The sequence below is a fragment of the Elephantulus edwardii genome, unplaced genomic scaffold (genome assembly GCF_000299155.1).
Source record: "Elephantulus edwardii isolate Elephantulus edwardi_28Jun2011 unplaced genomic scaffold, EleEdw1.0 scaffold00095, whole genome shotgun sequence".
Taxonomy (NCBI): domain Eukaryota; kingdom Metazoa; phylum Chordata; class Mammalia; order Macroscelidea; family Macroscelididae; genus Elephantulus; species Elephantulus edwardii.
The window spans coordinates 11,673,560-11,739,438 of record NW_006399845.1 but is presented as its reverse complement, the minus strand read 5'-3'; the positions used below and the strand labels follow the sequence as shown (position 1 = coordinate 11,739,438).

At 47.4% G+C, this 65,879-nt stretch overlaps 2 protein-coding genes across 6 annotated transcripts in view; one reads left to right on the top strand and one right to left on the bottom strand.

Annotated features, from left to right (window-relative positions):
• Window positions 1-17,787: 17,787 nt before the first annotated feature.
• On the top strand, window positions 17,788-54,267 carry PSD2 (pleckstrin and Sec7 domain containing 2). The gene is made up of 14 exons (XM_006891170.1): window positions 17,788-18,179; window positions 23,320-23,769; window positions 24,164-24,358; window positions 25,545-25,625; window positions 28,939-29,051; window positions 30,094-30,152; window positions 42,486-42,575; window positions 44,461-44,504; window positions 45,496-45,686; window positions 45,840-45,910; window positions 46,306-46,463; window positions 48,016-48,160; window positions 48,951-49,094; window positions 54,058-54,267. The coding sequence occupies exons 1-14, from the start codon at window positions 17,788-17,790 to the stop codon at window positions 54,265-54,267; spliced, it is 2,343 nt and encodes a 780-aa protein (XP_006891232.1).
• A 4,544-nt stretch (window positions 54,268-58,811) lies between these two features.
• NRG2 (neuregulin 2) overlaps window positions 58,812-65,879 on the bottom strand; it is a 293,885-nt gene continuing 286,817 nt past the window's right edge. For all 5 annotated transcript variants that reach the window (XM_006891165.1, XM_006891167.1, XM_006891166.1 and 2 more), the window contains 4 exons: window positions 64,383-64,506; window positions 63,944-64,071; window positions 62,893-63,120; window positions 58,812-60,773 (listed from right to left, as the gene is read on the bottom strand). In XM_006891165.1, the coding sequence (XP_006891227.1) occupies window positions 60,011-60,773; window positions 62,893-63,120; window positions 63,944-64,071; window positions 64,383-64,506 (1,243 nt within the window). In that variant the 3' untranslated portion in view covers window positions 58,812-60,010. The remainder of the gene's footprint in view (window positions 60,774-62,892; window positions 63,121-63,943; window positions 64,072-64,382; window positions 64,507-65,879) is intronic.

Genomic DNA, 65,879 nt, shown 5'->3' with positions numbered 1-65,879 from the left:
CGCCCTTCCCGCTCCTCCCTCCTTCCTTCTCTGCTTCCTTCTCTCGCTCCTGCTGTCGGAGCCCCCATCTCTGCTCAGCTGCTCCAGAGCGGCGGCTCCACCTGAAGGGACGGAAGCGGGCGCGGGAGCCCCGACAGGCGGCGGCGGAGCGGGACGGTCAGCCCAGCGGTGGCCTCCGCATGGCCTCGCCGTGAGAGGCTGGACCCTGGCACTGGGACCCGAAGCGGTGAGTGGGGCCTCAGGCCACCTCGTCCCCAGGGCCCGCGTGCTCCGGGACCCGCCCCTCCAGAGCCCGGGCGGGGGGCGAGGGTGTGTGGGGCCGGGGGCGCGTGCTGGGTACCCGGCGCCGCCCTCCGCCCCGGCGCCCGCTCGGGTCCGCTAACAAAGCTACATTTCGAGATCAATTCTGTGGCGGCTTGGAACATCCGAAGGATACGGTTGTCATGGAGATGGGGCAGAGAGAGGAAGCCCGGGGATGGCCGGGTCTGGCCAGGGGGTGGGGGCGCCTCCGGAGCCCCAGCCTGGCTGCAGGGAGGGTCAGGCCAGTGAGTCCAGTTGTCCCAGGGGTTTCTGCCTCCTAGTTCCCCCTTTTGTGGAATCTGAGTGTATATGTTTGCGTTGATGGGGTGCCAGCAGCAGTTTGGTAGCCGTGGACCTGGGATGCCTGGTGCCGGGGCCTGCCGGCAACCACCTTCACCGTGAAACAGCTTTGAGGATTTATTTCTGTTTCCAGTTTTCCAACTTTGACAGCCTGGCTTGGCCGCCAGGCCTTCCTGGCTCTAACGGCGGACTAGGGGCTTGCATGGGGGCGTGGCAGGCAGCAGGCAAGGCCAGGGAGGCACATAATGGCCGTGGCATCAGCCAGGAGGGAGGGGTAGGTACTTGGATGGGGCTGCTGGGGCTGCGGTGGGGCAGGGAGCCCAGATGTGGGGACCACCCTGCTCCACTCACCCCCTCTTTCTAGGGGGTGATTGCGATTCCCTGGAGGAAGCTCAAGGTAAAGCTGGGGGGGATGCACCGTCTCTGCATAGGCTTAGGGTTCCCTGCCCCACGCCCACCTCTTTGTCTTGGGGCCACCTTGAGAGTCTTGGGGTGAGAACTAGGGTCAGTAGTGCTGACCACAATGGAAGCAAGTCCAAGCTCCTGGGCAGGCTCCAGAGAAGTCAGGCTGAGCCTGGAAGGTGGGAGGCGAATGGGCAGCCTGGGCTGGAGAGGGGCCCTGGGATTTCCTGCATCCTCCAGTCCCATCTTCCAGATATTGGAGGCCAGATCTGCAAAATGGAGGTGGGGGTGGGGAGGTACAGGGACAACCTGAGGATTAGTGGGCGAGAGATGCTGGTGCCCCTCTAAGCCAAACCCCTGGTCCTGGGGAACTATAACCACTCTTCCCTCCTGTCCCGTGGAGATTAGGAAGCTCCAAGTTCTGGGAACTCAAATTCTTAAATCAGCAAACCAGGCCAGCTTCCCTCCCTTGGCCACCTTACATCTCTGGAGAAGAGCTGGTCCTCCCAGGAGCCTCTTATCCCTAGGATATTGTGTGAGGCAGTGACTTGAGTGAGGTAACTGCAAAATTGGGCTCTGGTAGAAACACAGCAGGCCCAGGGGGCTCCCACATATTGAGATGAGTAAGTGGGTAATGATCTAACTAAAGGTCCCTCTTGCAGGGCCTAAAGTGATTTACTTGGTGATTTACACCCTTGCAGCCACAGAGGTGCCCTGTGCCGGCCTGAGTAGTCATTTGGCTTCTGCTACTTGCCCAGACCTGGTAGTTGTGGGGGACACACTCCTTAAGTGCACCTAACCCACAATGCCTTCTGGGGCCTTTCCTGGCAGGGAAGGAGCAAAGCCAGCTAGAAAGAAAGACTTCTTCTGATGGGACTGGGAGAGGAGGAGATGGGGGCTCTTCACCTCCTCAGCTTCCATATAACAAGCACCACTACTGTGCTAAGCACACTTACACATGCACCAGCCTTCAGAGGGAAGCCCTGACCTCACTACCACCTTCTGGAGGGGAATATCAAGGCTCAGGAAGAAGTGGCTTGTTTTAAAGTCACCTGGTGGGTAAGTGACAGTCAAGATTCACACCTCTGGTGCTGGGATCTTTGTTTCTAACCTCATACGTGAATTAGCTGGGAGCTGCGCCAGTCCACCTCTTCCTCTGAGGAGAGATTGGGGAGAAGAACTTGAGGGGCCTCTGAGGCATTCAGTGTTCTCCTGGAGAAGTGGAACTTAAGGCATTCCCCTTCAGGACGTCAGCATTGCCTTTCGAGGCAGACGAAACTCTAGCCCTCCTTTGCCAGATGGTCTTTTCCAGGAAAATCTGTTTTGAGAGGCATCTTATGTCTGAGGCTCCGTATTTAGCCTGGCTCCTCACATGGGAGGATAAACTAAGGCTGTCACCCATGGAGGGGTGTTTAGGGGTGGGCGGGCCTGGGGCCAGGCTGGCACTTTGCCATGAATCAGGCAAAGGTGGGATAGGGCCCAAGTTCCAGTCCTGGCTGAGGGCTGCTTTGCTGGTCTCCTCAGGGCTGGTCACCCCCTCCCAAATCTTCATCTCCCTCATGCTGTGTGCGCGCAGGTGAGTCTGGCCTTCTTTAGGAGGTGAACTCTTCCAGGGTAGTACCACTTTGCCTCAGGGTGACTCCAGTGTCTGGGTCAGGCTCACAGTAGAGCCAGGGCCCAGGCTGCTGTGTCTTTGTGGACTGAAGCAGAAATGGAATGCCCTCTCCCCTGACTTCTGTCCCAGCAAATCCAGCGCAAGCTTTCCTCTTGGGATTATTCTCTTTCAACTCTATTCCTTCTTCCCTCTAACTTTTTTTATCATGTTAAACCTAATACTATAATGATCAGTCGTCCCGAGATCCTTTATCAGGACACCTACATTTGCCAGTTGTTAACTTTTGGTCACATTTGTTTTTTTCTCTGAATCTTTGAAAGTAAATTGCAGACATCATAACACTTCACCCCTACTTACTTCAGCATAAATTTTCTGACACAAAAATATTTTCCAGCATAATGACAACCCATTATCATACCGAAGAATTTCACCATAAATATGATTTATAAATATTTCGTTTATATTAAAGAATGTTTCTAAAATGTCTAATTTAAAGGACATTACTAGACAATATAAATGTCTCATTAATGTTCTTTGTCGATGAAAAAATCCTTGATCAAGGATTATATACTGTGTTTAGTTATTATGTCTCTTCATTGTTTTGTGCCACCAAGTCAGAACTGACTCAGAGCTGACCATTCAGCAGGTTTTAATAGGCAGTATATAAAACAACTAGTGGATTTGAACCATGTGTTTTTGGGATTACACTGCAGTTTCCTACCACTAGGCCACCAGAGCTCCCTCTAGTTTCTCTTAATCTGGAACAATTCCATCTCCTCTGCCCCTCCTTCCCTTTTTAAAAGTCTTTTATGATAGTGTCAATTTTAAAGGGTCCAGGCCAGGTCTCAAATTCTGGAATTATTTAACTGCTTCCTCATGATTAGGTTGAGATTAAACCCTTTTTGGTCAGACTAGCACATAGGTGGTGCTGTATCCATCTCAGTACATTATATCAGCAGTCTTGATGCATAGGTGAAGCTAAAATAGATTGCTTGGCTAAGGGGCCCCTTGCTTTTCATCCTATTCTGCTGCCCTTGCTTCCTTCCAGAAGCTTCATTTTTCTAGTCATCCATGTACCAGGTCAGGATACTTGACTAAACCTCTACTTCAGACAAAGAGGGTGGAGAACAAGTGAATATTGATGGAACCTTTTAGGCGTCCATAGACTCAGGTGGGGGGTGAGGAGAGGTGCAGCTTGGGGCAGATGCTGTCAGAGGGATGGGAGAGGCCCAGAGAAAGCAGAGGAGCAAGGAAAGAGGGTAGGGGCAAGAGGGAGGTGGCCCAGACTATTGTTTTTGTTATGTGCTGTCAAGTCACTTGCGACTCATAGTGAGTGACCTTATGTACAAGAGCCCTAAACCCTGCTCTATCCTGTGCCAACCCCACTGTCTCCAACACACCTACTCCCACTGTCCTAATCACTGAATCGATCCATCTCATCAAGGGTCTTCTTCTCCTGTGCTGTCCCTCCACTCTCCCAAACATGATGTACCTCTCCAAGGACTGGTCTCTCCTTGCAACATGCCCACAGTATGTCAGACCAAGCTTCAGAGTCCTTAACTCTAAGGAAGAGCCTGGCTGCACCCTCTCCAGGACAAACCTGTTTGTTCTCCTATCAGTCCATGGTATATTTAACACTCTTCTCCAGCACCACAGCTCAAAGGCATCGATTCTCTTTCTATCATCCCTAGTCACTGTCCAGCTCTCTGATGCATAGCACACAATTGCAAAGACTATGGCCCGGATCAAGTGCACCTCAGTCTCCAGCCTTATGTCATTGCTCTTCAGTACTCTGGAAAGGTCCCTGACAGGTGACTTTCCCAATGCAATTCATCTCTTGATTTTCCGGCTGCTGGTACCAAGAGTGTTGACTGTGGAGTCAAGCAAACTAAAACTGTTAACTATCTCAATCTCTTCACCATCCATACTGATGCTGCCAATTGTCCCAGTGGTGAGAATCTTTGTTTTCTTGATGCTGAACTTCAATCTGTGTTGAAGGCTGCAGTCCTTGACCTTCTGCAGCAAGTGCTTCAGGTCCTCCTCAGTTTCAGCAAGCAGAGTTGTGTTCATCTGCATAACAGATTGTGGATGAATCTTCCACCAATACTGATGCCACATTCTTCCTCGTACAGCCCAGCAGCCCAGATGATCTGTTCTGATGATTGAATAGGTGTGGGAACAGAATACATCCATGATGGACCCCCTTCCCAATTTTGAGCCATGCAGTGTCTCCTTCCTCTGTTCTGACAACTGTCTCTTTGGCTAAGTACAGGTTTTGCATACGCACAATCAAATGTTCTGGGATTCCCTTTCTTCTCAGAGTCAGCCACAGCTTGTTGTGATCCACACAGTCAAAAGCCTTTGCATGAAGCACAGATAGACCTTCCTCTGGTTCTCTCTGCTTTCTGCCAAAATCCATCTAACATTAGCTACAATATCCCTAGTACCACGACCTCTCCTAAACCCAGCCCGCACATCTGGCAGTTCTCTGTTGACGTGTTGCTCCAGTCGTTTTTGGATAATTTTCAACAGAATCTTGCTTGCATGTGATATTAAGGATATTGTTCGACAAAAAATAGCTGCTTAAATATGGTCTGAGGAGTTAGCCTTTTCTTCAGGCGTTCTGGCAGCCACTGCAGGGTTTGTGGAGAGCCTAGGGAAGATTTGAATAGCAGAAGAGTCACTCAGGAGGAATGTGGAGCACGATTGGCAGGGTCTGTAGAATGGAAATGAGACCAGTCAGGAAACCATGACATGGCCCTGCCATGCTGTTGTTAGGTGCTGCTGGATTGATTACAACACACAACGACCCCATGAACAACAATTTGAAGTCCTGTCTGTCTTGCACCATCTTCACAATCTCCGCCATGCTCAAGCTCACTGTCCCAAACCATCTGGCTGCAGATCTTCTCTTGTGTTGACTCTCTGCCTTACCAAGAGCTGGTGCCTCCTGATAACATACCCAAACTGACGACGTTTCACCACCCTTGCCTCAAAGGAGCACGCCGGTTTGTCTTCCTTCAGGACAGATCTGTTTGTTTGTTCTTTTGGTTGTCCACGAGATATTTCAATAATCTTACTCCACACCACAATTTAAAAGGACTAATTTGTCTTCAATCTTCCTTATTCATTGTCCAACTTTCTAAGCAATTGAAAATACCCTGGGTTGGGTCAGGCATACCAGAAATTAGCTTCAGAGCTGGTGTGTGATACGCTGAGGGAACAGACACTGGGTGTTGTGTATTATGAGTCTCTGTTGGGACCAGGATGTGATAAGAAGTGGGTTGGGGGAACGGAGAGAGAGAATGGAGGGAGGAGCAACTCAGAATGAAGAGCTGAGTCTTGAGAAGGTGGTAAATTCCATTTTGGAGGAGTGGGGTCTGAGGTGTTTACCTGGTCAGAGGAATGGGTATATGAGAGGCTCATATTCCTAGATATTGGTGGCCACCTCTCTCAGAAGCTCATTTTAAAATGCAAATGGAAGAAGACCACACATTATACAATGGATTGGAGCAGATGGTGGACTTTTCAAGTACTAGCAGAGGAGGAATTTTTGAGCAGGTATACCAGAGGCCAACTCAGAGGCAGCAGCCCCAGTCAGTTGTTATTTGTTTGTTTTTTGTTGTGTTCCATAGAGTCAGAACCGAGTGGAGCAACTAGTGGTCTCGAACCACATTCCTTTGGGATTGTAGCACAGCCTCTTGCCACTAGGCCACCAGAGCTCCCCTAAAGAGGAAGGGTAATTCCTTCCTTGTGAACCCTCAACTCTTGGCTTATTTTACTTCATGTTTATTTTGCAAAATTTTAAACCAGGCCTACTGGCTTCAAGTTGGTTCTTATGCATGGTGACCCTACAGGACAGGGTAGAACCACCTGCCCCCAGGCTTTGAGTCTCTACAGAAGCAGCCAGCTTGACTTTGTCTTACAAAGTGGCTGGTGAGTGGCAGCACTGTTCATTCTGTTGGTAGCCAAGTGCTCAATAACTGCTCCACCAAGGATCCTTTGGCAAAATGCCGACCTTGTTTACTCCAGCTCCTAGCTTACACCATGCCAGCACTTGTGCTGATGAACGGAGCTGAGGAAAACTGCCCACTAAGTGGTCTGACATCAAGTTCAAAACCATGAACTTCGGGATCCCTAGTGCTGCCCAGCAGCCACAGCACATATCCTGAGTTCCCGTCCTCTCCTGCTGTACACCTTCTCCTCTTTCCTCTGCCCTCACCGACTCGTCTGTTCTCCCTCTCAGTGATGACCCAGCTTCCTGCTTCTTTAGATGCCCAGTGCTACATTCACCATGTTCCAGTATCTGCAGCCACGGTTCTGCTACCTGCCAGCCACTGTGGATGAAGTGTTCCTGCCCCTAGCTAAAGCCACCCCTCTACATGTGTCAGGATCTGGAAGCAGTTTCTGGAGCAGTCAATGTCCCTTTGCCTACTCAAGGCCATTTCTCCACAAATGCCACTCCCGCTTCCTCAGCTCCCCTCTCTATGGCATCATTCCATCGGCCGATACCTTGATCTTATTTCTCTCATCACAGACGCTCACTCTCTTGACTTCACTTCTCCCACCATCTACCGGTTCATCTCTCTGCTCTTCACAGCAAACCTCTCCAGAAAGATTGTGTAGACTCTTTGTCTCTCATTCTGTCCTTCCACTCTTAAATATACGCGATCCACTCCTTCCTCTCCATCAAAACCTCTTTTCTTGAGGTCACCTGAATACACTCAATGGTCAATTCTCAGTCTCCATTAACAGCATTTAACACATCCAGTATCTCCTTTCTGGAAATCTTTCCTTTAATTGACTTCAAGGACTTGTATGCTCTTCCTTCTATTGGGTGGGCTGCTCTGTCTCAATTTAGTTTGTGGTACCGTCACACCCCCACTTCATCTAGGACTGCCCTAAGATCCATTGTTTGCACTACAGTTCCTCCATCTGGTGACTTCGGAACTGAACTCATTTAGTGCTGTGGCTCTCTCTGTCTCTATATATAGATGCTGCCAGCATCTATACCCATATATGCCACCTTTGAATCTGAAGACTTGATCTCTCTTTTGAGTCTACTCAACATCTCTGCATTACTATCTACAAAACATCTCAAGCCCAACAAGCCTCAAATACTTGACCTTTCTTTTCAAACCTACTCCATTTGGGGGCTCTGGTGGCCTGGTGGTAAAGAAGCTGCGCTGTAGTCCTAAAGTCATGTGGTTCAAATCCATCAGCTGTTCCATGGAAGAAGGAAGGGCATTCTTCTCCCGTGTGATTTACTACCTTTAAAAACTCAGCAAGCTCTGGTGGCCTAGTGGCAAGAAGCTGCACTGCAATCCCAGAGGTGCACAGTTCGAATCCACCAGATGTTCTGCCGGCGAAGGAGGAACAATCTCCTGTACCAGTTGATCTGATTTGATGGTACACACATACAAAAAATAAAATAAAATAAATTTAAAAACAGAACAAAACTCCTTGGAAGGTCAGCTGTGGGCAAGTTCAAACTCAGTGGTACATAAAAACAACTCCACTCAGGAATGGCAACTCCCCATGTCAGGAATAACAATTCTTTCCTTCTAGTTGTTCAGGCCACAAAAATTGATGTCATTCTCGATTCTTCTCTTCCTCTCCCACACAGTATGCTATCCATTCAGCCACGAGACTTTTCTTTTACCAGATCTGTCCTTTTGTTGGCTATGGAATGGTGGAGGAGTTCTGAAGATGGGGACAGGGAGACAATCGGGGAATGACCTGGTATTGTCATTCCCTGGTACAGCTGCTGACTGTACCACTGGTGCCTAGTGGGTAAGGAGTTGTGCTGCCAACCCAAAAAACTGGTGATTTGAATCTTTCAGTTGTTTCTTGAGAGAAAAATGGGCAATTTCTTTCAGTGAAATTTATAGCCCTTGAAAACCTTGTTGGGGGGTCAGCTGTGAGTCAATTTGACTAGATGACAAAGAGGTTTTCCTACCCACCCCCTAAACTGCGGGCTGCTTTTCCTCGAACATCCTCATTATCTTGTATTTTCACCAAGGAGGCCACATGGCCACACTATCCTGGTGAAGTCCTAAAGCAGACAGAAAAGAGAGGGAGAGAGGGAAATATCTAGCAAGGGAGAGAATAAGAGAAGCTCCTGAACTAAGAATTTGGAGAAAAGTAGGGAGAGAAGTCACAGAGGAAACGTGTTTTGGGGGGTTCAGTAGGTAGATAATTTGAGGCCTTGGAGAGTATTTGGGCATGTGAAAATTGGGGCACAGAGGAAGGCAACTGAAATTTCTTGCTTTATCTCTCTTGGCATTTGGACTAGACTTAGAGGCAGCTGCTCAGGGATTGTACCCCCTGTGGATGGGCTCTGTCAGGTCTGTCCACACCCAGACATTACAGCCATTTCAGCAGAGCCAATTGGGAGAACTATGGCTTGGCCAGTCCATTTTTGTCTCTGGATTCAACTCTCTACCTGTAGGCCCAAAGGTCATTTGTGGGTTCAAGAGAAGAGTGATCCCAGGGGCCCTCTGAAGCCCCAGGAAGTTAGAGCAGTGGCTGATCAGAGCTCTTGACCAGAACAGTCTACTGCTTTAGAGTTTGGGGTAACTGAGAGTTCATCATGTAGGGAAGCCATCTAGGGTATAGTCACCACCAGCAAAAAATGATTTGGGGTTTGACAGCAGACATTACAGGTTTCATTAGTATTAAGGAATCTCCAAAGTAGCTGTGCAGATATATGCAAATGTAAACAAATGAGGAGTAGAAAGAGAAGCAAGCTGAGAGATGCCAAGGAATGACCTTTGTAGATCTGGGCCCAGGGTGCCCTGAAGTCCCTCCCAGCAGCCTTTGGGGCACATGCAGATTAGATGCAGATGTGCACCCTGCCAAGGGTAGGGTTGGAGGGGTGGGGGCGGGGACTTCTGCCTGCATAGCCAGGAGAAATAGGAGGACCTTCTAGATTGCCACAACCCAAGGCAAAAACTGTTCTCCAAGGTCCACACTGAGAGGAGGAAGCAGGCGGTACTGGGTTTCATAATAGCCCCAAACTGGCACCACCTGATAGGAATGGAAACCTCTTACGAGAGGCCCAGACCCCTAGAACTTGTTCTTATCTGTAGGATTTTTGTCTCTTGGCAGGGAGTGTTCATGGCAGTGGGATTGGAGAGCCCTCACATATTTCGGGCACATTGCTAGAAGAGGTTTTCCGTGGAGAGGGACATCGTGCTTGGGAGGGTGAGGGGATGGTGAAGGAGAGGAAGACACTTGACACAGTGACTGCAGCAAAGGACTCTAGAATGTCAGAGATTGTGAGAATGGCACAGGATAGGACAGGGTTCAGACTGGCTGTTCATGGGGTCACTATGAGTCATACTCAACAGCACCTCACAACAACACTTGTCTTGGGAAAAGATGGGCACCCTTTCTGACCCAACTTCCTGACTCCACAAAAGCCTTTTGCTTGTCTCCACCTTCAAAGCTTTGGGGCACATGGAGGCTGGGCCTCTGAAGTCCACACCTCAGAACTTGCCCTAACAGACTGTCAAGGACAGATGTCTATCAGGCACCTGCTGAACTTCCTGTGCTGTCTGACTGCTCTCCTGTGCATTTCTGCCACAGTGGAGTGCAGCCATCAGTTCCCCTGCAGACCTGAGCACACCCACCCCTTCATCCTTAGAGTAGCCCTGAAAGGCTGGAAAGGCTGGTGCTATTGGCACTCCTATTTTAAAGAAGAGGACACTGAGGCTTAGAGGGGAGCCAACTCTCCCGAGATCATACAACTTGTAGGATCCCTCCCCCCCCACCAAACGGCACAGTTCAGATACTGACACACTGTCCTAGACAGTCTGTCTGAAGCACTTGTTGCTACACAAGGTAGTCCAAGCTGAAAAGACCCAGAGGATTAGGAGGGCTTAGGGGTAACTTTGGGGTACAGGGGTGGGAAAGATCCCAAAGCTCGTGGGTGAGCATCTCCCATGTTATCCTGGGCACTCCTAGGTCCTGGCATTTGGGACACTGATGAGGTACATGCCCCACCTAGAGAGGGCGCTGGTGTTCTGGGATGACAGGAAGGCGCTGAACTCCAGGCTCCTTGGCTGTTGGAGGTTGCAGGAGAGCATGGAAAGCTGTGGGATTTGGGGATCCATCTGAGCGGTCTCCCTGTCTACTCCCTGTAGCTTGGTCTGTGAGGGTCCCAGCAGGTCCCCAGTGGGGCTACATGAGTGTGGGACACAGCTGACCACAGTCTGCATGCCAACCCTTCTCATTGATCTTGTTTAATTGTTCATATGTGTGCTTGGATGTGTTCACGTGTGTGCACGGGAGCATATGGGTTTGTGTGAGCGAAGGTCCCAGCCCATATGCTAGCTTGAGGTGAGCAGACAGACAGTCAGTGCAGTAGGCATGTTGGGGAAAGACAGTTGTGTCAATTGAGATGTTCAGAGCGGGTTCCCAGAGGGCAGAGAACAGACCTGAGACAGAAATAGGTTGTTTTCTTTTCCAAGTAGCCTTTGCACATTGCTCTAAAAGGCACAGACTAGTGGAGGTGAGAGAAAGCTAGGGGAGCAGGGCTAGCATGTTGAGGTCTCTGGTTTGAATGGAAATTGATATCGTTTTCCTGGGGCCCTTTCTGACACGAGTCTAATGGTCATTTCCGGGAGGGGATTGATCAGTGTGATGCTTAAGGTCTGGTTCTAGGCCTCCCTGAGCAGGGGACCCCGGGATTGGGATGCCCTTTAGCTCCTAAACACACAGGTGTGGGAGGAGCCACGTCCTCCCCCTTGTGTTTCTCAGTCTCCGTTCAGGTGTCTCGTGTGCTTGGACATTTGGCAGGTGTCCACTAAGCACCTACTGGGTGCAGGCCCCATGCTGGGCACTGTAGACAGCAGTGCCTGGATAGATGTGACCTGCCCCTAAAGATGTTCTTTCTGAGTGTCTAAAGTCAGAGGTGGAAGCTCCTTGGTGACTTTCCTGTTGGAAACGATATATTATGAATGGGCTTTAGGGACCCAAGTGTCTCCCCAAATATACTTGGATTGTGGGCCCATTTGGTGGTGTCCACAATCTATGAAATTCTCAAAGAGATTCAAGACCTGGGAAGGGCTAAGACCTCTGATGCACACGGAGAAGATTAAACCAGAGAGGGGCTTCATTTTCAAGGACCCCACACACATTGGAGGCAAACCTCAGTTGTCTCAGCTCCCAATCTTGTTCCCCAGGACAGCTGTGGCAGCCTTGGCCCACACTAACTTTCTGGAACAGGTTTCTCTGGTGTCGGCATTTCTTTCAACAAGTTCCCCAGTTCTGCCCATTGTGGAGAGTTCTTGGCATCTTGGGGCCCCATGGGTCCCTGAGCTATTCACCATTCCTACGATGCCACTGTATGGGATCAGGTCAATGCAGTACTTGCCTTCCTCACTCTCAGCCTGATTTGAAACTCTGGATCATCCCTTTTTTGTCTCCAGCTTCTTCCAAAAGAGGAGGAATTTGAACTCAACGGCCCCCTCCCCAGTGAAGGCCTAATTGCCCAGACCCCTGGCCCTCAGCCTGCAGGCTCCTCTCTCACTCAGAGGGGCTGCTTCAGGAGTGTTCGTTTGTGTGTGTACATGTGTATGTGCCCACATGTGCCTGCACCGCATACTTGCTCACAGACATGCCTGCACCCACCCGCTCACCCTGGCCTGTCTTACAGAGCATGTGGGGCCGACTTGTCCTTGGACTTGGACCCCAGCATGGAAGAGACTGTAAAAGGTTGTCCTTTGGATGGCCGGTATTGTTTCAAGTAGAATCCCAGCCTTCCTGCTTTCCAGCTTTGTGGCGTTAAGCACATTCTTCAATCTCTGATCTTCTGACTCCTAATTGGTAAAATAAGACTTAAAAAGTGGGAGCTCCTATGGTCTTGTGAGTAAGGAGATGCAGTTTGATGCCACCAACTGCTCTATGGGAGGAAGGTGGGCTATTTCCTCCCTTGTGATTTACAGCCTCCAAAAACCCACCAAAGGGTCAGCTGTGAGTTGTTTCTGACTTGATGGCACACAACAACAGCGGCTGGTAAAATGAGGAAGTTAAAAATACTTAGGCTGTGCACTTCACACATGGATTACATCTCAACATCAAGAAAACAAAGGTCCTCTCCATAGGACCAACAGTCAACATTATGATAGATAGAGAAAGGACTGAAGCTGTCAATGATGTCATCTTCTTTGGATCAACAATCAACACAATACTAGCAGTCAGGAAATCAGGAGATGTAGTGCACTGGGCATGTCTACCATGAAGGAGCTCTCCAGAGTGCTGAAGAGCAATGATGTCAGTTTGAAGACTAAGGTGCACCTAAAATCGGCCATAATCTTCTCAGTCACCTGCTGTGCATTGGAGAGCTGGACAATGAATAAGGATTATAGAAGAAGAATTGATGCCTTTGAGTTGTGGTGCTGGAGAAGAGTACTGAACATCCTATGGACTGCCAAGAGAACAAACAGATATATCTTAGAGAGGTTGCAGCTGGAGTGCTTCATGGAGGCAAAATGACAGTTTCATGTTTTATACTTTGGACATGTAGCTAGCTGAGACAATTCATTGGAGAGGGAGAGCATGCTTGGAAAGATGGGGGTTGTGAAGGAGAGGAAGACACCCAATGAGATGGATTGACCTGATGACCTCAGCAATGGGTTTGAGTGTTCTGGAGATGGTTAAGATGGCACAGGATAGGGCAGGGTTCAGATTGACTGTTCATAGGGTCGCTATGAGTCCTACTAGATTTGACCGCTCCTAACAAGAACAGCTGTGTGTCAGGCACTGTGCTGGGTGCTGGGAAGACAGCAATGAATGTGACAACATAGTCCTCATCTTCACTGAACGTACATCCTAGTGAGGGAAATGGCTGTAAACAAGTAAACAAATAGAAAGTAAATAGCAAAGGGGCTTCAGTTCTGTGGAGTGCTATGGAGTCCTCTGGAGAGTGCTGGGTTGTCAGAGAGAGCTTTCTGAGGAGGCAGCCTGAGGCTGAGCCCTGAATGACAGAAGAGGCATTCATGGAAGGACCTGGGGGAAGAGCATTCTAGGCCAAGGGTACAGCTGGTGCAAAGGCCCTGAGGTGGGAATGAGCTTGGGGAGCGGAAAGAAGGCCAGTGTGGCTGATGAGGCGGAGGATGGGAGAGAGCAGAGAACCAGCTCAGGCTGAGCCTTTTTAGGCCATGCTGGGAAGACCAAATTCTATTCTAAGGGCAGTGGGAGCTGTTAGAGGGTTATGAGTAAGGGAAGGGTGTGATGTAATGCGTGTTTTCACAGCTCACCTCAGCTGCCATAGAGAGTGAGGAGGGGGTCAGGGACTGTGTCAGTGAGGCTGAGACCCAGAAAGTGGCTGGCTTGGCATTCAGCCCTGGCTGAGCAAGGGTTCCACTCTCACTGTTGTCTGTGTCTCAGCTGGTTCCATAAAAGAGGCTGCTAAGCCCAAGGTCATCCCAAGGGGAGTGGGTGGTGTGAGCCTCTGCCTAGAGAGGGGCCTTGGGAGGCTGTGGGGGATCTAGGGCACGACCAGCTTGTCATCCAGCTTTTCATCTGCAGGGATCTCACTGGGATGGGTGCCCAGTGGCCCAGCTGTGTGCCTCTGCCTTGTTCTTGCCACCAGGGCCGAGGGGGCTGGTTACTGTGCTGGATAGATTCTTCTGGTTGAGGATTTGGTCCTTGACCTGGTAGGATGGTCTGGGGTCTCATCCTGCTCATCTAGCCTATCCGGCTCCACAGTGAGGCTATGCTTGGGTTCTAGAGGCATCTTCCCACTGGGTGGCGATGGGGGGAAGGGGCTCAGGAAGTCTTTCCTGGTTCTGTGCCTTTGTGTCCCTGTTTCTAAAATGCAGTAGTAGAAGGATGGGCTGTCGTGACTCTGTTCCTCTTTGGATCTTAGATTTCCCCCCCAGCCCTGGAAGAATGGAGCAGAGATGAAATCCCTGTTCTGCAGGTGAGCTCAGGAAGGTCACAGGGACAGTGATGAATCCCTGGGCAGAGAATGAGGACTTGGGACATTGACTCACTCATTCCCTTGCCTTGAGGCTTCCCCTCTAGGAACCTCTGCCCTGAGCTCAGGGAGAGAGGGGAGGGGGGGGTCCTGGCTCAGCTATTTCTGGGCTTTGCTGGCCTTCAGCCCAGGTAAGAATTCTGGGCCCCCCGCCCAGAGAGGAGCTCAATGCTGCCCCTTGTCTGCCCACCCCTGACTGCCATAGCCCACCCCCGGATGCTGAGGACACGGCCCAGTGCCCAGTGTTGGCAGTACCTCCAGCCTGCTCCCAGTAGCAGGAGGACATAGCAGGGCAGGTAGGGCTGAGGCCAGGCTCAAGCAGTCACTGGAAGTTGGAGAGTGGCTCAGGGCTCTCCTGAGAGGTCCCTTGCTTTGTTCACAACTGTAGTTTAGGGACTAGTGTGGACTGATAATCAGGAGAAACTGCTTAGATTCTCAAATCTCAAGACTCAGTAGGGGCTCAGACAGAGCTCCCTCAGAAGGAAGACACCCTTCTCTTTCAGCTCAGCCTTCCTGTGTAGTTGTGGGGTCTGGAGGCACCCTGGTGGAGCTGGGTTAAAACCCTATGCCCCAGATCCAGTGCTCAGCTAGGCCCCGGGGCTAGAAAGCAGGCCAGAGGACTAGAACTCAGGCTGTGGGCCAAAAGGCCCCACTCTCCCTCCTGTCTCCTTCCTAAATGCTCCTCCTACCCTCAAGGAGTCTCAGTTGAGGAGGTGACCTCTCATTCTCCCTCCTCTGAGCACACACCAGAGGGAATGGATTGAAATAGCAACCACAGCAGCAGGGATTTAGGGCAGACCAGAAAGAATCCCTCATTCAGTGCTGCACCCTCGGGGTCTCCTGTGTCCTAGGACTGGGGCCCAGATATTTTAGAGTGTGAAAAAAAAGGAAAAGAAACCTGTGCAAGTTTATTTTTAAATTAAAATCTCATTCTCATACAGTATTCAAAGCTCTAGGAGGTGTCCCACTCAGAATGAGTGGACAGGGACCCCAGGTCCCTGCCAATTCTACAACCCCCGAGTTTACCCAGGGATGGAGGCAGAAGGGAGGAAGGGATAGGAAAGAAGGACAAGTGGTAATGACAAACACAGGACGGAAGTGGGAAGGGTGCTGTTACACTGTGAAGATTGCTATTAATGTCACAAAATGTGTGTGACTTATTGAATGGAAAACAAATTTTCTCTGTAGGTTTCTCTCAACTCACGAGAAAAAGTTGGAGATTTTTTAACCTGAATGCTTCTTAAGTAATCCTATGAATTTTAAAGAAACCTTAAAATGCACTGCCATTGAATGCATTTTGACTTTTAGTCACCCTCACCAGTGTCTGAGACAGTGAATGTTTACAGAAAGAGATTGCCCATTTTCTCCCTTTGGAGTAGCTGGTAGATTCAAACCAATGACCTTGTGGTTAGCAGCCCAATATGTGGTGCAGTATGGTACCAAGTTTCCTTAAATAATCCCTGAGTGACCTAAAACTCCCGAGAAGTATGCTCCCTTTTCTCTCCAGGTTTATCTTCTCTAAGTGGGAGATTCTTCCTATAGTCTAACTCAGTGCTTCTCAAACTTTATGAGAATAATAGTTTTCAATATTCTCTCGTTGTAGAGTCTGGCCTGGAGCAGGGCCAAGCAATCTGCATTTTTAACAAGCCTATCAGGTCATATCTGTGGTGGAGCTGTGAGAGGTTTGGTTCTGCTGAGATGGAAGAACCAGCCCCTTTCCTCCTCTAGAGTCTCCTGAACCTCCAGGAACCCCCACTTTTTATTCTTGAGAAAGACACAGATGAGAGTGAGAATGCTGGAGATATCTGAGACTCAAAGGGGGAAGAAGGAAAAAGCTGGCCAGAATTGAGTTCCTACACTTGAAGGCACACAACAACAACAACAACAACAACAACAACAACTTCTTTGCAGCTTTTTGGGGTGTTTGGGGAGCTGCTCTGTGTTCTCACTGGCAGAGAACGCTTGGAGGGGATTGTGAAGCAGTTTAGATTATGTGAGGCAGAGATAGATGCTGGAAGAGTCAAACCCAGCCACCTCCCACCCCAACCCATTTTGTATCTGTCCTCGGCATCTGGGATTGGGTTGGGCAGGCAGTTTCTAAGAAACATGGGCGAGTTCCATTTCATTTAAAATGGGCAATGTATGCAGATGACAAGTAAAAGGGGTCCCTTGATTTTACAAATGTAAATTAGACCCAGACTGGGCAAAGGGCAGTGGGGGGTGGGGACAGGCCTGGGCAGGGCAGTGAAAAGTTCTGGAGCCATGAAAGAACACAGAAGAGGTCCCCAAAATAAGGCCTGACTCCTCTTCCAGTGCTCTACCCAACGTACCGCGCAGCAGCCTCCTCGTCAGCCTTCCTCAAGGCTGTGTGAGCTCGGGTGGGTCGGGGGGTGGGGTGGAGAGAAACTCAAGGCCGGCTCACACCCAGGGCACTTGGCGCGGGGCGGGGTGGAGGCAGCCTGGGACCTCCCTCCGTGACACTCCCGAGTGGCTGCGCACCCGCCCAGCACCCTGGACAGCGCCGCACACTGGGCTGCCTCCTCAGTGGCCTTGCTTTGGCTTCTCTAGGGGGTGGGGTGCGGTAGTGTTCCTTCCAGATAAAGCTGGGCTCTGCTTATTTCCTTATTATCTTTCTAAATTCTCCCCTCTAAAGGCAGTCCCAGCCCAGTCCCCCAATTAACCACAAAGATTCCCTCATCTCTGCCTCCTGGAGCTGGAGTGAGAGAACACAGGAGGGAGAGAGGCGAGTGCGCTGGCTCTCTGCCTGGGGTTTTTGTCTCCATCACTTCTTTGGGAAAAAGAAGGGGCTTGGCAGGGACGCTGGACCCTTCCCCAGTTGTTCCCAATTTGGATCTTCCTCAGAGAGCTGAACAATACGGCCCATAAGGGGTAACAGGGAAGCCTGGGACTGGGGCACACAGGTGTGGCTGGGGTGTGTGGGGGTGGGGCAGGGGAAAGATGAGTAGGGTGGCCTGTGTGAAGCATGAACAAGGTGCTTGTGTGTACTCAGTCTCCAACCAGCAGGGTCCTGAGACCATCATCTCCGCCATCTTTCTGCCTCCAGAGAATGTGCTTCAGATCCTTTAGACCTCTGCCTTGTCTGACTGACACATTAATTTCTCTACTTTTCCCAGGTCTAGTGGAGCTCCAGAAGCAGCCAAGATTGTGTGGAAGCATGGCGGCCATGGATGAGGAGACACTCCCATCGTCACTGCCTGAGGAAAGTGCTGCTGTATGGGACCCCAGCTTGGAGCCTGAGGCTGTAAGATCTTCTGAGGAAGAGCCTAGTGTCCAGAATGGAGTGGCAGCTGGTGAGGGCCTGGACACCAGCCACAACAGCTCAGAGCATGGAGTGAGGAGTGCCATGGAGGACATTGGGGAGCCCACCAAGGGCCCAGCCATGGCCCTCCATGGCCTCAGCCTTGAACTTTCCCTCACCAATGGCCTAGCCTTGGGCTCAGACTCGAACATTCTGGAAGATTCAGTGGCACCAAGGCCTTGGGGGCCTGGAGGGCTGGCAGAGGGGGACAGTGTTTCCAATAGTCTTTGTCCAGACACTGAGGACCCTCAACTAGGGTAAGTGAGTGTCCCAGGATGGGAACCATCATATTTGGCTGCTCTGCTGCTTATGTAACCTGGTTCTTGATTTCTCTCCTATGGAAAGAAAGGGGCTTAAAAGCCCTTGTTTTGCCCATCTTCTTGGTGTTTTGTGAGGAAGGAGCCATAAGAGGACCTTCTAAGGCAGAAGGTCTGCTCAACCCTTCCCTACAAGCAGCTTCCCCCATGGACTGTTGCAGCGTAGGGTGGGTGGGAGGGCCGAGCTCTCTCCATCTCGGGTTGAGTGTTTACAGTTTCATGTCCCTTTGAAAATCATGCCTTCATATTAAAGGTTATCTGGTCATCCTCTACTTCCTAGAGTCGAGACTCTCACATTATACAGTGTCCCTTAAATAAACATTATGGGTTAATCTCCCTCAGTTACCTCTTCCTTGAGATTGCCATTAGGAAGTTCTACCAGGACTCTCTCCAAGTTCCCTTGCTGAGTTACAGTCCCACTTCTGTTCTCCCCACTGAGAGCTGACAAATTATGGGGCCTTGAGGTGCCAGCTAGACAAGAAAAGTGGGACTGTGGCAAGTGAATTTCTAAAAGACCCTGTATCTGAAGAGAGAAAGTAGAGCGAGGTCTTGGTATACACAGGGGCATGCTCTAGCCTGGACAAGCATGAGTGTGATATGAGTGTGAGCATGCCTGGGGCACGTGTATGAGCACACACAGGGTGTGTGAGCATTTGCATGCACGGGCCTGTATGGTTGTGATGGGGGTGTTTGTGACTGACCTGTACATTTGCAAGTGCACATGTGAGGCTGTGTGCTTTGCGTAGGGATCTAGACACCTAAGTGTGGGTAGAGATACAGGTACGTGGTTTTAGGTGCCTGTGTGTACTGAGTACGCTGTGGCCAAAAGAAAATTTCCACACAGAAGGGCCCAAGGCAGCCATCTGACTGGTAATATGGCAGGCTGGGGACTGGCCTTCTTGGAACTCACTGTATTTAGGTGACATATTTATTCATGATGACTGAAAGTAGGGACAGGTGGAGGTTCAGAGAATGGGTTTATGGCTTCCAGGCTGCCTTCAGGGCCACCTCTCTATCTGCTCAGGTGCATGAGGAGATAGGAGTGGAGATTCTGTGCAGGGCTCTGGCAGCAGGATAAAGTTCCTACAGGAAGAGCTCTGTCTGGTTGGCTGTCCACAGTATCTACCATAGGCCTGGCTGGGAGGCCTTTGCTGGGTAGACTTTGAGTGTCTATCATCAGGGGAGTCACCTTCTCTTCCATCCTTCTTACAGGAAGGTCAGTTGAGGCTCCTGCGAGGCACCCTTCTACCATTTAGACATTTGCCCTCCTCCACATGTCGGCTCCCTGGTAGAAGGTGCTTCATGTGGTCTCTCCATTCCTGCTAGGAGCGGCAGGGGAGGGGTGATGTTGGCCTTTTTCCTCCAAGGCTTTCCTTTAAGAAGTACTCAAATCACAATAATCTAAAAAAGAAGTGCGCTGGGACTGAATCGTAGGTATGGGTGTTCCAGGAGTTATTTGCAGAGAATGGAAAGAATGGAAATTTCCCAACCCTCCAAATACAAATTAGATCTCTTCTGGGTTATCATAGGCTAAGGGAGGGGGTGCAGGGTGCAGCCAGGTTCTAAGAGGGCTGTGCTCATATGACTCATAGTGACCCTACAAACAAAAGATGGGCCTTAATTTGGAAACTACCTGACCAACTGACTGAAAGAGATCTACTTTTGTGCCCATCCTCAAGAAAGATGACCCACCCAACAGAATACATATATTATTGAACAATACAAAACTTTTGCTGAAGATAATGAAAAGCAAACAAACAAACACCCAAAAAACCAAACCCACTTAAACCAGATAAACAAAACTCACTGCAGTAATGCTGGGGCCTGCCAGACATTCAAGCTAGATTCAGAAAAGGTCATAGAACAAGGGAAATCATTGCTGATAACAGATGGATCTTGGCTAAAACCAGAAAATACTAGAAAAAGATGTTTACCTGGGCTTTATTGACTAGGCAAAGGCATTTGACTGTGTCAGTTATAACAAATGATGGCTGCATTTTGAAGAATGAGAATTCTGGGACACTTGATTGTGCCATGTACACAGGACCTGTATGTAGACCAAGAGGCTGTTGCTTGAATAAAACAAAGGGACACTTTGTGGTTTAAAAATTAGGAAAAGATAAAAAAACCCACAAAGTTGACGACTCAGGAGACATTAAGCCGCTCTAAATGAGGTGTGCACTATGTGCTTGCAAACACTCCCTCTTCATTCTAGCACTGTTTACACTCGTTTTCTGATTCAGGCATGCTTGTTGCATTTACAAAAATGTAAAAACAGATGACAGAGGCCAAAATGTAAAATTCTATATTCTCCTACTATGTAAGAGACACATATTTTATTGTCATATCTCAGGGTACAAAAATAGAGATCGTCTCTGAAAATAAAAAAATAGGAAAAGATGTACACGAAGTTTGTATCCTTTCATAATAGTTATTTAATCTGTGTGCTGAACAAATAATTTGAGAGACTAGACCGTATGAAGAAGAATGTGGCATCAGTATTAGAGGAAGACTCATAACAGCCTGTGATAAGAACATAGTACAACCTTGCCTGCTGAAAGTGAAGAGGATTTGAAGTACTTACTGTGAAGATGAAATACTGCAAAGATCTTCAGTATAGATTATATCTCAACACAAAGAAAACAAAAATACCCACAATTGGGCCAGTAAACAACATCACAATAAGCAGAAGTTATTATGGATTTCATTTGCCTTGCCTCCACAATCAATGTACATGGAAGTGGCCATCTGGAGCGCAAATAACATTGCATTGAGAAAAATCGTCTACAAAAGATTTTTTAAAGTATTAAAAAGCAAAGATAATCACTTTGGGCGCCAGGGTGCTCCTAATCCAAGCCATGCTATTTTCAATTGCTTTATATGTGTGTGTGAAGGCTGGGCAGCGAATAAGAAAGACTGAAGAAGAATTGACTCATTTGTGGTATGGTATTGGTGAATAAGGAACACATCTGGCTTGGAAGAAATCAGCTAGAATGCACCTGAGGAATCAGGATGGTTTATTCCGAGTGTCATGGATATTTGCTAAAGAGGGGCCGTTCTCTGCAGAAAACCATTGTATGCTTGATAAAGCACAACACCAGCAAAAAAGTAGGAAGGCCTTTAATAAGATAGGTAGACAGCGGCTGCAACAATGGGCTGAAATATGGCCATGATTGTGGGGATGGCGCAGGACTGGGCAGTGTTTCTCTTGTATCTGTGGTTGTTATGGGCTGGAAACCATCTCGATGGCAACTAACAACAGCAACAGCAATTTGTCTGATATGGAACTAGCCTTCCTCCCTTTCTCCCTTCCTCTCCTGTCTCTGTGTTTCTGCCTCTCTTGTTTTCTGTTTATCTCTGCTCATTTCTTCTTTATCTTTCATGCTTTTTGTATATTCTCGCTCCCTTTTCCTTTCTATCTTCCTCTCCCTCCTCTTCTCTCTCTTCTCATCTCTCTTTTTTTTTGCCCTCTCTTTTGATCTTTCTGCCTCCTCTCCTTCCTGACCTGTATCTTCTGTAGGTAAGAATTCCCTGAGGATACCTCAGCTCACTTGTGTGATGGTTTATTTGATGGACTGACAATACTTTATTGAACAAAATATAACACAATCCCTCTTCTTGTGGCGTTTGGGGTCCAATGGAGAGAGATATACAATAGAAAGGAAAAATAATTAGTAAATAACATAGTATGCTGGAAAGGGTGGGGTACTTTGGAACAAATGAAAAATGGAGGGAGATCAGATGTTTGGGGAAAGGTCACAGCTAGAAGTAGGAGGCCCAGAGTCCACTTTGTTGAGAAGATGATTAGGGATACCAATACCCATGCAGGTGCCTTAGCGAAGGACACTCTCGACAGAAGGACATTCTAGATAGAAGGCTCCTTTGGAATCAGTTCCAGGTCCTGTAAAGGCTTAGACATGTGAGTAAGGCTATGAGAACGAAAGAATCTGTTCATTCAACCAGTGCCCTCTGTGTGTGTTGGGGTGGGGTGGGGGGCGGTTTGGAGAAGATGGTAAAGAAGTGAGTGAACAGAATCATACATTCTGACAAGAACTGGAGAGAATGCAGAATAACAAAGTGGGGTCAGCTGGTCTAGACCTTCCTGTCCTAGTGACTCTGAGGAGGTTACATTAAATCAAGATCTGAGAACTGATACATGTTCAGCTGAGCAAGAAACCTCCCAGCTGTGGAAACAATGCCATTATGACTGTGTGACACTAGTTGTGACAATGAGATAACCACACAGTGGGTCTGGGCTCTGTCTGGTCCTTCAAGTAGAATTCTTCTATTACTGCTGTCACTTTTCAGACCCCAGTGGCCAAAATGGTGACACAATCGAGGGTAAGGAAGATTCTCAGCATCCTTGGATGATGCTGGAGATAAGCATGTATTAGCTGATTTCTCAGCCGTGTTATGCGGACCTTGTAAACTGTTTAAATCTTTCTATCATTCCCTCTATGAGAAGTATGGCAGGTTGATGTTGTTTGGCATTGATGTGGATGAATGCCAAGTTTACTATTTATTGACAGAACTTACAATAATAGTCTGTGTAGTCTAGCCTTAATCAATGTGATTTTTCCATCACTGTAAACTAGACCTCAACTTGGAATTTGACAAGCAATAGCCCTCCTTTCCCTCTAGCCCCTGGTAACCACTAATAAACTGTGATCTTTTAAAAGGGAAAGAGTAAAAAAAAGAGAGTGGGGAAGAGAGAAAGAAGTGGGGGGGGGCAGAAAGAGAGAGGCGCCAGAGAGGTAGAGAGGCAAAACAAACCACTCTGGGAACCACGAAGGGGCTGGGGAAAGGTCCTTTTCACATGTTCATTGAGAAAAAGTTATTTGATTCCTGTGATGGTTGGGTACTGGGGAGCAGGGACTTTATTTGCCTTGTTCACTGCTGTGTCCCTCATCCCCAGCCCAGAATCTGGTGTCTAATTCTCAGTGAATCTGGGCTAAAAGCATAAATACAGCTCCTATCTGCTTCTCATCCTTCAGGGAGCTCTGGGCATGGATTAGTATAGTCACCAACTCTGGAATGGAGATGCCCTGGCAGAGCGGTGACAGGTCTCTTCATCTTACAGGATGGGTGGCCCTGGAGAGCCAGATGTGCGTGATGGCTTCAGTGCCACATTTGAGAAGATTGTGGAGTCAGAGCTGCTGCGGGGCACCCAATATAGCAGCCTTGACTCTCTGGATGTGCTCAGCCTCACGGATGAGAGTGACAGCTGTGTCAGCTTCGAGGCCCCCCTCACGCCACTCATCCAGCAGCGGGCCCGTGATAGCCCAGAGCCAGGTGCTGGGCTGGGGCTCGGGGACATGGGGTCTGAGGGGGACATGGGTGCTGCTGGAGGTGATGGGGAGCTGGGCAGCCCCCTGCGGCGCTCTATCTCCTGCAGTCGCTCTGAAAACGTCCTGAGCCACCTGTCTCTCACCGCTGTTCCCAATGGCTTCCACGAGGATGGCCCTCATCACGCAGGTGGGGACGAAGATGGTGATGAGGAGGACACTGACAAATTACTGAACTCCACCAGGTGAGACAGGGTTCAAAGTGGGCCCTAGAAAGACCACTGAACAGCTGGGGAAACTGAGGCTTAATAGGAGGCAGAGGGAGTTGGGGGAACACAATGCCCTCTCCAAAACCAGCTAGCTTGGCCACTCTGTGGCTTGACTCCCTAGCCCCTGGGCATTGAGGTTCCACCCTGCCCTCCAGGCCTCCACAGACTAAAAGTGGTGTCAACTGTACAATGGGTGTGTCCAGCCTCCCATGATCTCACAAGAGGCTCCTCTGAAAGTATAACTTGATTCTTTCTTGCTGCAGTACAGTGTCTTGCCTTGCTCTGAGTTTTCAGAGGACAAGAGGGGACCTTCCAGCCACTCCCCAGGCCATCTGATCCTGAAGTGTCTGACTCCTTCTTCTCTCTGCAGTGACCCCAGCCTGAAGGATGGCCTGTCGGACTCAGATTCGGAGCTGAGTAGCTCAGAGGGGCTGGACCCGGGTAGCACAGACCCGCTGGCCAATGGGTGCCAGGGGGTCAGCGAGGCTGCTCGCAGGCTGGCACGCCGCCTCTACCACCTCGAGGGCTTCCAGCGCTGTGACGTGGCCCGGCAGCTGGGCAAGAAGTGAGTATTGTCTCCCACATCAACCCTCGGCAGCCTGGTGTCAGCCCAAAGGGGATGTAGGTGACTCTGTCCGAGGTTCCCAGTGAGGGGGTGGCCTACCAACAGTCCCCAAGGACTCCCCCCGACTGCTGTCCTCATTCTTGGCCTTGCCCTAAATTTGTTTCCTTTCTGGGCTGCCTTGGTGAGGCCGCTGCTCTCAGGAAGAACAGAGAGGGTGGCAGGAAGCCCTGAGGGGCTGGGAGAAGCAGGCTGTAGGGTGCAGAGAGAACAGAGGACAGAGCCTTGTCTTCACTGAGTGTGTGTGCACACTCCACTCATGCATTAAAACTTGTTGCTTTAGCTTCCATGTCTCCTGTGAATGGAAGTGAGATCTCAAGGTTTGATGAGGTTGAGGTGGAATTTTCTTTTCTTTTTTTGGGCAAGAATTCTTCACTCTAGTGTTCTTGAAATCCTTTCTTTGCTGGTCTCCAGAACTCCACATTTTTACTTTTCTGGCTGCTGTTTCTGTCTCCTTCTCTGGCTTGCTCGCCTCAGTCCACCCTGGCAGGCATTCCTCAGAGCCTGTGCACCCTCCTCACACGTGGTCCCACCCTCCTTGCTGGGTTGCGGTGGACACTCTATGAATTGAGGGCTGAGGGTTCGCACACATATGCATTCAGCTCCCTGTCCTGAGCTCAGCCTCTCCTCCAGGGGGTGCCCTCTCTGTCAGGCCCTCCACCCATTCTCTTCCACATCCTGAGGATTCGGTTTCCTAAGAGTCTTCCACATCTCTTTCCCATATAATTCCCAGCCTCCCTGTGGGTCTCCATTGAACAAAATGTTTCAAATCTGCCATGGACTCCAGGCCTTGCTCCCCGTCTCTCTCACTGCTTGGACCCGCTGACCCTGTGGACAGCTCCTAGGACATGTGCATTTATTTTTCCGAGCCCCGGCCCCATTCACTTGGCTGACCCTTACTCTTTAGATACTGGCAGAGACATCACTTTCTCTGGAAGGCCTTTTGGAACCCGCCAGCCCAACGCTGAACTGCCAGAGGTCCACTGACTAGCAGACAGAGGCAGTTCAGGGCTTGGGCAAATCTGACTGGGTGGGTGACGACAGTACCCTGTCACCCACTCCCAGGCACTCATCGTCATTCGTAGACTGGACCGTGTATCTAATTGGATATCCTTTGCTCTCCTGACAGCAATGAATTCAGCAGGCTGGTGGCTGGAGAGTACCTCAGTTTCTTCGACTTCTCAGGCCTGACTCTGGACCGAGCACTCAGGTCAGTAGAGTTGGGATGGGGTGGTGCCTACCTGTGGTGCAGACAGCACACTGGAATTCTCATGTTAACTCTAGCTGACACTTGCTATGAAAATTTGGGCAAGTCTTTTGACTCCTTTGGAGAGGCCATGAAGAAAGGATAGTAAAAGCAGCAGCCCTGTCAATTATGTGGTGGGTGCTGAGATACCTCTTGTTAATATTAAGTTAGAACCGACTCATAGCTGACCCTTCACTGGGTTTCTGAGACTATAAATCCCGCAAGAAGATTGTCCTTTTTTCTCCTGAGGAATGGTTGGGAGATTCAAACTGCCCAAAAAAGTGTGACTTTGAAAGGTTAGCTATGCAACTCCCTATGAACTAGGCCTCAGAGCTCCCGGCTGAGGATATAAAAATGGTGGAAATGTAGTCTCCACTTTTTAGAAGGAAATGACTTGCTTGTATCAAGCACACCCTGTCTGCTAGGTGTTATACGTCTTTACACTTTGCGCTTTACACGTCATTCATCCTCACCATCTCTGTAAGGTAGGTGTTATTCCCATTTTTACCTCTCTATACCAGATAGGTAAAGATACTTCCTTACAGTTATTGAGAGAGGACGTGGTAAGAATCAGGTTTGATCTCAGATCTTACTAGTGTTTAAATGCAGGGAATAGGCAGTTTGCCTTTCCCCTCAGAAGGGCCAGGTGCAGACCCCGGGAACTGGAAGGTGTGCATTGAGTGGAATCATTGTTTAGAGAGGGCTCCCGTGGCAGAGGCCAGCGATGGGACACAGGACAGGGTTCCAGGCCTTTGGAGGAGATGATGTCTTCAGTGCCCTCAGGAAAGTGAAGGCCAGTCATGTTACTGGGTCAGACCTGAGATGGTTTTAGCATGTCCCAAGTCTCTTGTGTTCTTTTTGTGTATTCTCTAGTCTTTTCCCCTCTTTTTCAATTGCGATATTTTCTATTGATTTGCCTTTAGTTCACTTACTCTGTTTTCTGTGTCTAATATGCCATTAAGCCCTTTTATTGATTTTTATTTTTTCAATTCTAGAATTTAATTTTTTTTTCTTAGATTGGAGTTCTCTGAGGAATTCCTCACCTTGTAACTTTTTTCTCTCCATCTTTCCTTCTATTTCCAAGAGCCTAGGGATAATTGTTGTTGTTGTTAAATGCTGTTGAGTCATAGGCGACTCATAGCGACCCTATGAACTTTCTTAGTTTTTCCATGTTCATAGGGTTTCCAGGGACAAGCTATTTCAGAAGTGGGTACCACTCCTGTTTCCAACCTTGTTTGAATTGGAGAGCTCTGCCAACAGATTGGGTGGCCAATATCACATTTGGCACATCAGGATCACAGTGTTCAGCATCACAGCCATCACCAGTTACCTCTGTACAGCAAATCAACAGAGCAGTGCTATACCACCTAGAAGAATGTTTGACCAAAAACAATTGAAAGCAGACCTGAGGGACGCAGATTAAAATCACCCACCTTTGACTTGGTAGCATCACCTTCTGTCCATTAGGCCAACTGAGCTCTCTCTATGTTGTTGTTGTTAAATGCTGTTGAGTCGTAGGTGACTCATAGCGACCCTATGAACTTTCTTCATTTCTCCAAGTTCATAATTTCCAGCGGTTGCCAGTGATCATTGTTGTTGTTGTTATGTGCCATTGAGTTGCTTGTTACTCATAGCGACTCTATGTACAAGAGCCCTAAATGCCGCTCTATCCTGTGCCAACCTTGCCATCTCCAACACACTCATTCCCACCACCTCAATCATAGAATAGATCCATCTCATCAAGGGTCTTCCTCTCCTGCGCCATCCCTCCACTCTGCCAAACATGACGTCCCTCTCCAAGGACCAGTCCCTCCTTGCAACATGCCCAAATTATGTCAGACGAAGCTTCAGAATCCTTGACTCCAAGGAGCATTCTGGCTTCACCCTCTCCAGGACAAACCTGTTTGTTCTCCTACCAGTCCATGTTATATTCAACACTCTTTTCCTGCTTCCACAGCTCAAAGGCATCAATTCACTTTCTATTATCCCTAGTCACTGTCCAACTCTCTGATGCATAGCACGTAATTGCAAAGACTATAGCCTGGATCAGGCACACCTTAGTCTCCAGCCTGACATTGTTGCTCTTCAGTACTCTTGAGAGGTCCCTCACAGCTGACTTTCCCAATGCAATTCATCTCAGTGATTATAAATCCCTTGTCTGTGAATTCCAGAATGGGGAGAAGCCCAGCCTGCTCAGAAATACTGAAGAGAGGATGTGCCTGTGCTACCAGAGCAGGAGGATGGGGCTGGTGCAGTTAGAGGGACAGGAGGAGAGACCCGGGCAGTCAGCAGGGGCCAGGATGTTAGGTGCTTAGATGTTATTCTGAGGGTTCTGGGGAGCCACTGATTGTTCTTAGTAGGAGCAGGTCTTCACTGCATATAAGACTGCTGGGACAACTCGGGGGAGCTCTGGTGGCCTAGTGGCAAGGAGCTGCAACTACAATCCCAGAGGCGCACGGTTCAAATCCACCAAATGTTCTGCCGGGGAAGGAGGGACAATCTCCTCCTGTACCAGTCAGATCTGATTTGACGGTACACTCACACAAAAAAAAATAATAATAAAAAAGAATAAAAAGACTGCTGGGACAACTATAAAGAGGATGTATTGGGCTCAGGCGGTGGACTGTGGAGACACTTGAGTGCCTTCTGCGGTATATGATGAGGGCAGAGGAGGAGAAGGGATTGAGCGTGATGGTCAGGAACAAATCATCAGGACTTGGTGATGATTCAGATGCTGGGGGTGACGAGGGAGGTCAGAGTCAGGCTCAGGGGTTCAGGTGGTGGCACACTGAGGAGAGTAGTGACTCTGGAAAGTTCTTTCAGGGGTAGGAGTGGACTGAGTAGGAGCGCGAGAGAGAGGAGAAGGCATTTCCATTGAGGAAAGGCTGATGCCTGCCCAAAAGTACTCATATGGCCTTGTGTCCCACAATCTGTCCTCTACCTGCTTCCAAGATGGACCCTGGAGAGGTGTTGGGGCTGAAACTTTGAAGCTGGTCAGACTTCCCCCTTTCTATACTTGAGTAGTTATACTACTTGGTCTCCTGAGGCCCAGAGTATATCAGGACCTCAGAGAGAACCTTGGCCTCCAGGGATGAGCACAAGTGTGTGTGTATGTGTGTGTGTGTGTGTGTGTGTGTGTGTGTGTGTGTACACGCGTGCGTGTGTGTGCATGCACGTGTGTGCACGCGTGCGTGTGTGCGCATGCATGCACATGAGTGAGGAGCCAGACTGATCTAGAGCTCTGGGAGGTCCCCAGCAGCCTCAAATTGCATTCTAGGACATTTCTGAAGGCCTTTCCACTGATGGGGGAGACGCAGGAGCGTGAGCGGGTCCTCACACACTTCTCCCGCCGTTACTGCCAGTGCAACCCTGAGGATAGCACCTCAGAAGGTATGGCCACCTGCCCCACTTGTCCCAACTCCCTTATTTAAAGTCTATTTTAGTTCCGTGATCCTATCTCATTCATCCATGTGATCGATATACCAAGGGTCTCTCTCCATTTCCTTTTTCCTTCTTTTTTTTTTTTAGATTTTAATGAAAGTTTATAAGGAACTTGGATTTTCTTTCATTCACTGTTGCACATTTTCCTCCCTGTCCCTCCTCCCCTCCAGTTTGCATTTTTTCTTTGGAAAAAAGTTTTTTCATTGCTATACTGTTGTTGTTGTTTAATGCCGTTGAGTCGTAGATGACTCATAGCGACCCTATGAACGAACAGCCTGAGCACTGTTCGGACATAGAGTTTCCGGAGGCAAGCCATTTTGGAAGTGGATGCCGCTCCTGCTTCCAGTTGCTATACTGTAAACATTGTAATTTTTTATACTGTATTGTTATACAGTAAACACTGAGTGAATGAGATGTAGCATGGAGAAGGGTCTGCTTGCTGGGCAAGATCTCTTCTAAATATCACACTTATTGGTGTTCCTGGAAGTTGTTCTATCCTTGAGATTTGGTCTTCTGAGTCTTCATTACCTCAGCCCCTGTTGCAATGCTCATTTTTGGTGTGTTGGAGTCCTGGTGTGGTGGTCTGGTTTAGGGGCCTCTTGGGAGTAGGTCTTGCCTTACGGATGATCCTAACCTGTTGTTGGAGGAGCCACAGACCACAGCAGAGCTGGTGTTTCTGGGATGCAGAGCATTTCTGAGCCTGAGCTTCAAGGCGGCAAAGGTCTGGGCTGGAGCAGGCCCAGGGTGGTCGAGCTCCTTCTGAGGGACGGGTTGGCCAGGAGCTTGGGGAGGTCAAATGCCTCTTGCTCTGCAGGAGGAGGTGGGCAGAGATCACAGCCAGGTCTTGGGCCCAACAGCATGTTTAGTAGGTGACTCTCCACTTCATGTCTCCTAGGCCTCGAGACTGACTTCACTTGGGAGTTGCAGAGTGGCTCGGTGGGAATGAGTTGGGTCCTTACACTAATGCTGCGTCTCATTGTCTCTGATTTAGATGGAATCCACACGCTTACCTGTGCCCTGATGCTGCTCAACACGGACCTGCATGGACATGTGAGTGTGGTGGAGGTGGGGGTGTGTCCTCTTACCAAGCGACCCCTGTGCTGCCCATTGGCTCACCCTTTGCCAACCTCCTTGCCTGACCCTTTGCCTGAGGCCTCCTGCTTGGTGGCTGTGCTTCTTCTAGTAGTCCGGGCAGCTGGGCAACCTGACTTCTAGACTTTGCCCTGCTCTACAGTTTTTGTTTTGGTTATTCTGCTTGGCCCTGAGCTAAGCAATGTGAACAGTTGGGGCACATGGGAGTTCAGGATGTACTGAATGAGATATGCCCCTACATCTGTGTCCATGAACTCTTTCCACTCCTCATTTAACAGACTAAATGTGAGGACCATGCCCCAGGCAGACTCTCCAGTCACATAGTGGGTTCACCATTTACTCAAGTGACATTCCTGTCCTCTCCACCCAGCAGCAAGCAAACAAGTGAAGAGATTGGTGTGGGGTCCCCAGGCTGTGAGGGCTGTCTGGCCCAGGCCTTCTGTAGACTCAGGGCTTACTTCTTACAGCTCAGTAACTCCTTCTTCCTTCCTCTCTCTGCTCCGGGACCCTCTCTCTGGGCTCTCTTGCCCGCCCTCAGGTGGTAAGTTTAGCTGGTGGTGTGCATGCTTCTGTGTGCCTGGATCTCCATCTTCATGTGACCCTGCTGTGTCCTCCATCATGGAGTCTGGTCCCTCCTAATTACTGTCCTGCCATTACCGCCATCATCGCTGCTCCAACAGGGGTAGTCAGAGCCCCTTCCACATTGATTTCATGATATTTCAGTGACTCCTGGGGGCCACAGGCCAGGGAGATGGCGTAGAGGAAAGAGCTGGAAATGATTCTACTTCAGATGCTACTCTTTACTCCAAGTGGGTGCCATGTGACCCTAGGCAAGTCACTAGCCCTTTCTGAGTGCCAGGCTCCACATCTGTGAGGCAGAAAGAACGATTCCTCCCACAGCATCAAGGGGAGGATCATGAGAGTCATTATACAAACTACCAGGTGTCTGATATCCGGTAAGGATTTTATTATAATTAATAGTATTGGCTCCACAATCAACACTCTTGGCACCAAAAGGCAGGAAATCAAAAGGTGAATTGCATTAGGGAAATCTACTGTCAGGGACCTCGCTAAAGTGCTAAAGAGCAATGATGTCAGTGTAGAACTAAAGTGTCTCTGATTCAGGCCATGGTCTTTGCAATTACTTGCTGTGCATCAGAGAGCTAGCCAGTGACTAAGGATGACAGAAGAAGAATTGATGGTTTTGAGTTGTGGTTCTGGAGAAGAGTCTTGAATGCACCATGCACTGCCAAGGGAACAAACAGGTCTATCTTAGAGAGGGTGAAATCAAGCTGCTCCTTGGAGGCAAAGATTTTGAAGCTCTGGCTCACATACTTTGGGCATGTTGCCAGGAGGGGCCAGTCCTTGGAGAAAGATATCAAAGGATAGCAAATACCCTGGATGAGATGGATTGACAAAGTAACTGGGGTAATGGGTGTAGGTGTATCAGAGATGATGGGACTGGCTCGGGATAGGGCAGGATTCAGAGCTATTGTACGTAAGTTTGCTATGACTTGAAGGCATATAGCAGCAACAAGAAGAATAAAAATGTCAGATATTGGGTTGCCTCTGATTCATAGAGAGCCTATGTACAACAAATGAACCCTGTCTGATACTGTGTCATCTTCACAGTCTCTGCTCTGGACAAGTTCATTGTTGCAGTCACTGTGCCAGCTCGTTTTTATAAAGGGTCTTCTTCTCTGACCTTTCACTTTTCCAAGCATAATGCCCTTTCCCAGGGACTAGCTCTTCTTTGCTACATGTCCAAAGTGTGTGCGATAAAGTGTCACCGTTCTCGTCTCTAAGGAACACCCTGGTTGTCCTTTCTCCAAGACAGATTTGTTTGTTCTTTTGGCAGTCCACGGGATATTCAATACTCTTCACCAATCCCACAATTCAGAGGTATCTGTTTTGCTATCTTTATTGTTAACTGTCCAATTTTCACGTGTATATATTGCTGTTGTTGTTAAATGCCGTTGAGTCGCAGGCGACTCAGCATATGTAGCAATTGGAAAATATCATGGATTGAGCCAGACTCACCTTAAAGTGACATCTTTAGTGGTTGCACTCTTACTTACAGTTCCACCAGCATGGATTGAGAGGTTCCAGTCTCTTTATAACTTCATCAGCATTTGTTGTTTAGTCTTTTAAACTTTACTGTTGGTGCTGGAGTGAGTCTCTATGATCTTGGAGTTCTGGTGGCCTTCTGGATAAGGAGTTGTGCTGCCAACCCAAAGGAAGTGGTTGAATTCACCAACCCGGGGAGAGAGATGGGCAATCTCTTTCTGTGCAACCTACAGCCTCTAAAAACCTTCTGGAGGGTTAGCTAGGAGTCAGTTTTGACTTCCTAGCAGTGAATTTGAGTTTTTGAATGATCTTAAGCATTTTTAAATTTGTTTATCTGTATATTCTCTTTGATGAACTGTCTTTTCATGTACTCTTACCCATTTAAAAAATTAGATTGTTGTGGTGTGTTTTCTATAAATATTAGGGCTAAATCCTTTTACCGGATATGTCATTCCAAATATTTTTCTCAACCTATAAATTCTCTCTTTACTCTTTCAGAATCTTCTTTTGATGCGTATTGTTATTTTTTGTGCCGTCGAGTTGAGTACGACTCATTGCTACCCTATGAAGAACAGATCTGAACCCTGCCCTTTCCTGTGCCATCCTTGCCATTTCTGCTGCACTCAAGCTGATTTCAGCAACCTTTTGTGAGATTTATAGGCTCAGAAACTCAATGGAGGATCAGCTGTGAGTTGGTTCTAACTCAGCAACATTGAGAGAGAGAATCATCCAATTTACCCTCTTCTGCTTAGGCATTTTCAGTTACACTTGCTAGTCTATTATGCCATAGATAAGGATCTTAATTTTACCATATTTTATTTTTGATGATATTTAGTCTTAGGTTTGATGCCTAACTGCTTGATCCATTTTGAATTTTGAATGGACCTTCTTTCATTTTTATGCAAATAGACATCCAGTTTTGCCAGCACCATTTGTTAAAGAGGCTCCCATTTAATAGATTTCATATCTTCATCAAAGATCAGTTGTCCATAAGAGAATGGATTTACTTCTGGGTTCTCAGTTCTATTCCATTGCGTCTGTCACTGTACTAATACAAAGCTTTCTTGATTACCGTGGCTGCATGGTAGGTTATGAGCGCAAGAAGTGGAAGGCCTCCTACTTTGTTCTCCTTCTGCAGAAAGTGCTTTGTTTTTCTGAAACCTCTTTATTTTTCACATAAAGTTGGTTATTACCTTTTTTTATTTCTTTAAAAAATGATGATGGAATCTGGATCAAGATTGCCTTGTATTTATTTGTCGACTGCTTTTGATAGTATTGCCATTTTCACAATGGCAGTTTTGTTAAGACAATGTTAATACTTCCAAGAACATGATATATTTTCCCATGGCTCTGTGGGGATTCAAAGGGCCCATTGGCTTCAAGGGAGAAAAAAGGGCAATCTCTTCTATGTGGTTTACAGCCTTGGAAAACCTACTAGAGAGGCAGTTGACGCTGACTCAATGGCAATGATTTTTATCATTAGTGTTTTGTAGTTTTCTTCATATAAGTCTTTTGTATGTCTTATTAAATTTATCCATAAGTATTTAATCTTTTGGGTAACATTGTAAATGGCATTGTTTTCCTGATTTCCTTTTAAGAATTCTTTCTTGCAGTAGAGGAATCTGATTGTATTTTTGTATATTGATTTTGTACCCAGTTACTTTGCAAAGGCATTTGACTGTGTGGATCACAACAAACTCTGGCTAACTTTAAGAAAAATGGAAATTCCGGAGTACCTGATGTGCTCATGTGCAACGTATACTTGGACCAGGAAGCACTTGTCGGAACAGAGCAAGAAGACACTGAATGGTTCTAAATTGGGAAAGGAGTGCGTCAGGGGATGTGTCTTGTCTCCATACTTTCTTAATCTATATGTGGAACAGACTATACAGGAAGCTGGGCTTTTTGAGGAGGAATGTGGCATCAGAATTGGAGGAAGACTCATCAACAACCTGCGTTATGCAGATAATACAACTTTGCTTGCAGAAAATGAGGAGGTCCTGAAGTGTTTGCTGAAGAAGGTCAAGGACTGTGTGGATTGAAGCTTAATATCAAGAAAACAAACTCTCACCACAGGGCCAATTGGCAGCATCATGATAGATGGAGAGGAGATTGAGGTTGTTAACAATTTCAGCTTGCTTGGCTCCACAGTCAACACTCTTGGCACTTGTAGCCAGGAAATCAATAGACAAATTGCATTGGAAAAGTCTGCTGTCAAGGACCTCTCCAGAGTGCTATAGAACAGTGATATTGGTATGGAGACTAAAGCATGCCTAATCTAGGCCATGCATGGTCTTTACATTTACTGCAAAATGCATCAGAGAGTTGGACAATGACTAAGGATGAAAAAAGGAGGATCAATCTCTTTGAGTTGTGGTGCTAGAGAAGAGTGTTGAACATTGAATGGACTACAAAGAGAGCAAACAGATTTGTCCTAGAGAGGGTGAAACCAAATTTCTCATTAGAGACAAGGATTTTGAAGCTGTATCTCATATACTGCTGGCTTGTTGCCAGGAGGGATTAGTCCTTGGAGAAGAAGGACATTCTGCTTGGAAGGGTGGAGGGACAGAGAAAGAGAGGAAGACCCTGGATGAGATAGATTGACTCAGTAATTGAGATAATGGGACTGTAAGACTGGCTCAGTCTAAGGTAGGGTTCAGAGCTATTGTGCATTGGGTTGCTATGAGTTGCAGGCAACTTGAGGGCACCTAACAACTTTGCAGAATCATCCCATTATCCAATACTTATCTTACTGAGTCTTTGATATTCTTTTTCTCTGTACCTGTCTGTCTATCTTATCTATCTATCTATCTATCTATCTATCTATCTATCTATCTATCTATCTATCTCTATCATCTCTCTCATCTATTTATCTCTGTATCTATGTATCTACACACACACACACACACACACACACCCCAGATATATAAACCTCCTTGCTACTGACTTGTGTTTGAGTCATAGCTGACCCTCTCTTTGGTTTCTGAGGCTGTAAATCACATGTGAGGATTGAATTGCCAGAGGGGCAGGGCCTTTGTGTTAGCAGCTCAGCTCCCTAAGGACTAGGCCACCTGAGCTCTTTTTCTGTATGAAGGAGTGTATAAATAATTTTACTTCCCCTTTGCCAATTTGGATGCCTTTTATGTTTTTTTCCCCCTCTTGCTTTATTGCTCTACCTAAGACTTCCAATGCAATACTGAATGTTTTATTATGTGCTGTTGAGTTGGAACCACCTCATAGCTGACTCTCCAGCTGGTTTTTGGAGGCTGTAAATAACATGAGAGGGGATTGCCTTTACTTCTCTGGTGCAGCAGCTGGTGTATTTGAACCATATGCCTTTGGGTTTGCAGTGCAACTAACTCCCTTATGACAACACCGTCAGAGCTATTATCCATAATTTATTACCATCCACATAGTCAAATGCTTTTGCATAATCAATGAAACACAAGTAAACATGTTTCTAGTATGCTCTTCTTTTAGCCAAGATCTGTGACATCAGCAGTGTTATCCCTCATTCCATGGCATCTTCTGAATTCAGCATGAATTTCTGATAGTTTTCTGTCAATGTAGTGCTCCAGCCATTAGTTTCTCCTCACATACTTAGGACATATTCCCAGGAGGGGCTATTCCCTGGAGAAAGACATGATGGTGAGAAGGGTAGAGGGTTGGCGAAGAAGAGGAAGACCCTCAATCAGGTGGATTGACATGGTGACTGCCACAATGGGCTCTTGTGTGTCAGGAAGTGTGAGGATGGCACAGGATAGAACAGGGTTCAGATCTTTTGTTTTTAGGATCTCTATGAGTCATATTCCACTCGAGGACACCTAACAACAACTCACTTACTCATTGCTCCTGAGTTAGAATTGACTCCTAGCTGACCTTTCAGTGAGTTTCTTGAGGCTGTGAATTGCATGGGAGGAGACTGCCCATCTTTCTCCCATGGAGCAGCTGGTGGATTCAAACTATCAGCTGAATAACCTTCAGTAATATTCTACTTCCATGAATATTGTTTGACAACTTCTTCATTTTGTTGGATCATCTTTTTTTTTTTAAATAGGAAATATGGATCACTTTCTGTAAGCTGGTCACTTAACTGTTTTCCAAATTTCTTGGCATAGACTAGTGAGTATGTCAAGGCTTATGTCTGTTTGTTGGAACAATTCAATTGATATTCTGTCAATTCCTGGAACTTAAATTTTGACAGTGTCTATAGTGCAGCTTGGCTGTCTTTCTTCAGTACTATCAGATCTTGACTGTATGCTACTTTCTGAAATGGTTCAGTGTTGACCAATCCTTTTTTTAAGATAGTGACTTGTGTATTCCTTCCATGTTCTTTTGATGTTTCTGTGTCATTCAATATTTTCCCCCATATAGTCCTTTATTATTACTACTTGAGGCTTAAATTTGTTTTTCCATTCTTTCAGTGTCAGAAATCTCGAGAGTATTCTTCCATTCTGTTTTCTAACTCTCTTTTTTCTTTAGATTTTAATGAAAGTTTATAAAGAACTTGGATTTCCATTGTTGCACGTTTTCCTCCTTGTCCCCCACCCTCTCAGTTTGCTTTTTTCTTTGGAAGAAAAGTTCTTTCATTGTTATACAGTCCCTCCTCCCCCACCCTGGACTACTTTACTATGCAACTCTTATTCTGGACTTTTGTCATACTAATAATACCTACTCATACATTCCGTTTATACAGTTCTCACCCTCATCCGTTTCAATGCCATGTACATTATTTATCCCTTTTTTTCTGTTTTGCTCCAACCTCCATATCAGTCCTGTTCTATAACAGTAGCATTATGCAGTATTTGTCTTTTTGTGACTGAGATATTTAACTCAGCATAATGTCCTCCATGGTCACCCATTTGATATGAGTTGTATTTCATGAGTTGTTTTTCAGTGCTGCATAATATTCCATTTTGTGAATATAGCTTCTCTATCCATTCATTTGTTGGTGGGCACTTGGGTTGTTTCTACCTCTTTGCTATTGTGAACAAAGCAGCAATAAACATGGGTGTGCATATATATATGCTTGGGTGGCAGTTCTGGTTTCTTTAGGATATATTCCCAGAAGTGGAATTGCTGGGTTTAATGGTATTTCTATTTCCAACTTTTTGAGAAAGTGCCATACTGCCTTTCATAGTGGTTGCATGTTTTCCTAACTCGTAAGTTTTTATACATTTCATGATAATACTTGCTTTGCCTTGCCTAGTTGCTTTTTGAAATATTTTGTTCAACTCTAATTTCATCTTTTCTTATTTCTTCTTTCACTTTAGCTTCTCAACATGCAAGAGCAATTTTAAAAGTCTTCTGAAGTCTATTTTCGTCTTTTTAACTCCTCCTGTCCTATTTTTTAATTAAGAGTGTGTGTGTGTGTGTGTGTGTGTGTGTGTGTGTGTGTGTACCATCAAATTGGACCTGACTGGTACAGGAGGAGATTGCCCCTCCTCTTCCAGCAAAGCATCTGGTGGATTTGAACCATACACCTCTGGGATTGCAGTGCAACTTCTTGCCACTAGGCCACCAGAACTCCCCCTCCTGTCCTTTTTAATAACCTTTTTCTTTTTTCGTGTATGATGTCATCCCACAACTAATCACATAGCCGGTCATTAATGTTCAGTGCCACAGATCTATTCTTGAGATGGTCTTCAAATTTAACTGGTACATAGGGAGTTCTGTTGGTCAAATGGTGAGAGACTGCACTTCAAACCCAAAAGCATGTGATTTGAATCCACCAGCTGCTCCGAGGGAGAAGGATGGACATTCTTCTTCTGTGTGATTAACAAAACCTTAAAACCTGCTGGAGGGTCAGCTATGGGTTGGTTCCAACTTGATGGTACTAAACAAGAACAAAAGTGACTTAGTAAAAATGATGTTTTGGGTCTGATGGATTTGTTTTCATTTTCTTGAGCTTCATTTTGAACTTGTGTATGAGCAGTTGATGACCATTTTCACAGTTGGCCCCTGGCTTTGTTCTGACTGCTGATACTTGGCTTCTCCACCATCTCTTTCTGTAGATGTGGTCTATTTGATTCCTACGTATTCCACTTTGCAATGTCCATGTTCATGTCACCATTTATGTTTTTGTAACATAAACATAAAATTGTTTTTGTAGTAATTATAAGAAAGATATTTACAATGAGTATGTTTTGGGGAGCAATAAATCTGTCATGCTGTCTCTGACCTAGTTTCTGTAACCAAAGCCACGTTTGCCAATTCTCAGTCCATCTTAGCTTCCAAAGTTTGTGTTCTAGTCACCAGTTATTATTACTGCATCTTATCTGCATATTCTATACACTCTAGGTGACGTTGTTGTTGTTGTTAAGTGGCTTTGAGTCGCAGGTGACTCAGCGACCCTATGAAGGAGAATCCTCGACGCTTGGGTGACTTTCATCCTCTCTCCAGGTTCATGGGGTTTCCAGAGGCAAGCTATTATGGAAGTGGTTGCCACTCCTCCTTCCAAGCTTGGTTTAATCGGGGAGCTCCATCCCACTCTCTGTCCACATTGGGTAGCCAACCATTAACACATTTGACACAACAGTGTCACAGCTAGGTGACATTAGTAGGCAGATATTTTTAATTTCTCCATTTCAGGCTTTGGTGATTGGTGTGTAAATTTGAATAATAGACCTATTAGCAGGTCTTCCTTGTATATGTGTGGATATTATCTTCTAATACATTCTTCCAAGTGGTATAGCACTGGTCTGTCCATTTGCTGTACAGAGGTAACTTGTAGTTGCTGTGAAGCTGAACACCGTGACAATGATGTGTCAAATGCGATAATGATTAACCATGCCAGACAGTGTTTGGTGGAGCTCTCTGATTAAAATAAGCTTGGAAGCAGGAGTGGCATCCACTTCCGAAATTGCTTGCCTCCAGAAACTCTGTGAACTTGGGGAAACAAAGAAAGTTGTACAAGTGTTCAGGTTTTTCGTTTATAGGGTTGCTATGCGTCATCTACAACTCTACGGCACTTAACAACAACAACAACAAAAACAACAGCAGGTCTTCCCTATATGTGTGTGGATATTATCCTATCACTGACAACATTTTAATTCATGATAGATGTGGATATGTTCTTTTTGACAAAGAATATGAAATTATTCCTTTTCAGTTTGTCATTTCTTGTACTGTAGATCATATGATTCTGTTTGAAGGTGGTCAATACCAGTTCATTTCAGTTCACTAATGTCTAGGATATAGATCTTTATGCATTCTATTTCATTTCTGACAACTTCCAATTTTAGTGGAAACATACTTTCCTTATTCCAATAACTAATGAATGTTTACATCTGTTTCTTCTCATTTTGAATCATGTCCCATCAGCATATAAAAGACCTTCACTGGCTGAAATCTTTATTCATGTCATTAATGTAAACTGTACTTTGAGAATGCAACTGTAAAAGGAGCAAAGATAACATGGGGATAGCTGAGTTGAACCACAATTAACTCTACAAAGGGGAATTGTTCCCATCAATAATATCCACAGTGCCAAATAAATAGCTACAAGGTTTTACAGGGCCCCCCACCACCCTGTGCTCCTGCTTCTACTAATCACTGAGTCTGATGTTTGTTTCAAATTGACTCAGAGACTTAACTCACAGTTGCGAGATTTATTTGGGAAATAAGGGGTGGGGGAGGAAAAGAATATCACATAGGAAAAGTCCAGGTTTAGTGAACAGCTGTCCCAAGCCAGATTAACAGCAGGACACAATGCTTCAGTTAATTCAGATAGCTTCTTAGGCAACAGGTGGAAGTCCAGGTTCAGTCCAGCAGCACAAATACAAGAAGGCTGTGGTTTCTCAAACATCCAGCAAACAAGTATTTGTCTCACGGCAGAAACAAGTCAGCTTTTCCTTCAGTTGCCCTACAAGCAAAACCTTTAACTCTGGCTTCATCAGGTTATTTCTCACCAGAGTCTTTCCCTAGTCTGCCCAGCTGTCCCTCTTATTTTGGTCCCAAAGCTGTTGATGTAGAATATGCTGTTCAGTGGTGCCTGAAGTTGAGGCAGCTGGACTCCATGCCCCCAGAGGGGGCTAAGGCACTAGCTAGAAAGAAGCCATTTTCAAAAGTCTTAACACCACACAACTTTTCCCTAGTTGTAATTTGGGTGCCTTCCAAACTTACGATCTCTTTTTACCGTACTATATTACACCATACTTTGCTGCTATTCATAGGATTTTTTGAGGGCCCATTAGAACAGAAGTGAATTATTAGTTCTGCTTTCTAGTCTGTCTTACTCTGGAAGCTCTGCTGAAACCTATCCACCATGGGTGACCCTGCTTGCAGTTGAAATACTCGTGGCATAGCTTCCAGTATCACAGCAACACACACAAGCAAACTCACAGAAAAGTGATGTCTATCATGCTAGCATTGGACATATTGACTTAGTATTTTTTAGTTTGTACTCTTGCCTGATAGCTGGGAAATCAGTTCAAGTGTGTATGTAAATCAAAGACATTATAAACTTTGCCTTCATACTTACAAATGCACAAAAGCAAAGCTAATACTTATACACACAAGTGTATAAGTACATGCATATATAAAATACATGACATACACTTATATAAGGACATTAACAGGATATTTTCTTCCTACCTATCGAAAAAGGTGTTGAAACTCATAGCTGGTTAGCTAGTTTCAAAGGCTTATATTATCGTTTCCTGGATTATGCTTGATGGTATGTGAATGTCTAATGTGATGTGAATAGCTAAGCTTTACAAAATAATGCTAAGGTAAATAAATTTTGAAAACTTTATGTTAAATGCTCTCCTTGTTAAATGCATACCACTGATTCTGAAAAATGTAACCAAATTTATCGTATTTTGAAGCCCTTTTGAGGGGAGGGGCATGTAATTTCCATGTAATGATAGGTACCGAAGAGCCCATAGCCTGCCAAAGGAACAAACCGCTAAGTCTTAGAGAAGGTGCAGCTAGAGTGTTCCTTGGAGACAAATCTTCGTCTCACATATTTTGTGCATGTTGCCAGGAGAGCCTGTTCCTTGGAGAGGGACAATCATGCTTGAGAAGATAGAGGGTTGGTGAAAGAGAGGCGACCCTCAGTCAGATGGATTGACAGTGACTGTGGCAATGGGCTTGAGTGTGTCACACTCGACTGTGAGGACAGCACAGGATAGGACAGGGCTCCAATCTGTCATTCATAGGGTCGCTATGCATCCTGTTTGACTCAACGGCACCAAACAACAATAACAATAGTAGGTACACCTTGGGAACCACTGCCTTACAGCAAACTCAAATCAGATCATCATACACAAGTACTTCAAACAATACTGTTTAAGGGTTTTCATTTTCACAAGGATGAAGCCTCTCAGTATTCTGTCAAACATGCATACTTCATGGAAGGTTTGGAAGTTAATATCAGGTCTCAGGCTTGGAGAGCTAGAAGTTTTCTGTTATAAGTGGTTAAAAAAAAGAAAAAATGTAGCCAGAATTAGGGAGGGAAGTCATTCCCAGATCTTCTGGTGCTTGTTCCTCCTGGACTGGCGTAATCTGCTTTCATTCTCTAGTCAGTCTAGCTCCTGTGTGTTGGTAGAAATTGATTCTTGGTTTTCATAAATCAAGCTCTCCTTGATTTCATTAACCTCTTAGAGATCTTGCCACTCCTCTGTGTAGGTGAGAAAGTGAAACATTTGTGGCTTTACAGAACATTTGTGTATTACAAAACTTTTGCTTAGGAACCAAGGGGCCTGTGTTCAAGTCCTGGTGCTGTGTTACCTTGGGAGAGCTAACATGGAGTAGTGGGTGAGAGCACAAGTTTTGGTGTCAGTCAGTCCTTCTCCCTCCTTGCTGCGTGACTTTGGATATGTTACTTATCTTATTGTACTTCAGTTTTCTTATGTGTAAAATGGGAATAATTATGACATCACTTTACCTTCTCCTTACTGTGAGGAGGAACTAAGACAATGCATACCTAAGACAATGCCTGGAATAGAGATGGAACCTGGCAAACATCAACTATTACAATCCTTCATCCAAACCTGACTCCACCTGGGTTTCAAGAGAATCCTAACCTAGTAAGATGCTGAGAATCAAATATTATCTTGAATGTGAACATGATTTGTGAACTCTTGGGAGAGGGAAATTCAGCAAGTTTTATTTTCATCATCACCTTTGTTGTTACCTTATCCTCTCTGACGGGGGAAGGTAGCTTGCAGGCCACCCCAGCTGCCGTCCTTACTCTCAGGAAGAACCATTTCTCCTTTGCAGAATATTGGGAAGAAGATGTCCTGCCAGCAGTTCATTGCCAATTTGGATCGTCTGAATGATGGCCAAGACTTTGCCAAAGACCTCTTGAAGGTATTTCTTGTAACAATGTGTTATAAGTGCTGCCAGAAGGTGGAGAGGGGATAGATTTCAGCTCCATTGAATCCTCACTTTTCTTACTCTTAAAACTGGGTGAGGATCATCATACCTTGGGAATATTGTTAGAGAGGCGATGGAGCTCAATGATTGACTGTTACCTGCTCCCTGAGAGGTAGGCAGGATTTACTTTTAGTGTTCTGTTGCTTTAAATGCTATCATGGTAATTATTAACACTGCCACCAATAGTCACAGCTGCCACCACCACCACCACCACCATGTTCAACATCACCACCAGCATTCCCACCTACGCAATCACTGCCACCAAGTCACTATACCATCCTCAACATCACTACAGGAAAAGGACGATGCATCCTCCAACATTATCAAGAATTAAGAGAATCAGGGATAGAGCGTTTGACCTCAGCAAGAATTAAGGGAACCTGCGTTTCTTTTGTGATTGAAGCTCAGGGTGGAACTCTGACTTCTAAACCCTGGCTAGTTTTCTGTCTTGGAGAGAGAGGAACAGGTGATTAATTCTGTTTTACTTAATGAGTTTGTAAGGCCTAGTGGACAGTTGGAAGTGGACAGAGAGCCTACAAGTAAAAAAGAGAACATTATCTTTGTCATCATCTTATAATAATCTCCTTCACCATCAAGAAGAATGTATTTCTTTCCTTTTGTGTCCTTCAAATCAGATCCTACTGGTAGAGGAGGAGATTGCCCCTCCTTCTCCAGTGGAGCATCTGGTGGATTCGAACCACATACTTTTGGGATTGCAGTGCAGCTTGCCACTAGGCCACCAGAGCTCCCTTAAGAATGTGCTTCTAAGTGAGACCAAATGATCTCAGTCCTGCTACCCACCTATTAACCTCTCTACATCTACTAATTCATTCATTTACCATACTTTTCCAACCATACATCCATCCTCTCCACCCCCTACTCTTCTTCCCATGCACGCATTCATCCAGCTATCCACTTACTCACTAAATTATGTACTCATTTACCTATCTGTATACTCACACATTTGTCCATTCACCTATCATCACACATATACTTCCACACACATTTCTATATACATTCGCCCATACACTCACTCATGCATTCATCTATCTATCTATCTATCTATCTATCTATCTATCTATCTATCTATCTATCCAGTCATCTAGCCCATCTACCCACTAGCCCATCTACCACCATCTATACATTGAATCATCCATTCATTCATTTACCCACGCATGTACCTGAAACTCTTCCTCATCCACCTTCCATCCACCACCCCATCCTTCATTACTTCATCTTTCCGTATTTCCCAATATAACCACTCATCTCCCACTATTTATTCCTTCTATTTCTCCATTTTATCATCTTCCTATAGATTCACCCTGTTGAGCATTTATTGTATAGCCCTGACCGCTGGGAACTCAACGATGAGCAAGATGGACCACTCTTATTCTTAACACTTTCTGCTTCCTAGAGAAAACAAAATCCAAATGATTTCATAACTAAATAAATACCATACATCCATACACACACTCACCCACCCATTCGTTTATCTATTCAAGAAACAAGTATAAATCAAGCACTCACTTTGCCCTCTGGCTGAGAAGGCTCTGCCTTACATTACTGGGTTTGTTGTGTTGAGTTGGCTCCAACTCAAAGATGACACTCCAGTGGCTTTTCAGAGACAGTAAACTGCATGGGAGGAGACTGCCCATCTTTCTTCCATGGAACAGCTTGTAGATTTGAACTGAGTGCCTTTAGGTTGTTAGTGCAGCTCCTTTTCACTAAGCTACCAGACCCTACTGAGTTAGGAGGGGATTTCTCTGATTCTTCATCTGGATTCCTCTCGTTCCTCTCTCTGTTTCCCCTTTCTCCCCAGACTCTTTACAACTCTATCAAGAATGAGAAGCTGGAATGGGCCATGTGAGTAGTGCTCATGGGCATAGAGGTGGGGAGACCGAATCATTGGGATGTAGGGTGTCTGGGGGCTATGTGTGTGTCAGGACATCACTCCTGCCACTCTCCAAGGTGCTGATTTCTCCCTACTCAAATCCCTGGTGACTCTGTCCAGCTGATTTAAAACATAATGTCGAGTTCTCCTTTGATCTTATTTTCTGTCTTGATTATTTTTTTTAAAAAGTGTACCTGTTTTTACTATGGTAGCATAGATTGAACCTTAATGCCATGATGTCCACAACCACTTTTGATCCACTCCATACTTCCCAATGATGCTAGCTAGCCTTTCCCCCCTGGGAGTTAGCAAGTTTAAGGATGTTTATGAACATCCTTAAAGTGGTAGCCTGAGTTATGACTAGGCCACCCTACTAGTTGGAGACATTGTGACAAGCTCCTGGGGAAAGTGCCCGCCCCTCCCTGCCCTGTGTTCTCCAGGGTAGCCTGCCTTCAGTTTCATGTAGAGGCTCCAGGCAGGGATTGTTGGAATCCACTCCAACAACTGTCACTCCTCCACCAGGGGTCTCACGGGGTACCCAGCCTTTAGAGGTCCTACCTGCTGGTCCCTCCCACCATGTGCTTGTGAGTTTTGGTGAGCAGCGGTAGCCCGGCTCTGGTTTACTGGGGCTGGGACACTCAAGGCAGGGATGGAGAGAGGATTCCTGCAGTGGGAAAGATACCTGGAGATAATAATGTCTCTAACTTTGTGATCAAGATTAAGGATTAGAGCTGGGAAGTCAAAGATAAAATAAATATCAGAGGTCAGGAGTTAGAACTGAAGACTAAGGGGAGGGTCAAGGGTGTGAAACTATGGTTTGGAATGAAAACCTTAGTTCTGCCACTCACGGCTGCCCTTTACTTTTGCCCCTGACTCCCAGAGGGGCGGTGAGTGGGGAGAGGGCAATACAATGTGGGGCCGAGGCCTCCCTGGAGGTGGTGCTCAGGCCTAGTACTTCCCTAGTGATGAGGACGAGCTGAGGAAATCACTGTCTGAGCTGGTGGATGACAAGTTTGGGACAGGCACAAAGAAGGTGACCAGGATCCTGGATGGTGGCAACCCCTTTCTGGATGTCCCACAGGCTCTCAGCGCCACCACCTACAAGCACGGTGTGCTGACCCGGAAGACTCATGCTGACATGGATGGCAAGAGGAGTAGGTGTCAGGCCGTGGGGAAGGGACACGGAGAGGGATGATAGTCTGGGGGGTCCTCTGGAGACACACACGTAGGTGGACATATGGGGGAGGGAGGGTGGGGAATATTGGAGGGGTGCTTGAGACCATACTACCAGTGCTCCCCCTCTCCAGCACCCCGAGGGAGACGTGGCTGGAAGAAATTCTACGCGGTGCTCAAAGGAACCATCCTGTACCTGCAGAAGGTGAGAGGCCATTCCAGAGTCCCTGCCCAGGTTGGGCCAGTTCAAACCCCAGTCATGCCTTGTGATACTCGAGGGTCCTGGAAGATCTGGGGTTAGGGCAGTTACTGGGTTCTTCCCACATCAGAAATCTGACTCAGGTCCACTCAGGACCTTGGAGGCCTTTGAACTGCCTAGTGGCTCAGTTGATACCCAGTGTTATGCCTGTTTGGCCTCTGGGGAGCTGGGAGGAGTGCCTACAATGATTGTGTTGAAATCGAGGTGGTCACATAGCCGCAAGAACTGCAGAATGGAAGGAGCTGTAGGGATGGAGAGCTGGAGGGGAAGGAGGAATGGTGAGAGTAGTGGAAGTCTGGTCAGTGGTGACAAGGCTAGCCCATCCCCTGCTTCCCACCCAGGACGAGTACCGGCCTGACAAGGCCCTGTCAGAGGGCGACTTGAAGAATGCCATCCGTGTGCATCATGCTCTGGCCACCAGGGCTTCCGACTACAGCAAGAAGTCCAATGTGCTCAAGCTGAAGACAGCCGACTGGAGGGTCTTCCTCTTCCAGGCCCCGTAAGTAGGAGCTAGGACCCATCCCAACTCCCATCCTCTGCTCAGGGCCCGCCTTCCCTCCCCAGCTGTGACACCCTCAGCTTCTCCTGCTCATCAGTCACAAATGCAAATGCATTTCTTTGACACAAGGCAATGGCCGGAGTTCCCTAAGGCAATTGTTCTCAAAAGGTGGTCCCCTGAGCATCACCTGGAACTTACTTGAAGCAGTTACCCTGGTCCCCCTCAAATCTACTGACGCAGACACTCCAGGGATGGAGCCCAGCAGCTGTTTGAATAGACCCTCCAGAGAGTTCCTAATCTTTAAAGAACAGGGCAGATGGATGCTTTATGAATCATCCTTCACTTAAGTTTGAGGAATGGGCAGAAAAAACTCCCCTGACTACAGTTTAGTGGTGAAACATTCCTACTACTCCTTTCAGCTCCATTCTTGTGTGACTTGAGATGAGGTTTATTGTTTCACATACGCTTAAGAGGAAGACTAGCAGATGAAGTAACAGGATCATTGATTGCTGAGTGTAGTAGTGGAGGTGGTGGCAGAGGCATGAGCAGGAGAAAGTTCTGGGGGCCTGGGGAGGGGGTAACGAGCTGCCTCTGATTGCCTGGCCTCAGTGGCTCTGGGGACATTGGCTCTAGAACCATTAGCTTCAGGTCCTATAAGCTCCAAGGTTGTAGCTCCAGGGCCATCAAGTCCAGGACCTCGTAGCTGTAAGCCCATTAGCTCTAGGACCATTCATTCCAGGATTTATTAGCTCCAAGTTCCATGATCCTGGATCCAAGGCTCCAGAGGCTGTTAACTCCAGAGCCTGTTAACTTTAAAGCCTGTTTGCTCCCGAACTTGTTGCCTCCAGACCCTGATAACTCCACATCCGGTTAGCTCCCAGGCTCTTATCTCCAGAGCTATTGGACTCATTCAGGGTCATTAACTCCCAGGACCTGTTAGCTCACTAGCCAGAGCTGTTATCTCCATAGCTCTGGACAAGGGCAGTTTTATTTTCACATGAAAATCCAGGTCCTACCTGTGAACTAGGACAGAATGGGAGCTCTGTCTAGACTTCTAACCAGGCCCATCCAGCCACCCACCTGCTCATTCGCTCACCTTCCCAAACCCAAACCAAGCCTACTGTCTGCAGGTCATTTCTGACCCATCCCAACCTTCTGGTGGCTTCCTAGGCTGTAAAGCTTACTGGGAGGAGATTGCTCCATCCTCCTCCCTTGAACCAACAATCTTCTTTACTTAGCAGTGCAGCACGCTACGTGCCATGCCGCCAGAGCGCCTGCTCACCACCCAGCCTCTCTTACTCTCTTTGTTGCTTTTCTTAGTAGGTGCTATCGAGCCAGCTTTGATTCATAGCAACCTTAGGAGTGGCAGATCTGAACCTGGCCTTACCTTGTGCCATTCCAACGATCTCTGATATGCTTGAGTCCATTAAAAAGGCATTATTATTAGTGCTTCTCTGTGCCAGGCCTAGTGCTGTGGACTAAGCGCTGTGTGGAGGACAGGGAACCCTGGTGTGAAAAGCTGGTGTCTTCTCCCCTCCTCTCCTGTCCCCAGGAGCAAGGAAGAAATGCTGTCCTGGATCCTCAGGATCAACCTGGTGGCTGCCATCTTCTCGGCCCCCGCCTTCCCGGCTGCCGTCAGCTCCATGAAGAAGTTCTGTCGGCCGCTGCTGCCCTCCTGCACCACTCGCCTCTGCCAGGTACCAATTCTAGGATCCGGACCCTGCCTCCCTTCCGCTGCCTCCTCTGCCCCAGAGCCTTTTATAGGATACCTGCTTCTGGGTCAAAGGACACCAGAGAAGGGGAGATGTTCTTCTTTCTCCTCCACCCTCATGGGAAGACCGAGGCCTCACACTGCAGAGGCCTGGCTGTGCGGTGGGAGGTGGTGTGTGTGTGCTTGTCTGCCAGTGAGTGTATCCCTGGGGATGAGGTTGTGGGTCTGTGGCTCCCTGTCTGTCCAGCCATGAGTGTGAAAGAATGTGTGTGTCGTATCAGGCTCGGGGGTGCTGAGGTCAGGCTGGCCCCTGGGTGATTGTCTTCGTGTGTGCTGATACACAGAGACAGATGCTGTGTCTGTGACAGTCTGTGGTGTCAGAGAGTGTGCACATGCACGTACAAGTGTGGGAGGGCTGCTTCCTTCCCGAGCTGGCTGGGGAGTGCCGAGGAGAGCCGATGGTGATGCGGGGGACCTGATGCAGATGTGGGGAGAGCTGATGCTGATGGGGGAGAGCCAGTGCTGATGCAAGAGAGCTGGTGCTGATGCGGGGAGAGCTGATGCTGATGTGCGCTGGGGAGCAAGGGACACTGGGAGGAGTGTTCCCTCCAGGCCAGAGCTTGGCTCTCTCTCCACCTTTTCGATGACCCCAGCCAGGTCCCACCTGCCCTTTGGTGAGGTGGGTTCAGTGACCTCACTTCCCTGGTAAAGCAGGATGAGACCGTGCCCTGTGGTGCTCTGAGAGTTGCCTCATCGTCCTCGGCTTCTCTTTGTAGGAGGAGCAGCTGCGGTCTCATGAGAAGAAGTTGAGGCAGGTGACGGCAGAGCTGGCTGAACATCGGTGTCACCCCGTTGAGCGGAGCGTCAAGTCCAAGGAGGCAGAGGAGTACCGGCTGAAGGAGCACTATCTCACGTTTGAGGTGGGCCCTTGGGGAAATGGGCCCGAAAAACAGAGTTGGGGCGACAGGAAGTGGCTGCTTCCTGCCACCAAGATCACGTTAAACATTTCACAGCCGGGGAGTGCCCCTTTGGAGACTCCTGTGAGATGTTTATGAAGTCATGAGCAGCACAGTTCAGCTGCAGACAGTTCTCCCTCACTGAGTCAGCCAGCGGGCTTTGCGGAACCCCTGCCACCCCTCTCCCCAACTTTTTCCCTTCCGCAGTGTCCCTTGCACCCTTGGCTTCTCTGCAGCCTTTGATGACACCGTACGTTTCTCTAGGCCTATCCACAGGCTTCCATCTTTATCTCATTTTCCTCCTCCACAAGTTTGTCATGCTGAGCAACACCATCTCTCTTTTTAAGCTCTCCTTCCTTTCCATCTTATTTCTCTGCCCGCTGCCCTGGTTCTGTCCCATGAAGACCTGCAAATGGGCATGTCGAACTATCACCTGATGAGGAGAAGGCGGAAACCACTCACCTCCCACTCACTCACTCACTCACTCAGTCGCAGCCCAGACTCCCCTGGTCTGATCCTGTTCTCTTCCCTTCCTGCGACTTCAGACTCCAGTAGGCTCATCTGGGAGGGTAGCAGGCAATTTTTTATTTTTCATTTTATTTTCAAGAGAAAGCTTGGACCTGTGAGGAGCCTTATGGCAGGAGTTTTAGTTCCTCCTTTTGTCATGAACATTGTTTGGGGAGACCCAGCTGATCTTAAGAGAGTGCCTAGGGAGGTGGGAGGATCAGGAGGCTTCAGCCAGCAGACTTGAATATGTCCTGTCTGTCACCTCTGCTGTACCGGGAGGCCCACTCCTTGGTCCGAGACACTAGGTTTCCTAGATGGCAGAGCCAACCTCCCAGTGGCTGATGCAACTCCTTTGGCTTCATCTGACCAAGTGGAAAGGACTGTGGCAGAGGTGCGTGTGGGACCTCATCGTCACCATGCTGGGGCTTCTACAGGCCCTCGTGGAGCAAGAACAGGGAATTTCGGCAAGTAAGGACTATGTTAAGGACAGGATTTGGGATTGTCTTGCAGGGAGTAAGAGAGGCCAGAGGCTACCCCTTGTTCCTGCACAGCCCAGCCTGAAATGGAGGGTGGAACCTGTGCTGTGAGCCTCTCTGGACCCTAGATTTCTGTGTTCTCCAGTTCCTTCAGTTGGGAGAGAGACAGGCTGAGACCGAGGAGGCCTCCAGAGCAGGGAAGAGGTCACCAATCTCTCTAGATTTCTCCATTGGTTATCTAGTCAAAGGAGGAGGCAGAGGGAAGTTTTCAGGATAGATATTTTTTTTATTCCCCCTTCTGCCCCATTTTCCACCCTCTTGTCCCTCTTTGAACTTTTATACACATCTTACTTATTCCAGGCTAGATCTAGATCTTTTGAGAAATGTATGGCTTCATAACCTTTGAAAGGTGTAGTTCCACTCTCCCTGCATTGTCAAAATCTCTTTCTCTCACTGCTGTGGAGTCCAAATCAACTCATAGCTGACCCTCCACTGAGTTTCCTAGGCTGTAAATTGTACAGGAGAGGGCTCTGGGTGTCCAGTTGTAAGGAGCTGTGCTGCAATCCCCAAGGCACGTGGTTTGAATCCACCAGCTGCTCTGCAGGAGAAGGATGGGCAATCTCCTTGCCTGCGATTTGTTGCCTCTAAAAACCCACTGAAAGGTCAGCTATGATCAGTTCTGACTTGACTGCCCACAACAGCAACAGCAACAGCGGTAAAAGGGCGTGCCCATCATTCTCCAGGGGAGGCGCTGGTGGATTTGAACTGTCAGTGAGGTATGTCATTTAAATTAACAGCACAGCTTCGTCCTGCAGACTGTACCACCAGAAAATAGTGAGAGCAACCTGGACATAGTGACAGCAAAGGCTGTAGTGGACGTTTTTGATGTGTATGTGGGGAGTGGTTCTCTTTATGTCCCTTATAGCATCTGATTTATTTCGCATAATAACCCTGTGAAATTAGTTCTGTTACTATCCCTGTTTTGCATGTGGTGAAACTGAATCTCAGAGAGGTCACATCAGTTGCCTGAGGTGATACAGTTAAGGAGTGCAGGAGCTGTGATCCTAATCCTGCTCCCTGACCTTTCTCACTTCTGCCCAGATCATGAGGGAGGGGACCGAGGCCTGGGTGGAGTCTTGCTCAGATAGCAGAGCTTGGTGGGAACAGGCCCCTGGATCCTTACTCCTTGGTTCTTCCAGGACCCCATGTGAGGCATTATTGACACACTTGGAACCTCACGTTGGTTGGGAAACTGAGGCTCACATGCCTGTGTCTGTGTGGACATATGCGAATACCTGTAGTATACTTTTACACTGCATTGCGAACTCTCCATCCCCAGCCCTGCCTCTGAGGGCAGCCCTCTAGTGGGATGGGATTGCTGTTAGGCATAGGGACAGTTTGAACACAGATCTGAACCTTGCTCTGTTCTGCACCACCCTCACGATCTCTGCCGTGCCCCAGTCCATTGTGGCAGTCTCTGTGTCTGTCCATCTCACTGAGGGTCTTCCTGTATTTTGTTGACCTTTCCCCACATAATGTCTTTCTCCAAGGACTGGTTCTTCCTGAAAATATGCCCACAGTAAGTGAAATGAACTTTTACCATCCTTGCCTCTAAGCAGCACTCTGGCTGCGTTTCCTTCAAGACAGGTTTGTTCTTTTGACAGTCATAGTATATTCCATTCTCTTTGCCAGTATTGTAATTCAAAGGCGTTACTTTTTATTCTGTCATATCAGTCATTGTCTAAATTTCAGAGCATAAGAAGTAACTGAAAATACCATGGCTTGGATCTGGTGCACCTTAGTCTTGACACCGACATCTTTGCTCTTTAGAACATTGGAGAGATCCATCACAGCTTATTTCTCCAATGCCACAAGTCTTTTATTTTCTTGACTGCTGTTACTGTGGGTGTTAATTGTGGATTCAAGTAAAATGAAATCATTGACAGCTCAACTTCAATCTTTTCTGTATTTATCCTGATGTTGACTATTGGTCCAGTGGTGAGGATTTTTGTTTTCTTCATGTTGAGTTATAACCCATATTTTTAAAAAAGAACTTTTAATCATATAATCTCATATATTTTGTACTTCATTTATGTACATTGTGTTTTATATCATGAATTACTATTGACCGATGCTTCTTATCACCTCATCTCATCAAATCCCCATTGCACCTTGCCTATTCTTTCACTTTCTCCATCGTCCATCTACTGATCTCTCTGGCCTTGTAGCTTCCCCCACCTATATTTCCTACCCTCCTTATCCCCTTCCCCTTTCCCTTTTGAATAGGAGATATAACCCATAATGAAGGAAGTAGTTTTTGAGTTTCTGCAATAAGTGCTTCAAGTCTTAACTTTCTGCAGGCAAGGTTGTGTCATCTTCATAACGCACAGGTTGTTGATGAGATTACCTCCAATCCTGATGACATATTCTTCGTATACTCCAGCTTCTCAAATTATTTGCTCAGTATACAGATTGAATAGATGTGGAGAAAGGACACAAGTCTGACACATACTTTTCTTGATTTGAAACCATGTAGTGCTCCCTTGTTTTATTCAGATAATTGCTTGTTGGTCTGTGTATAGGTTTAGCATGAGTACAGTTAAGTGTTCTGGGATTTCCGTTCTTCTCAGTCTTAGCCATAATTTGTTCTGATCCACACAGTCAAATACTTTTGCATAATCAATAAAACATAAGTAAATATCTTCCTAGCATTCTCTGCTTTCAGCCAAGATCTTCCTGATGTTGGTAATACCCCTTGTGCCATGGCCTCTTCTAAGTTCAACTTTAATTTCTGGCAGTTTCCTGTCAATGTACTGTACCATTCATTTATAAATCATATTAAGCAATATTTTACTTGCTTATGATATTAACACTGTTTGGTAATGTCCACATTGTACTGGATTACCTCTTTTGGGAAGTAGGATTAATATGGGTATCTTACAATCAGTTGGCCAGGTCTTTCACATTTGTTGTCAGAAACTGGTGAGCACATCCAGGGTTGCATCTGTTTAGTGAAGCACCTCAATTGGCATTCCCTCAATTTCTGGGACCTTATTTTTGGCCAATGCCTTCAGTGCAGCTTGGACTTCTTTTCTCAGTACTATTAGTTCTTGATAATATGCTACTTCGTGAAATGGTTCAGTGGTGATCAATTCTTTTTGGTACTGTGACTCTGTGTATTCCTTCCATCTTCTTTTGATTTTTTTTTTTGCATCATTCAAGATTTCACCTGTAAAACCCTTCAATATTGCAACTTGAGGTTTGAATTTATTCTTCAGTTCTTTTAGCTTGAGAAATGCTGAGTGTGTTCTTCTCTTCTGGTTCTAACTCTGTTCCTTGTACAAGGAGCTTTGTTTTATCTTCTCAAGCTGCCCTTTGAAGTCTTCTGTTCAGCTCTCTTACTTCAGCATTTCTTTCCCTTATTTTGGTTTCTTTTCATTCCAGTGGTAGTTTGGGGGAGGATTTTTTAAAAATTGCTTTATTTCTCCTGTAGGGGACCTTAGCTGTATAGTGATTAAAGCACTTGGATACAAACTAAAATGTTGGCAATTAACTGACAAGCTGCTTTTGGGTAGAATGATGTGGCAATCTGGTTCCATAAAGATTATATAGCCTTGCAACCCTGTTGGACAGTTCTTCTCAGCCCTACAGGGTTACTATAAGGGGAATTGACTTGGTGGCCAGAGAGATGGTTTGGGTTTGGTTTAATTAGATAGGTTTAAAAATGATCTCTCATTACTATTTTAAATTGCAATTTGAAAATTATGAGCAAAATTAATGCATATATCCTTTGCTTAGTTTTCATTTCATTGTTCATCTCCTTATTGATTTGGAAGATCTCTTTACATATTAAGGGGATTAGTCTTTTTGCTATATAAAGTGGAAATGTCCCCTCGCTTTGTTATTTGTCTTTTGTTTATGGCATTTCTCTGTTCCTTCTGCAGAAAAGCCGTTATGAGATGTATATTCACCTCCTTGCTGTGAAAATCAAAGTGGGCTCAGATGACTTAGATCGGATTGAGGCCCGGCTGGCTACCCTGGAAGGGGATGACCCTTCTCTCCGGAAGACACACTCTAGTCCTGCCCTCAGTCAGGGCCATGGACCTGTGACTGGCAGCAAAGCCACAAAGGATGCCACTGCACCTGACACTTAGCTGGAGTGAATGAGCAGGTCCTGGAGGCAGACAAATGCTTCCACAGAAATCAGTGAGCACAGTTCCAGCCAGAGGCCACTCAGCCAAAGCTCCAGGCAGTTGATGGGCAACTAGAGGGATGTGTAGAGCTTCACAAGCCTAGAGGCTGGAGATGCCATTCATGATGATGATCTTCAGAGATGATGGAGCATCTCTGGGCCTCAGACTCTCTTCCTGGCCCTTGCTTCCCCCTCTACGTGGAGCCTTGTTTTGTAGGCCAGTCTGTGCATGCTCTAGATACCACCTCACTGGAAAAGCTGGAAGGGCTGTCATCTTCCCAGTCCTTCCTCTCCTCATCAACCAACTCCTCTCATCTCCTTTGTTCCTGAGGGCAGCTCTTAACTCCAGGTCCAGTCTGGACACCCATTCTTCTCTGCCTTCTTCCTCTGAGATGATCAGCAGCAGGTCTGCAGACCACCAGCACCATCATCTCCTCCTCCAACCAAATTCTGGAACCATACCCAGTCCCCCCTGGCTCATTTTGCAATAATCCAGGACCTGGGCATGACTCTTCTCAGTGCCAAGCTGTCTCAAACCGTGTGTGTGCATACCTTCCTTCTACCCATTGAGGCCATGATCACTTTCTTTTTATACAGATATAAGTGTATATACATAAGAATTTAAAGAAGGGACTCCTTTAAAGATGGTATTAAAACTGATATCAGTTAAAAAAAATGAACTACAAAGGAAAACTGACTTTCCAATCCCTACCTGCTAGTAAATAGCCTAGGACCTGGCCCCTGGTGGCTGTGATGTTCTGGAAGGACAGACACAGATTCTGGGACCTCTCCACAACCTATTTTCCCTCTTCCGGCTGACCTGTGACTTAACTGCTCTTATAGTTGTTGCTTTTGGACTAAAAAGACAGTGTATGTGTCATCCCATCTGTCCCACAGGGGATCCAGGGAGTGAACAGGATGAAACTATGGCCCTATTTATATTTTGGTCTTTATATTGGTGCTGCCAGTTCTGAGCTCCAGAGGTGGCATCTTGTACAGACCTATTGCTACAGGAATAAAAGACATTCTGCCTTGCAATTAGCCACTAGGTAATGAACCCAAAGATGTCCAGAGGGGGAAGATTGTGGAAGCCATGAGTTCTTGATCTGGAGAAAAAGTGGAATGACACTTTATTCACTATTTTTTGGCTGATATTGCCTTCACTTGTCAGAAAGGAGAGTTCTGAGAAGTACAGAGAAATTTGCCATGGGATTATCATCAGATTAGCATCCTTTAAACCCAGCATTTCTTTGACAAGTGGGCTTGAGGCAATGGTACCCTCAATACAACTATGATCTGCAAATCCTTTCTATTTTTAAAATAGATTACTATAGTTGGTCTGGCAATTTGGCCGCAGTGGTAACATACTTAGTTGTAAGGTTTACTTATTTTATGAACTAAGTGTCTGCCATGTACAAGCCCACTCAGACTCGATGAGAGGCATGTGTGAGTCCATGGAGAGAAGGATTTAAGTCCAGATGACTTCACTTGGATCAGCTGAGTGTATTTTATCTTCCAACCATCTGGCCCCTTCGTTTTGCTCAAGGGCAGTAAATGTTCATTTAAATGGAAAAAGCAAATATGGCAACATACAAGAGCTCTGGGTATTTCCTCCACGCCGTCTCAAAGGTCCTTCGCCTTGGGAGGTCAGCGTCCCATCCTCGTGTGAGGGTGGCGTCGTCGGAGAGCAAGGCGTGGGCTCCAGCAGCTGTGGACAGATGTGCCTCCCGAGCACTAGTTGTGCCTCCCATGAGTAAAGAAAACTTTTAGCTCATATCCATAATGTGTATACTTATTTATTTGTAAATTATATACATGTACTACTGTACTAAAATAATATGTACATTATAAAAATACACAAAAAATAGAAATTTAAAAAGGGTGAGATGAAAATAAATCTAAGTCAAAGTTCTAATATTTTCTTCCTGCTGTAACGGTCCCCTCACAACCTTGACCCCTAACATGTCCATTCTCTAGTCCACTGTCTAATCCCAGGCGTCTGGGGGACCATGGGTGACAGGAAATACCTTATTAGCGCCATCTGGTGGTCCTGGGAGGTGGCAACAGCCTGAGAGACTCCTGGGGGGCGACCCCTGACCACAGTGCCTCTTGAACTCACGTCCTCTCTTTCAATGAGGGTCAACCCTGGGTCATGAACTGATTAGGAGATACTATGGTGAGAAAAAGATTGGCCGGGTGTCTGTCCACACGGGGCTCACAGTCTAGTGGGGAGGGGTACAGGTCATCACCACTACAGTTTGGGACTCTGAGGTGGTGGGCTGAGGAAGGAGAAACTATGAAAGACCTGGAGAAATGGGGAGAGTGGAGAAGGTAACTGTTCCTCAGGGAACTCTCCTGGGATGAGAGTGACAGGAAGGCAGCTGGCTTTCCTGAAACAAACCCTACAGCCTCTCCAGGTTGGCTGAGTGGAGAATGGGTCTCTCTAGCCAAGGCTGCTCGGGGTCCTCACCTCAGACCTGTGACGTAAATGGGTGGATGATTTGATGAGGAAAAGAGCCAAGAAAACCACTTTTAAATTCTGACCTTGGACTCCTTGTCTGTCTGAGGATCCAGAGTAGATAAAGATGATATCAAATGGGGTCATGTAAAGGTCAGTGAGTTCACCAAAAAGTCTGTCAGAATTGGTGGAGGCCCGTGCCTTCATCTGTTTCAGATTCAAAATTTTGAAGACCAATCAGAGCCCTTGGAAAAGGTTAAAGGAGAACACTAAACTAGATTGCCAAAAGGTCAGTGGGTTCATCAAGGTCATTTAGAGTTTAGTTGGGATCACACAAAGGCTTTTGAAGCTCCATCTCAAATACTTTGGACATGTGACGAGGGGGGACCTTAGAGAAGGCCATCATGCTCAGAAGAGTGGAGGGACAGCGCAGGAGAGGATGACCCCAGATGAGATGGATTGATACAGTAACTAGGGCAAAAGGGGGTAGGTGTATCAGAGACAGTGAGACTGGCTCAGGATAGAGCAGGGTTCAGAGCTGTTGTACACATGTGCTATGACTTGTGGTTGACATGAAGGCACAGAACAAAACAACACCATGGAGGTCAGAGGTCACAGAGGAACTACTGGCTCTGAAAATTTTAAAGCTAACAGCAAACTCAGAGTTGGCAGAAGAGTCTGGATTTTGTGTAGCACTTAGCTCACTGTTTTCCTTTACTTTTTGTTTAGCAGGTCTTTTCTCTCAGTGCCCCAACAAAGATTATGATAATTTGACTTTTCTCCATCGCCTCTCTTGTATCCAATTTTGCCATTGTCTTGACTGTGTGACTCAAGAATGCAAGGCACATGGTGTCATCATTACCATCATCAAATTAGCCCCTTTATATGCCTTAATCACATGCCAAAGGCACTCTGGTGGCATGATGTTACATGTTGCACTGCGAACCAACAGGTCAACAGTTCAAATCCACCAGTATTTCGGGAAAGATGAGCGGTCTGTTCCCATAAAGATTTAGTCTTGGAAACACAGCAGAGGGTTGCTGTGAGTTTGAATTGACTCAATGGCGTAGTATCACATGTCCATGTAGCTTATGTATACTTCCACAGCAATCCTTTAAAGTAGGCATTCAGAGCTGACCAAACTGCCACAGAAAGTCACACAGCTAGTGAGGAGCAGAGGTGGATTTGAACCTGGACTCCCTTGGTGCCTATGCCACTACAATGCTTTTCTTTCTCACCATCTACAAGTCTCCAAAATGACCACACATCCTGGGGGTGTTAAACGCACATACTTAATGACGAACTGAGTTTTTTGGATGGAAGAACACAAATCCCTCCTGTCTGTCTGGAGCCTCATTGTTCCTGATACTGGGCACTGGCTTCATAATTTGTCACTAACAGGAAAGTTTTTAACCCTAGACTTCCGTCTGCCTTCACAATGCCTGAAATCATGCTCTCCTCGTTAGGGTCTGCCAGTTTAGACAGGTCCTGCTCTGGGGAGAGCTATAAAGTTGGGGAAAGAGCAACACCCTGTGGGCTTACCAGCTGCAGCAACTATGGTCCTCCTGGCAGTACAGGGTACTTTAGCCTATGCCACTGAACATGCCTAGACTTTGTCTGTGACATGCCTAAGGCTTCAAGGGTCATCTAGCCTCAGCTGCCTCAGCTGCCGCAGTGCCAACCTCACAATCCTTCCCTCCTCACCCACTTGGGGACTGTGGCCTCAGTCCAACCCCTCTTGCTCGAGGGCAGAAACTGGGCCAAGGCTCTGACCCTGCGTTCAGAGCAGAGAATTTGCGTCAGTCTCTTGGCAGGTTCCCTAGCAGCCAAGGGGAGACAACTAGTAAATGTTGTTGTTCCGTTTTGGATGGAGGAGAAGAGGAGGGTGTTTGTTAGAGCCTGTCCTGGGAGCTGGGGTCGGAGATTGGAGGGTCGTTTCCTCTTAGGGACTGTCCTGGTCCTTGCCACCCTCCACACCAATATCCATCCAACTTATTCGGGCCCCAGCCGTCTTCCCTCCTCACCTCAAGGCGAGGCACACACCATCAAACATGAGTTATTTCTGCTTTTATTTATAATATAAAAATGTTCAAGTGTCAACAGTCAGGTTTTTGGACATTTCAGGGCAGGTTCCCATTTATTTCTGTTTGGGAGCTTCTTTGTTTTGTTTAGTTTCAAAGAACATTTACCTTTTTGACAAATTAGCAGGAATCCTGTGGACCCAGTTCTGGAATTTAGGGGATCATGGAAAGAGAAGTGAAAGTTATAGGTGGGAGGGGGCTGGGTGATGGTCTGTGAGGAAATGTTGCTTTATTGCTAAAAGGGGAATCAAAATACACTGTCCAGTGGCTCTTCTCGGTCCCAGCGTGACCATGCATCCAATCTAAAGAATCTGAAATGCAAAGGACATGCAGGCATAAAATAGAAAAGACGACCTGTAAACGAAGGTGCTGCAGAGGACGGAGGGGCATCCTGGAGGCCATGGGGAGGAGGGCCCCTGGCAGAGCTGCCCCCTCCCTGGGGCCGGGGCTGCTGTGGGGGAAGATTTCCTTTTCTGATCTTAGCAGCTGCAAGGAGCAGGAGGTCCTCTCCTCATTCGGATTGCTATCACTGGGCTTTTATCTCCCCCAGTGTGTTATCCAAGCCCAATTCTAGCCCTAAATTGAGACTAAGCTATCTGATTTCTCTTCCTAGAGGCCTGGAAGCAAGATCTTGCCTGGGGGCAAACGTACTTCTGTCCTCATTTCGGTTCCCAGGGCCAACCTCTTGCAGGCCCCCAACCTGGCTCCCACCAGAACCCCACAGCTTCCCTTTCCTCTGCTCTTTCCCCTGCCTTCTAGGGATCCCACAGACCCCCTACCCCCGACACCTCAGGCTTCTCTCCAGGAGCTCCAGATTAGCGTACAGCAAAAGGCACCACAATATAGGTTTCTATTAAAGAGTCAAAAAAATTGGCCCATCTCTCTTTTTTTTTGTTGTTTCTTTTTTTTTCCGAAGCTGTAAATCAGGATGTTACATATAAATAGTTTCCCTATAAAAACGTCTTTGCCGTTAGCTAGTATTATAAGACAATTTTTGCTAAAATGAAAATAAAACATTTTGTTATACATTTTTCCTTTTATAGAAAATAAAAATATTTTTATTTCTTTTTGTTCCCTCCTTTTTCTCTCCAGGCGTTGGTGGTCTCTGTTCTCCTGAAAGACAGTGGGGCGGGCGAGGCGGAGGGGGCGGCTGGCGCGTGGGGGCCCTAAAGGGGCCCTGAGTCCTGCTTGCCCCGCGGGGGCGGCCCGCGGCTGTGTCTGCTGCTGGCCTGCGTGCTGTGACTGTCCAGGGAGTAGTAAGTCCTGCTGTCTGCCGCCACGCACAGCGGCGGCGAGTCCGAGCGCAGCGTGTCGTGCGCCGCGCGCAGGCCGAGGAAAGGCGTGCTCTCGGCCGCCAGAGCCCCGTCCGCATCGTCCGCGTCGTCGTCCGAGGCGGAGGCTGAGCCGCCACCAGAGCCACTGCTCAGTGACAGCGAGTCCCGCGCTGCGCGTGCGCGCTGCGCCGCCAACCCGTTGAGGCGTGAGCGGCGCCAGCGCCGGGGCCCCGCCGACGTCCTGCGAGACGCGCCGCGCGTGCGCGGCCTTGACGGCGGCGGGGGCGCGCACTCCTGCGTCGTCTCGTACTCGTCGTCCTCGGGGATGCGAAAAGGGCTGGCGGGCAGGCTGCCCAGACTACCTCCGAGCGCGCAGGCCCCTCGCCGGGGGCCCGGCCCTGCCGCTGGGTAATAATAACTGTCGTAGCTGCGCTGCATGTCCGCGCCAGGCCCTGGGCCGGGCCCCGGGGGTGCTGGATGCCGCAGCAGCGGCTGCTGCTCTGCTAGGCGGTAGCTGATAGGTGCGGCTGGAGGCAGCGACACGGCGTGCGCCGAGTTGGGGGACGTGATCTCGAAAGTTGGCACCTGCGTGGCCAGCGAGTAGTGGAAGTCCACGGGCGAGAGGCGGGCGGGCGTGGTTAGGGCCGACACGTACCTGCGGAGAGAAGTAGTGCTGTCAGCCAGGGATGAGGGGGGTGGGTAGAAGGGGAACCCTGAGTCCCCACTGCCAGACTGGTAATTGTAGCAGTTCCTTAACTCTCAGAGCCTCACTTTCCTGTCAATAGTTTCCTATTTGTTAACTATTCATTCCATAATGTTATTGGGATGATCCCATAAATGCATCAATGGATGGATGGTTACAGATACCATTCCTTGGGTTGGGGCATTTTACATGCATGATCTCATTTAGTACAGTGATTCTGAGGATCTTTACATTGTTTTCATACTACATACCAGGAAACTAAGACTCAGAACATGAAAGTGACTTATTCAAGGTTCACAGTGAGGAACCCATAGAATGGGATTTGGACAGGCCTCCAAGACTGTCCAAGACTGTCTTGGACAGTCACCAAGACCCCACAAGGGTGAATCTGCTTGGGGCTAAACATCCCCAGTTTGTCCAAACATTTGCCCTTGTTAATGTCTTCTGGTCTGGGTCCTGTTAGCTTTCTCTATCTCTTACCCACTCCGCCCAGCCTGTATGCCTCCTCAACACAACCACTGGCCACTTTAGGATGGAGACCACATACTCCTACGTTTTCTAGATAGGAGAACTGGCACCTTACTGCTCTCTCTAACCAGCTGAGAGTCCCCATTACTTTATCAGAATCACAGGTCTGCCCCTTCTTTCCTCTCCCACATGCACTTTCATATAACCACCATGTCTTACCCATGCTCTTTCTCTTTGAACATACTTCCCATCCCATTTCACTCCACCCTGGGTTTAGCTGCCTTCCTCTGGTTATTCCCTCTACTCCAAGAACTCTCCTACTTCAATCCCCTTTCTATATTGTTTCCAGAGCAATCTTTTAAAAGTCATAACTTGACTTCAAGAGGTCCTTCTTAGAGTAGCCCAGACCCCTGGCCCATCCGCCCGGTCCCAGCTGCCTGTTCATGCACAGCTCTACTGCTCCTGGCACCTCACTTCACCCACCTACATTTAGAAGTGCCTTCTGACCCTTCTTGCCTGGAATGTTTTTCTTCTCATCTCTCTTTGTCTTACTTTCTAATCCACTCACTAAAAAGGCTTATTGTTGTGGTTATTATTGAAAACAGATAAACCTAATAAGCATCAGCTCCATGCCAGGTTCTCAGCTAAGAGCTTTCTGTATGTAATCCCAGGTGCTCTTCACAATAGCCGTGCCTAAGATTATTCTTATCCTCGTCTTACAGTGGAGGAAATCAAGGCACAGAGGTGATTAACCTGTCCACGATCACACAGAAGGTAGCAGTACTGGGCTTGGAAAAGTGGATCTTGGAAAAACTGGCTGCTACCTGAAGCCTATAATCAGATTGGGTTTCTCTCCCCTGGAGTAGTGTCCTGTGTCTAGAGCTTTTTCATATGTACTTATGAGAGTTGGTGGCTTGTATCTGTGGCCAGAACCATTTCTGGACCCCCTAGCTGGCCTGCCCAACACAGGGTCTACCTGGAGTAAGTGGAAGTGAGGCTCAAACACCTCCCTCTCTTCCTCCCTGATCTGGAGTTCCAAGTACTGGCATCTTCCTCTACTTTACTCCCATAGACCCTACTTGTTGAGGGCTATTCTAGCCCTGAGTGAGGGTCGGGGCTGGCCCTCTGTGGTGCTGTGGTTGTTCTCTCCCCACAGCTAGCAGTCAGGGAAGAAAAGGAGTTTCCTAGTTCTGACTGCATTCATTACTCAGGCCCTGACAACCGTGGGGTCTTGTGGATGCTGCTGGGCCTGCAATCACCTGCACAATTTTGGTGTTATTCTGTTCCTGCTGGAACCTGGGGTCTCTAGGTGACACACAGGGAAGCCATATGCCCATTTGTCCCAGTACAATTATTAATAATGTCTCCTTCTACTCTGAAGCATCCTGGTAAGACAAATTATATGGTGACTCCACACCAAGATCCCCAGGAGAATCCAGTCTGGCCTTGAGCAGATCATTTACCCTCTCTGGGATCTTGTTTGTCCAACTGAAAAACAGAATAGGGCTCTTTGGAATGCCTCTTTAAGTGCCCTAAGTTCACCCTGGGTCAGGAAGATCGGGCCTCTGGCCAAGAAGGAGCTTAGCCATGCGTAAAGACTGACCTCTCGCTGTGTGGGGAGTCACGCAGGGAGTCTATGGAGTCATGGTAGGGTGGTGCGGCCGCCCTGCGCTGCTCCTCCAGGCTATAGGCTGCTGCCCGCCGCGCCCGGGCCTCCACACACGCGGGGCTGTTGCACTTGCTGGTGCCCACTGACGACAGCATGATGCCTGACTGGGAGTCGGAGGTCAGGCTCTCCGAACGTTCCAGGCTCCACGTGTGGCTCTCGTGTCTGGGGAAGCCAGTTGGGATGAGGCAGTGTTAGGAAGGGGCAGGGCCTCACAGCAGGATTGATTTCATAACCACACCCTCCCCGGCTCCTCTTTTCTTCGGCTTTCTCAGCTCATTGTTTTTCTTCGTTCTGCGCTAACTGGTGGTATCACAAAAGCGCAGCCTTGATATTGAGAACTGAGCTGGGGGTCCCGAAGGGGGATGGGCTGGAATGCGGAGCTCTCATCTTTTTTTCCCCTCCCACGAACTTCTCCCTGGCCTTACCCAGGGGCCCCTTTGCTGAGATTCTTTCACTCCCATGGTGTTTAGCCACTTATCTCAGAAAGCCCAGCCCAAGTGGCCCATATGCAGGAGCCTGCATTTTTCACTGACTTCCCAGGAAAGACAGGCGAGCCAAGTTATTTCTTGAGCTGTAAATAAGCCTTTGTGCTTGTGTGGACAGGCTTCCCCAACTCTGGAAAGGAAGGCTCAAGTGGACCATGATTCACGTGGGCAAACTCAGGACAGGTGTCAAATGACCTGTGGAGGCTTAAATGAGGAGGCACTTTATGCCAGGTAAAAGGGAAGTCAAAACTAATTGGAAAGGTAGGAGCTAAGTGATGCACTTATTCTCCTGGGGTTTAGACTGGAAAAGAGAACGAGGCCTCGTAGGTTTTGGTGGTGGATGTGGTGGTGTGAGGGCCCACCTCCATCCTTCTGTGGCCACTCAAGAGACTGATACACAGCCCGGCTGGCTGGGGCGTTTCTGTGTGTACCTAGGCAGGCACGTGTGAGTGTGCATACAGGAATCAACAAGCATGGTGGGGGCTTCGGTGGGGGCCCACCTGTGGCTGGAAGTGGGTGTGGCTGTGGAGCAGTGGTGAGAAGGAGAGCAGGAGTGGCTCCCAGAGAAGGTGGTCTCAGTTTCCCTCCGGATGACGTGGTCTGTGGCTGGCACGTTCTTGGAGATATACTGGAACAGAGGAGGGGTGGAAGTCAGTGACAGGAATTTGCTGGTGGGGTTAGGGAAGCACTAGTTTCAGAGGGGTCCCACTGGATAAGAAATGACTTGGTGTCAGGCCAGTGATGGCCCCAGCAGACCAAACTCCTTTCTTTAAGGCAGTGGACAAGGCATGGCCGGCCTACCCTACCCTGAAAAGGCAGTGTCAGGTAGGCAGGCTGGTCAGGGCTCAGTGGGAATCTGCCCTGGCCCGCTCTTGCAGAGGGCACAAAGGGGCTGGCTGTCCTGTGAGAGCTCGGAGAGGTTCTGGGAATGCCACTCACATCCACCATCTGGATCTCCTCAGGGTCCAGCCGGGGATGGCTGGGCCCGTTGGCCAAACTCCGATTCTGGTGGGCTGGACACATGTTCTGCCGGAGGTGGTTGTGCATCTGCTTCCTCTGTTTTCTGTGCAGGAGAGCGGAGGTTAGCTTGGCATGCCCTTCCAGCCCCCAACACAGTGGATGAACTTCCCTCGCCTCTGCCCTCTGTCCTGGCTGCGGTGCCCATCTGCTGCTGCTGTTCCACTAGTGCCCAAGCTGCCCACAGCCAGAACCCTCCTATTTTGCACCCCCTTCCCCCCATGTACTCATCAGAGCCTGGGCATATTGGCCCTGACCACTGGCCATGTTGAAAGAGTTGAGCTCTACTACTTTCTAGGTGTGTGACCCTGGGCGAGATACTAAAGCACTCCCTGCATCACTTTCCTCATCTGTGAAACTGAATGATAGAATTCAGAGCTAGAACTTTGTGCCCTCAAGTTGATGTTGACTCAAAGCAACCTCAACTACATTTCCAAGGCTATAAGTCTTAATGAGAGAAGACTGCCCATCTTTTTTCCATGGAGTCATTGGTGGATCTGAACTGCTGAAAATGTGCTGTCTTTTGGTTAGCAGCTCAGCACCCTACTGACGAGGCTGCCAAAGCTCTTAGGTTGAAGAGTGTTGTTGCTGCTATTGTTAGGTGCCATCAAGTTGATGGAACGACTACTGGTGATCCTATGAATAGCCAACCTGACCCCTGTCTGACCCCTGACTGTGCCAACCTCATTAGCTCTGAGATGCTTGAACCCACTGCTGAAGTCACCAGGTCAACACATCTCACTGGGAGTCTTTCTCTCCTTTGCTGACCCTACATCTTTGCAAGCATAATGTCCCTTTCCAAGGACGAGCCTTGCCAAGCTACATGTCCAGAGTATCAGAGGTGAAGCTTCACCATCTTTGCCTCCAGGGAACACTCTGCCTGCCCTTTTCCCAAGACCTATCTGTTTATTCTATTGGCAGTCCATGCACGCCGTATTATTCTCCAGCACCACAACTCTAAGGCATCAGTAATTCTTCTGTTATCTTCTTCACTGTCCAGCTCTCTGATGTGTAGCAGGTGATTGAGAAGACCATGGCTTGAATCAGGAATACTTTAGTCTTCAAATTAACTTCATTGCTCTTCAATATTTTAGAGAGGTCCCTGACAGCACACTTGCCCAATGTAGTACATCTCTTGATTCCTTGACTGCTGGTACCAAGGGTGTTGATTGTTAATCCAAGCAAGATGAAGAAATTGACAGTTTCATTCCTTTCTCCATCTGTCAGAATGTTCACTGTTGGTCCTGTGACGGGGACCTTTGTTTTCTTCTGTTGAGATGTAATCCATACCCAAAGCGATAGTCCTTGTTTTTTTTTGTTTTTTTTTTTTTAAATTTAGGTTGTTTATTTTTCATTTCAATGAACATCTACAGAGATTTTGGGATTCCATTCATTCATTGTTGCACCCTTCTCCCCGCA

Coding starts and splice junctions, on each gene's coding strand:
- PSD2 (XM_006891170.1), top strand. CDS start 17,788: ATGGATGAGGAGACACTCCCATCGTCACTGCCTGAGGAAAGTGCTGCT. Junction 46,464..48,015: donor GTCTTCCTCTTCCAGGCCCC/GTAAGTAGGAGC, acceptor TCCTGTCCCCAG/GAGCAAGGAAGAAATGCTGT. Junction 48,161..48,950: donor GCACCACTCGCCTCTGCCAG/GTACCAATTCTA, acceptor TTCTCTTTGTAG/GAGGAGCAGCTGCGGTCTCA.